The 58808-nt window shown below is 57.8% G+C and overlaps 3 protein-coding genes across 7 annotated transcripts; 2 read left to right on the forward strand and 1 right to left on the reverse strand.

The window, feature by feature from the left end:
* The first annotated feature begins 365 nt into the window (after positions 1 to 365).
* KLHL30 (kelch like family member 30) lies at positions 366 to 13038 on the forward strand. The gene is made up of 8 exons (XM_070463582.1): positions 366 to 446; positions 2201 to 3017; positions 5235 to 5370; positions 7202 to 7288; positions 7801 to 7956; positions 9570 to 9758; positions 10730 to 10875; positions 12111 to 13038. The coding sequence occupies exons 2-8, from the start codon at positions 2244 to 2246 to the stop codon at positions 12360 to 12362; spliced, it is 1740 nt and encodes a 579-aa protein (XP_070319683.1). The 5' UTR covers positions 366 to 446; positions 2201 to 2243; the 3' UTR covers positions 12363 to 13038.
* Positions 13039 to 21324: 8286 nt separating this feature from the next.
* ERFE (erythroferrone) lies at positions 21325 to 30775 on the forward strand. Its single transcript, XM_070463600.1, has 8 exons — positions 21325 to 21495; positions 23897 to 24022; positions 25056 to 25158; positions 26530 to 26777; positions 26851 to 26959; positions 27057 to 27147; positions 27859 to 27937; positions 29052 to 30775. The coding sequence occupies exons 1-8, from the start codon at positions 21325 to 21327 to the stop codon at positions 29148 to 29150; spliced, it is 1026 nt and encodes a 341-aa protein (XP_070319701.1). The 3' UTR covers positions 29151 to 30775.
* A 1275-nt stretch (positions 30776 to 32050) lies between these two features.
* On the reverse strand, positions 32051 to 56087 carry ILKAP (ILK associated serine/threonine phosphatase). 5 transcript variants are annotated; one of them, XM_070463618.1, is made up of 12 exons: positions 55940 to 56087; positions 48808 to 48873; positions 48289 to 48345; positions 45296 to 45415; positions 43865 to 43991; positions 42689 to 42795; positions 42253 to 42346; positions 41888 to 41975; positions 40388 to 40509; positions 34127 to 34246; positions 32575 to 32656; positions 32051 to 32298 (listed from the first exon to the last, which is right to left on the reverse strand). In XM_070463618.1, the coding sequence occupies exons 1-12, from the start codon at positions 55992 to 55994 to the stop codon at positions 32158 to 32160; spliced, it is 1179 nt and encodes a 392-aa protein (XP_070319719.1). In that variant the 5' UTR covers positions 55995 to 56087; the 3' UTR covers positions 32051 to 32157. The 5 variants fall into 5 exon arrangements, with proteins under 5 accessions (XP_070319719.1, XP_070319721.1, XP_070319720.1 ...); XM_070463620.1 differs by lacking the exon at positions 45296 to 45415; XM_070463619.1 differs by lacking the exon at positions 48808 to 48873 and having other exon boundaries at positions 55940 to 56086.
* Positions 56088 to 58808: the final 2721 nt, after the last annotated feature.

Genomic DNA, 58808 nt, shown 5'->3' on the forward strand with positions numbered 1-58808 from the left:
TGCTCCTGAACTGGGGGCTCCGTGTTGCCCCTGAGTCCTCAGCTCAGGCTTCACTGTGCCCTCTTGCCAATGAAAAAACACAGAAGTGAGGGGGCCCACACCCCGGAGGGGAGCACCCCAGACGTGCTGCTCCCCGGGTGCTTCCTGCCGTCTGTCCTGGCCCAGGGGTCACAGGAGGCTCCCGGCCAGCATGGTCATTCAGAGAGGACAGGCAGAGAGGAGCTGTCACCTCTCTCCTCCCTCCTCCCCCTGCTGGCCACCCCCCCCGACCCGATTCTGACAGAGGCTAAAAATACCCTTCTGTCCCCACGTGGCTGCCAGCCCGGCCCAGCCCAGCCCAGCCTGGCCCCGTCATATCCCAGCAGGTCCTCCGTGCCCCTTGGCCAGCTGGGCAGTCGTGTTCTCCAGCCTGCGTTCTGAGACGAGGTCTCGGTGCCCACCGAAAGGTAGGATGGTGGGGGGCAGCCGGAAGAGGGAGCAGAGGACCAGGGCTGGGACCAGCAGGGGAGGGGGGCTTCTAGTGGACAGCCCAGTGGGCCTGGTGATGCCAGTCCTGGGTGCTGTGCAGAGAGACCTGCACACGGCCTAGACCCAGCCCCGGGGGACTGGGGTGGGGGCTCAGCGGGCCTGCTTCCCTCCAGGCCCTTCTGGAGAAGCGGGGGGAAGGCTGAACCACACCTCTGCCTGCAGCCAGGGCCGCGGCGTCCAGCCCTGGCCAGAGCTGGATTGAGGCCCTTTGTTGTCCTGCCCGCTCTGCCCTCCTCACTCCCGGCCTGACAGGCACTGGGTGGGGGGCTCTGAGCCCCCCAGAATGCTCGGCCCCCGGCGAGGACTGCAGGGCGGCAGGTGTCAGCAGATGACCTGAGGCTCCCTGGGAAGGTGCCAGGCGCCCCCGCCCGCTGGCCCCCGGCTGCTTGGGGCGGGGGCAGCCTGACTAAGCTCCTGCGCTCCCCTGAGAGGGACACGCTGCCTTCCTTCCAGCCAGAGGGCTTTGTGGGGAGCGGGTGAGGCAGGCTGGACGCCCACCAGGGCCCCGGATCCGTCCTGACCCAGCGGAGCCCAGGCAGGTTCTTGGGCCTCTGGGTGGGTTCTCTGTATGCCTCAAGCTCCCGCCACAGGCACAGCTGCCCTGGGGCGGCCACAGTGCAAGCTCTCCTCAGGGGGCTTTGTCGTTTCCATGGCACTGGGTGGACCCGGCATTTTGCACTGGCCTTCGCTTTGTCGGCTGCTAAGGCGCCCCCTGGTGGACACGCGGTGTCTCAGGGTACAGCTTCTTGCTGTGTGGTCACTCTGGGGAAGAACAGCTGCGCAGAACTTGCTTTTCTCTGGGGCGGTTTTCTTAGGGCAAAAATATCAGAAGATAGTAAGGAAATGTGCGCATAATTAAATTAGCCCAGAAGTGCATTTTCTGGATCAGGCGATTCGAACTGAGATTGCTCTCTTTTGGTTGCTTGTCTTTACCAACCTACGTCCAGCAACATGTAACATGGGGGGGTCCGGGGGCCCGGGACCCCCGAGCTGTGTGGTCTTGGATAAGGGACTTGAGCCTCTTTTTGCCTCTGTTTCCTCACCTTTAAAGGGACGTGAACAGCAACTGGCTGGTGGGGTTCCCATGAGGGCTGGTGTTTGTGCAAAGTCCAGGATGGCTTGGTCTGTGGGGGGCGCCGGGAGGGCACGGCTGATGCCCCAGCCCTTTCACCTCCAGCCTCTCCATCTGCAGATGTCGGAACCAGAGAGGGGCGTGGCTCACTCAAGGTCACCCAGCAAGGTCATGGCAACAGAGGTTCCCCGTAACCATGGGCCAGTAAGGACCCATGGGGCTGAAACTATTCAGAGGCAGATGCCCCTCCCAGCAAGGGGGGATGTGGGGATAGAGGAGGCCACTAGGAGGGTTTGGGGGTGGCAGGGACCCCCGTGCTCCAGGGGGCCTGTTCTGCATAGTCCAGCGGTGCGGAGAGGGGCTGAGGCTTGGTATTCTTGTTGGCCCGTCCTGCCCCAACTGCCTAGCCTCTCTGAGCCTCAACCGCCTCACCTGGGAAAGACAGTGCCTCCGCCTCCCAGGGCCTCGGGGCTGGCTTAGGTGAGAGGCTGGGCGAAGCGCTTCACACATGGTTGATGCTTGAACCGACAGTCAGCCCAACAGGCGACTCGGGCCGACAAGACGGTCCCCCTGGCTGACCCTGCTGGCTCCTCTCCCCAGGAGCCCGCACGTGGACGCCCGTGAGTAGGTGAACCTCACGGTCATGGTGCGGAACGTGGACGACCTGGACTTCCACCTGCCCTCGCATGCCCAGGATGTGCTGGATGGCCTGCAGCGGCTGCGCTCGCAGCCCAAGCTGGTGGACGTCACGCTGCTGGTGGGCGGCCAGGAGCTGCCCTGCCACCGCGGGCTCCTGGCGCTGAGCAGCCCCTACTTCCACGCCATGTTCGCCGGCGACTTCGCGGAAAGCTGCTCGGCGCGTGTGGAGCTGCGGGACGTGGAGCCCGCCATGGTGGCTCAGCTGGTGGACTTCGTGTACACGGGCCGGCTGACCGTCACCCAGGGCAACGTGGAGGCACTGACCCGCACGGCCGCGCGCCTGCACTTCCCCGCCGTGCAGAAGGTCTGCGGCCGCTACCTGCAGCAGCAGCTCGACGCCACCAACTGCCTGGGCATCTGCGAGTTTGGGGAACAGCAGGGGCTGCTGGGCGTGGCCGCCAAGGCCTGGGCCTTCCTGCGGGAGAACTTCGAGGCCGTGGTCCGGGAGGACGAGTTCCTCCAGCTGTCCCAGGAGCGGCTGGCTGCCTGCCTGGCCGGTGACCTGCTGCAGGTGCAGCCAGAGCAGAGCCGGCTGGAGGCCCTGCTGCGCTGGGTACGCCACGACCCCCAGGTCCGGGCCGCCCACCTGCCCGAGCTGCTCAGCCTGGTGCACCTGGACGCCGTGCCCAGGCCCCATGTGCAGCAGCTGCTGGCCTCGGAGCCGCTGATCCGGGAGTCGGAGGCCTGTCGGGAGGCCCTGGTCCAGGGCCACGAGGGGGTGAGTGACAGGCGGGGAGCAGGGAGAGGAGCCCCGAGACCCCACCTGCATGGGGACAGACGGGATGAAGTGGGCATCCCCAAGGTGTCCCCAGCCTGCAACGCCACCTCCCTGGGGTCGGTTCACCTTCTAAGTATGTACCGCACCCCTACGTGTGCTACTTCCTGCCTGTGAGGATAGGCGACCCAGAAGTGGTCATCCCCAGCCCACAGCTTGATGGGGAAATCCCCTCGAAACACACCCAAGCAGCATGAGAAAGGCTAGTGCTGGACTTTGGGTGTCCTCTGAGGGGCAGACAGTCAGGGAGAGCTGCCTGGGGGAGGCAGCATCTGAGCTGGGCTTTAGAGGAAAGATAGGAGCCCGGCAGGGGGAAATAAGCCAGGAAGAATGCACAGCTTGTACAGAGACGAGGAGCACAGACAGGCGTGGCAGCCAGCCACCACCTGCCCTTAGGAAGCTGCTCAAGCGTTTATGGGGTGCAATTTCCTATCTGGGCTGGCGGTGGGCCTGGTGAGAGGGCAGGTCCTTAATGAAGTGACAGGCCAGACTATGACTGAGGCAAGGAGCTGAAGTCTGTCTGCTCCTAGGCAGCTGGCTCCGGGCCTTGCTCAGAAGGACCTCTTAGGAGCCAACTCTGGGGACAGAGACGTGGCTCAGGCCAGCGGTGGGGTGTGTGGTGGCAAATACTGGCCACTCCGTGACCAGGCACCACTGGCCTGCCGGAGACAGGGTTCAGCCGCCAGCCACCGGCCCACGAGGTGGTGACCCTGTAGGTGCTGGAGGTGGGGGGTCTGGACATTGGAGGGTGGGTCAGAGACGCAGTGGGACTCTGGGATCCAGGGAGCTCTCCCCCAGCGAGAAATAATCCAGCATTTCCTGCCACCCAGCGCCGTCCCAGGTGGCCACCCCAGCTGGCACAAGGGAGCTGGGCTCCCAGGGGAGGGGAGCCTACCTGGGGGGCTGGGGACAGGGTCTGGGGCTTGGTTCCAAAGGTGGTGCAGAAACACCTGTGCACGGTGGGGCGGGAACTGGGGAGTGGCTGGGAGGGAGCAGGCCTCACGCTCAGGCCCACAAGGACCCGGCTCCCACCTGTCCAGGTTCTGAGCACTTACCTTCACCGGCCCATGGCGGCCATGGCATGTGGACATGTATGCATGCACACTCATGCACAAGCACACACACACTGCAACTCACCCCACTCCACACGTGTGCACAAGCACACACGGGCATGCACACGCTGCAACTCACCCCACTCCACACGTGTGCACAAGCACACACGGGCATGCACACGCTGCAACTCACCCCACTCCACACGTGTGCACAAGCACACACAGGCATGCACACGCTGCAACTCACCCCACTCCACACGTGTGCACAAGCACACACAGGCATGCACATGCTGCAACTCACCCCACTCCACACGTGTGCACAAGCACACACGGGCATGCACACGCTGCAACTCACCCCACTCCACACGTGTGCACAAGCACACACAGGCATGCACATGCTGCAACTCACCCCACTCCACACGTGTGCACAAGCACACACGGGCATGCACACGCTGCAACTCACCCCACTCCACACGTGTGCACAAGCACACACAGGCATGCACATGCTGCAACTCACCCCACTCCACACGTGTGCACAAGCACACGCGGGCAGGCACACGCTGCAACTCACCCCACTCCACACGTGTGCACAAGCACACACAGGCATGCACACGCTGCAACTCACCCCACTCCACACGTGTGCACAAGCACACACAGGCATGCACACGCTGCAACTCACCCCACTCCACACGTGTGCACAAGCACACACGGGCATGCACACGCTGCAACTCACCCCACTCCACACGTGTGCACAAGCACACACAGGCATGCACATGCTGCAACTCACCCCACTCCACACGTGTGCACAAGCACACGCGGGCATGCACACGCTGCAACTCACCCCACTCCACACGTGTGCACAAGCACACACACACTGCAACTCACCCCACTCCACACATGTGCACAAGCGCACACAGGCACACACACACTGCAGCTCTCCCCACCCCACACTTCTGCACTGATGCAGGGCCACACTGTGGACCCACAGCGGCTCCCAAATGCACAGGCCACGGCCAGCCTCAGAAGATACGGCGGAGGCCTGCCGGCACCCAGGCCCCTCTGCCCGAGGACAGGGCCTGCCACTGACCCCAGCCCCCTGGCCCCGCAGGCGCTGCTGGCCCTCCCGCAGAAGCTGGAGGAGGTCCTGGTGGTGGTGGGCGGGCGGGCACTGGAGGAGGAGGAGGAGGGAGCCGAGGATCTGGACCCCCAGGCCGGGAACTTCGCCTTCTACCACACCAAGGCCAGTGAGTACCCGCGGGCCGCACAGCCCTGGTGCAGGGCCTCCTCTGTCCTTGAGGTGGGGGGTCGCAGAGGAGCCTGGGCCCCAGCAGGGGAGGGAGGCAGACTGCGGGGGGGCACGGCAGACCCCTCTGCCTCCAGCCGCAGCCCTAACTCTGGGGTTCTACGCACTGGGACCTGGGGAAAGTGGCCCCCGCCCAGACTGCCTGGTGTGGGAAAGTGGCCACTGGCCCGGGCGGGAGGGACAGCTGGCAGCTGCTTCCCCTTGGCACTCTTGCTCTGTGTGCCTCAGGGCCTCAGTCCTGGGGGAGCACAGGGAACTGGGGGTGCAGACAGCCTGGGACGTGACAGCCCAGGATCTGGGTCGGCCCAGTGGGGTCCCGATTCCAGCCTTTGAGCAGGTCACTTCGCCTCCTTGAGCCTCAGTTTCCTCATCTGTGAAATGGCCTTTTTGATGAGGAGTCAGTGGGTGGGTGAGGGGCAGGCCTGCCTCTCCTGCCCGGGAGCCCCTTCACAGGCCCCCCCCCCCCACCAGAAAGGAGGGTGAGAGGGCAGCCAGGCTCGGGATTGGGGTGGGCGCCACACCAGCCCCGGGAAGTTCTTTGGAAATCAGCAGTTCGCTGGCTGCCATCCTGGGGCTGCCGGGCAGGGGGCCACCACCCCATGGCGTCAGCGACTGGCAGGCTCCAGGAAGCCAGGGGCCGGCTGTCCCAGGTCAGGGGCTGACGGGGGGAATTTGGGGGCTGACGTCAACAGATGAGCTGGGAGCAGCTGTCCCTGAGACCCTGGAGGGGGGGCAGCAGGACCGCTGGCAGGCCAAGGCCTGGTGACCGCTGGGCAATCCCCACCCTGGGGTGACACAGACGTGAGTCAGGGGGACATGGAGTCCCTGCCCAGAGGGGGTTCCGCATGTCCTGAAAACCGCCGTTCGGCTGTAAATAATAAACAGGAGTCCTCCTGGGGACATCCCAGAGGCCCGGTCTCTCCCACAGCCTTCCACAAGCACCCAAAATGTGTCCATAGAGAGGACTAAACATTTTTATTGCTCATTCTGTATTTTTTCAAAGTCATCTCTTGATCGTGTAGCTTCGTGGAGCAGATCCATTACTGCTTCGCGCAGTAACGTGGGCACGTTGCTCTGTGCCTCACCTTAGGGACAGTCGTTCTTACAGCCACCATCAGCTGGGCAGCTGCCGTGTGACAGACGCATCTCCCGTAGTCCCCACCCACTGGGAGAGAAGTTAGCCCCATTCTACAGATGAGGAAACTGAGGCCGGGGTTTGTCCGAGGCCACGGCACTGGGGCAGGGGAGCAGGGATTGGGACCCATTCTGCCAGCTGCACGGCCGCATCTGGCCCCTCCCCGCTGCCCATGGGCCCAGAAGGTGCTCGGGATGAGAAGCAAGTGAAGACGCTTGTGTTATGACCCACCTGGCTGGCGATCAGCCAGCCCTTAACCCCTCCTCCATCTGATTGGGATGAGACCTGACTCAGGGCCAAAAAGTCCAGCGGGGTCAGTGGGATTGACTGCAGGGTCAGGGTGACAGCCAGCCCCTTGGAACCTGGACCCCTTCTCCGCACACCCAGGGTGCCAGGCTCTGAGAGCAGCAGGGGGAGCCAGGGACCCCCTGGAGCCAAGCCTGGGGCACAGGGGTGCCCAGGGCCACCTTGAACCCACCCCACTGTCCCCCACCTCTGTGCCTAGCTGAGTCCAGCCTCTGCCCCCATTGGTGAGGGGACATTTCTGCCCCCCTCAAGCAGAAGAGGCACTGAGCAGGAAGGGGGGCCCCCCACAGTGAACCCAGCCACCCTGACACTGCCCCCCGTCTTCCCCCAGAGAGGTGGATGGCCCTCCCGGATTTCCCCGACCACCACAAGTGGGGTTTCTCGCTGGCGGCGCTCAACAACGACGTCTACGTGACAGGTGGGCGGGCAGGGTCCCTGTCCTGAGCCCTGTGGCTGAGCTGACCCCTGAATGCCACGCCTGGATCACTGACCGTTTGGTCAAGACTCTTGCAGACCTTTTCATCCTACAGAGACAAGGGAATGTCAAGTCCATGGGTCCACAAGCGGGCACGGGGCAGTGTCATGGGCTCTGTCCTGCACCTAGGGTCTCCCCAGGAGGAAGCATGTGAAGGAGGGGGTTGTCCCTCTGCTTTATATCTTAGAAGTTGGGGGGGTCCTCGGGAGGTTTGGTTGAGAAAAAAGCTTCTGCTGATGGAGGCTTGAGACCTTGTCCTGCTTGTTTATGGGGTGTGGAGGGGTCTCTGCAGGTCACAGGGCTAGACCGTGCCACTGCGGTCACCCCCCCTGCCCAGCGTCTGGCAGGACAGAGGCCTGGCACCGGGGAGGGGACAGGAGCCCTGGTGCTCAGCCCCCGCCCGCCCAGAGGCCCCAGGCCGGTGGGCGCCCGAATGGACACAGCCTCTCCTGCAGGGGGCTCTCGGGGCTCCAGGACGGACGCGTGGTCCACGACGGAGGCCTGGTGCTTCCCCCTGAAGGAGGCCACCTGGAGGCCGGTGGCACCCATGCTGAAGGCCCGCACAAACCACGCCAGCGCTGCGCTCAATGGGGAGATCTATGCGGTCGGAGGTAAGGCCCCTCCCCGCCCCCCGCCCCCCACACCTGGGCCCCTCACATCCCACCCCACCCCCACCCCACCCCCCTGCATCCTGGGGTGCGACTCAGGCAGGAGTCTCGGGGCCCAGCTCCAGGCTGCTTCCATGTTCTCTGGGACGCAGAGAACAGGGCAAGGAGTCAGTCCGCCGACCCCGTGAGGAGCAGGGGCCTCTTCTGTCGGTGGGGCTGGCCACTCTCATCCCAGGACCCAGGGCTCAGCCCTCAGCTTGGGGTCACCTCCTCGGTGACATCCCTGGAGCAAGGGGACACATGGGGCATCCTTTCGCTATCATCTGGCCCCACACACCCCCAGCTTGAGCTCAGGGCCTGCGGTATTCCCCCCGCACCCCAGAGGTGCAGCCAGGAGTCGTCCCGGGGATGCTGATGGTCAGATGAACAGTGAGAGACGCACTGAGTGGCTGAGCAAGAGTGTCCCATGGCCTCCGGAGGTGACAGCTGGCCCTAGGGACATCCCCGGAGCCCCACCTGTCCCGGGTACCCCCTTTCCCTCAGTGGCTACCGTGTTCCCCACCCAAGGACAGAGGGATCGCACAGGGGTACAAGGCAGCTTGGGGCACAAGGCTCTCAGAGACCGAGGTGGGCTCCAGGTGGGCGCCCACCCACCGCTGCTCTGCGCCACCGTCACACCCAGGCTGTCCAGGGCTGGGAACGTGCGTGTGTGCTAAGTCGCTCAGTCATGTCTGACTCTCTGTGACCCCATGGACTGTAGCCCTGCCAGGCTCCTCTGTCCATGGGATTCTCCAGGCAAGAATACTGGAGTGGGTTGCCATGCCCTCCTCCAGGGGATCTTCCCGACCCAGGGATCGAACCCACGTCTCTTACATCTCCTGCATTGGCAGGCGGGTTCTTTACCACTAGCGCCACCTGGGAAGGGCTGGGTGAGGGGCTGCCTAAAAGTCCCCCCAAGAATGACTTTCTCCATCCCAGGAAGGGCCTCCACCATGTGAAGGGCCTGGGGGTGGCGGCCTTCCGGGACCCCCACAGGCCCCTCTCCAGGCACCCCGGGCTCTGAAGGGCTCGAGTGGCTGGGCCTCACAGGGAGGCCCCATCACCTGCTCCGGAGTTGGGCATCCCTGGTCCAGGAGCCCACTCCTATGCCACTTCTAGGCGAGTGGCCTTGGGCAGACACCCTCCCCTCTCGGAGCTCTGCTCTCCTCTCTCTAAAATGGGGCACATCGCCTGCCTCTCGGGGCTTCTCAGGTGACTCAGTGGACAAAGAATCCGCCTGCAAAGGCAGGAGATGCAGGTTCGATCCCTGTGTTGGAAAGATCCCCTGGAGGAGGGCATGGCAACTCCCTTGAGTATTCTTGCCTGGAAAACCCCATGAACAGAGGAGCCTGGCGGGCTGCAGTCCATGGAGTCACAAAGAGTCAGGCAGGACTAAAGCCACAGACCACGCACACACACTCCCGCCTCTCCAGGCTGTGCCCACCTCCCCCTGCCCTTGCCCGCCTGGGCACCCAGGGCGGCCCTGCAGCCTCCGCAGAGCCTCAGAACCTGCGTTTCCAGGACCCTTCCCTCGTCCTAGCCCCCGGCAGCCCTGACCCCACCCGTTGGCCTGGCAGGCACCACTCTGGACGTGGTAGAGGTGGAGAGCTATGACCCCTTCACGGACACCTGGACGCCCATCCGCCCGGCCCTCAAGTACGTCAGCAACTTCTCGGCGGCCGGCTGCGGGGGCCGACTCTACCTGGTGGGCTCCAGCGCCTGCAAGTACAACGCCCTGGCTCTGCAGTGCTACAACCCGGTCACAGGTGGGGGCCGGCGGGAGGGGCGTCCGGGGCCCGGGGGGGCGGGGGGGCCGCAGGCAGGACCCGGGGGCGGGGTGGGGGGCGCAGGCGGGACCCGGGGGGCGAGGGGCTGGCAGGACCCAGAGGGCGGGGCGCAGGTGGGACCTAGGGGGCGGGGCGCAGGCGGGACCCAAGGGTCAGGCACGCCCGTGACCCGTCTCAGCGACTGGAGGGGTGGGGGCCCGGGGATAGGTGTGGCCAGGGCGTGTCAGGGAGCGGGCAGTCGCAGGCCTCTTACAAAGGGCCACGGCCTCCCCAGCGATGGATGGGGCAGTGGGGGAAGGCACGGGCCCACAGGGATCACCAGCATGGAGCCACAGCCCCCCACAGTCTAGAGGTGTGGGGACAGGGGACCAGGAAGCCCTGCCCCGGGTCCTAAACCTGTCTGGCTGCTGGATCTGCCTGGAACCAGCCTCGTGGGGAGGGGCAGCAGGCCTGAACCCCTGAAGCCCAGCGGGCACCAGCTTGGGCTCTAGGGTTGGGTCGGGGTTTGGGCCCCAGCCTAAGGATACAGGGCTTGCACAAGGCACCTCCTTCCTGGCATGGGCCAGGTCCAAGAGGGAGTGAGTCCCCCGCCTCTGGGGGTGATCAAGCCAGGGAGGGGGCATTCTTGAGCTGTTTCAGGGGGAAGGAGCCAGCTCTCTCTCTCTCCCTCAGGGTAGCCCCTCTGGTCCATCCTCTGGATGGTGGGGCTGAGGATTCCACAGGAGGTGGACCAGGCCCAGGGTCAGGTGGGGGCCCCGGGTACAGGACCAAGGGGCCAGCAGGATGGAGGCAGAGGCCTGGGGCGCCCACTCAGGCCACGGCCTCTGGACACCTCGCAGCGCCTCCTGAGGACCCGAGGATGAGGCTCCCGGGGACCCTGCCCCCCAGCCGCACGGCCGGGAGGCTCAGGGAGGGCCTCCCCGGTGACGCGGGCGGGTGTGTGTCCGCAGATGCCTGGAGCGTGATCGCCTCGCCCTTTCTCCCCAAGTACCTGTCCTCTCCACGCTGCGCCGCGCTGCACGGGGCGCTCTACCTGGTGGGGGACAACACCAAGAAAGTCTACGTGTACGACCCCGGGGCCAACCTGTGGCAGAAGGTGAGCCCCTCCCACCCCTGGAGAGAGCAGGCCTGGGCTGTGGTCCCCGCTGGGGCAGGGGGCAGAGAATGAGGTCTGGGGACGCAAGGACCCAGAGGGGCCCCCTCCCGAAGACCTGGGGCCGCTGGTCACTGCGGATGCTCTGTCCTCAGCACATGGAGAAACCTGTCCTCCTCCTCAGGGGGCAAAACCATGCTCGGCCAGGGGCGCTCAGGGGCTGGTGGACTCAGAGAGAGCTCCTCCTTGCTGGTGCCGGCCAGGCCCACGAGGGAGAGACTCCCCCACCCCTGGGGGTGATCAAGCCACGGAGGGGGCTTCTTGAGCTGTTTCAGGGGCAAGGAGCCAGCCCTTGGCCCCCCACCCCACCCCCATTTCTGCTACTTCCCCCTCCTCCATCACCCCAGGGAAGGGGGCGGGGGCTCGTGAAGGCACCAGAGCCCTGGCCTTCCTCCGCATTTCTTCCCGAGAAGGAGGAGGGACAGTGCCCAGAGCCCACGGTGGCCTCTGCTAGCCAGGCCAGCCACGCAACAGCGGGGCCTCTGTGATCCGCTGACCACAGCTGTCCCCTGGCGTCAGCGCTCAGCTGACCGGAGGCCCCCATGTCAGCAGCACGACAGGTGCAGGCCGGCCCTGCCAGGCTCTGTCCCTGGGGCCCGTCACCCGGGGCTGGCCCGGCCTGCCACCCGGCTCTGGACCGGGGTCTGTCCTCCACAGGCCTGGAGGTCTGCCGCCCGTTCCCTGCTCCACCTGGGTGGCCTCCCCCATCTTGCCCTCCCCGGCTCTTCGGGAAGGGCACACACCTCTCTCCCTGGCCTGGGGAAAGCCATGAGCCCTCAGCCCACAGCCCCTGGCCAGGCTAACCCCGAGGCCCCAGGCCGAGGCGAGGGCAGAGAGATGAGTCCCCCAGGGCATCTGTCAGGGTGGAAGCCACACCATGTCCTTGAGAGAGAGATAGAGAGTCAGAGGCCCAGCCTGCACCCTGGGAGCGAGGCCCGGGTCCCCCTTGACCCCCCAGGCTCAGATATGGGCAAACTCGGAGAGCACAGGACGGCTGGGAACATTATCCCTGGAGCAGCGGGGTCTCCCCCGCAAGGGAAAGTCTCAGGGGTCCCCCAGGGGCAGCTGGGGGCGGGGCTGAGGTCCCAGGAGGCAGGTGGGGGGCACCCTGGATGGGGGGTGGGGCGGGGTGCCCCTCACCCTGAGGCCGCGGGGCGCTGAGGGCAGACCGTCCGCAGGTGCAGCCCCTGCACAGTCTGCACGAGAACGGGGCGCTGGTGCCGCTGGGGGACGCACTCTATGCCACGGGCGGCCGCTGGCAGGGCATGGCTGGGGACTACCGCGTGGAGATGGAAGCCTACGACCGCGGCCGGGACGCCTGGGTCCGCCTCGGCGCCATGCCCCGCCTCTGGCTCTACCATGGGGCGTCCGCCGTCTTCCTGGATGTCTCCAAGTGGACCCAGCCCTTCGGGCCCGCCCCGGAGCCCTGAGCCGCCCTGCAGCGCCCCTGGAGCAGGCCGGCGGAGCCCCCACCCCGGGGGACGGGCCCCCTTTCACTCTGGTTTGTCTGACGGCTCAGCATCACCGGCCCCTCTGGGTCCAGGCTGGGCTCTGGCCACCGGGGACAACAGGGGACAGAGTCTTCGTCTCTGCGGCAAGACCACTCCAAACTCAGAGCTGACCAGCGGCAAGGGCTGGGCCTCTGGATGCCTGGAAGGATGGGAGAAGCTGCGCACCTGCCGTGGGGCGTCTGAGACCTCAGAGCAGGGAGCCGGGCCCTGGGGAGCAGCGTGAGAACTTGTGATCTGTCTGAGGACCAGCCGCTCTGGGCTGTGTGTCCCACGGGTGGCGGTCAGAGGGAGCCACGCAGATGAGGGTGACCGCGGGGGCCCGGGAAGCCGGGGCCGCAGAGGGCGGGTGGTACCGAGCGAAGCACCCCAAGGCTGGGTCAGCGCCTGCCGTGGTGGGCCTGCTTCTACCTCACAGCTGTGCGGCCCAGCCGGCCGCCCACCCTCTGCCATCAGGCACACGGGGCTGGCTTGGGAAGGGTCTCCCGGCCCCCAGGCTTACCCTGGCACAGGTTTCCAAAGGCTGCTTCTGGGGAAATGGGAGGTCCAGCTCCTTCTGGGTCACCCCTCTGAAGGGCAGCACCCACAGAAACAAAGAAGAGGGGAGGGGGAGGGGCTGGGATAAAGAGTCTTTCCGCTTGCCTGGGGTGAGGGGCGGGCTGGGGGCAGAGGGGCGGCAAGGCTGCCCAGAGAGGGGAGCAGGAAGGGCCAGGGCTCCCCCTTTCCTTGGGGTATGTGCTAAGTTGCTTAAGTTGTGTCCGATTCTTCGCGACGCTATGGACCGTAGCCCACCAGGCTCCTCTGTCCATGGGCTTCTCCAGGCAAGAATACTGGAGTGGGTTGCCATCTCCTCCTCCAGGGGATCTTCCCCGACCCAGGGATTGAATCCTCGTCTCTTATGTCTTCTGTGTCGGCAGGCAGGTTCTTTACCACCAGCACCTAAACAAAGGCACTTCATTAGAAGGAAGGTCCCCAGAGGGGAGCCTGCAGGGCTGGTGTCCGGCAGGGACTTCTGGGGATAGCTCCTGGGTGCTCCAATGACTTGCCCTCGGGCGGCCTGCTGGGCAAGGAGACCCAGCACGTGGACTGCCCAGAGTCCCCCAAGATGCACCGGGGCCCCTCGCAGGGCAGATTCGGGCCCCTGCCCCTCCTCTCCTGTCCTGAACGAGGCACCGCGTCTGTGGCCACGGGGACGAAAGAGGCCCCTCACCAGGCCCTCCCGCCTCGACACAGGCTGCGTGGGGGCGCCCAGCCTGGCTCCATCCCTGGCGCCGACCCACTGAGCGAGCTCTCAAACAGCTCCCGTCACCCTCTGGACCTGGCTTTCCTCTCGGGGGCCAGCCTGTGGGCTCCTCCGAGAATCCCTCGGGGACCGCAGGGCCCCCTGACATTGCTCGTTCTGAGGATCGGATCCTGGGTCCCTCTGGCCCCCATAGACCCAGGGCCACTTTGCTCCCAGACTGACTCTTCCTGCCCATCTCTTCTGAGAGACCTGAGTGGGTCCCAGGACCCAGACAGAGTGGGGCGTGCTGAGGGTCTGCTCCCAAAGGAACATGAACCACAGCCCTCAGGACGCCTGGTCAGTCAGATGGTGGACGGGGTGGGTGAAACCGAGGGTGGAGGTCTCTGGGATCCTCGCCGCTTTCTGTAAGAAAATCACCTGGAATATTTTTTAGACGCTGATCGAAGGTGCTATTTCAAAGACAGCATGTCACACTGGACTTTTTTTTTCTGATCAAACACGCATTGTTGAAAATGTCCTAGGGGAAGGCCTGATTTCTGCTCCTCCCGCCCTCCACTTTGGGGGGCCCGAGCTGTCTCTATTCAGGGCGCCTGGATCTGGCCCCTCAAGTTGAGTGATGGGAGAACTTGACAGGGGGCTGCTTCTGAGGTGGGGGCAGGCTGAGGTGACTCAGCGCGGTCTCCGGGGGCTCCCGGGACCACCAACGGTTGGGGGGCTGTTGCCACCCCTCTGCCTCCAGGGCCAAGCAGAGCAGAGGCAGAGCCCAGGAAGGGAGCTGGGGAGGGAGAGGGCACCTGGGGGCTCCATGACCTCGGGCCAACCCAAGGCTTAGCCTCAGTTTCCACATCTGCACAGTGGGGGCAACCACGTGATTTGAGGGTGGGGTGATGTCGGACAGACGGCAAAGGCGGCCTGCCTGCCTGCCTGCCCCCTCCCCCCCCCCCCCCAGAGGCCACTCCACAGGCTGCTGAGGCTCCCGCAGTTCTGGGGGCAGAGGGAGCTGGGCTTCCCATGACTTCATCGTCAGAGGTCCTTCCTCTGCAGGAAGAGACGCGAGTGGCCACGGCTTGGCTGCATCAGGCCACTGGGAAGCCAGGGCCAAGGCCATGACCTGAGGGCCCAGGAATGAGGCTTGGATTTCTGCCAGGCCTCAAGGCGCAGGGCCAGGGGACCACCCCCGGATGCTGCCTGGCCCCTGCCCGCGGCCACTCCAGCGCCTCGGCCCCCCCTTCTGCACCCACAGGATGCTGCTGCCGGGGAGGGGCACGCGGGGCCCCCAGAGCCCCGTGGCGGGGGGTCCTTGGCCTGTGCGACACTTTGCTGAGCTCTCCTCCCCTCTGTGGGGGCTCTTGTGGAGCTGTGATCCCCCCAGAAGCACGCAGGGAGCCCCACCTGGAGGCCCCAGCCCTCTGCACGCTCCCGCCCTGGGGCTGGGCCGTGTCATCACCTCCAGAGAGTGTACAGAGGCCACTCAGCAGTGGAACAGATTCGATTTGGGTCCTCTGGCGGGCCTGTGACATCATGAGGATTGCTCACTGCTTGGGAAAATAACTGTTTTTCACATGGCAACAGCTCCGGTCCTCACTGCTGGCCGCACGCGGGCCAAGGCTCCCGACCATGAGCTGGAAACCATATCACAAGAATACCCGAACGATCACATGACCCAGACCTGGTCCCTCCGTCCCCTCCATGTCCCGGGTGTCACCAAAGGTGACAGAGCCTGAGGCTCACCTTCCCAGGGCGTAGGATGGGACTAACAGCAGACGTGGTCCCGGGAGCAGCCGGCCTCAGCTGAACAGAACACAGGCCAGCAATCCAGAAGCGGAGTCCCCAGGCAGCAGGCCCCCCTCTGGGGGTGACCATTACCATCCACTTTACCCCTAATGAGTGGGATCCCAGACGAGGGCTTGGGGCTGACAGTTGTCCTTGTGTCCATTGTACAGAGCAGCAAACTGAGGCTCTGAGGGATGCATGTCTAAAGGCCCTGAGATGGGCCTCCTCCAAAGCCACAGGGGGCTGTGAGGACCAGCTTTGCCGAGCAGACTGGCGGCTGGGTCTGGCCGGGGCTCTGACTGTGCTCAGTCAAGGCCTCCACGGCCCGGGGCCTCTGTCTTCAGGCAGCTCTGAGGGCCCCCTTCCCCCGACAACATGATATGGTGACGGGGAAGGCAGGCTGGCCGGCCTCACCGCTCCACGCAGCACCCTCTGGGGCTGCATCTCACCCACAGCAGGCCCTGAGGACACACGTGCATTCACCCCAACTCTCAGGCAAGGAGGCTGAGGCTCCCAGAAGCTCCTGGACAGGCTGGCCACCTTCAGGCAAGGGGCAGGGCCCAGGAGGAGCCCCTTTCTCACCACACTGGGTGGCTGCTCTCTGGCTTTGCTCCCCCCACCACCCCTGCCATCACCCAGGGAAGGGAGAGCTCTGTGATGAGCCCCTGGTTCAAGAGAAGCAGCTGCACGCATTTCCCCGGGGCTTCACTCACAGCCAGATCCCTGCAGGAACTCCTAAGGGGGGCCCATCTCAGGGAAAAGACAAAGCTGTAGTTTCAGTACCCTTCCAGCTCATCATCAGAAACAGGAAGGAGCTGGATGCAAAACATGTGGCTGTGAAGATGTGACCATGCCCAGGGGCACGGGGGCCCAGCGTGGCCCCAAGCCCAGGCTGTGCGTGCCTGGTGAGCCCCGGCCGCACGGGCTGACCAGCTGGGCCATGGGAAGTGAATGCGATGCTGAGTAAGGAAAAGCGTGTTCAGAATCATGAAGGTACCACTCAGCTGCACAAGCTGAGGACAGCCGCCCCTCTCTGCCAGCAGACTGCGGGTTTCAGCAACGAAAACACCCCACACTCGGCATCTCACGGTCTCAAGGTCTTCCCCCCAAAATGAAACAGAACAAAAATGTTAATACTTAATGCTGAAGCACACATCCAGCACACACACACACATGTCATTACAACGTTCCAATGCCTGGCCTGCTGATAGATGTGCCTGTGGGGCCAGAAACAAGAAGCCACCCAAGAAAGCCTGAATTCTCTGAGGGCCTTCCAGCAACACCATCTGCAAATATTAGAGCAAATGCCTTTGTTTGCAACAAAACTACTGAACGGTTGTCAGTGGAATAAGTTCATATATTTTATTGAATGCATATAATATAAATCAGTATTTCTCACATGTCCTCTTGCAAAGCTGCAATTTCTTTTTTTTAATAAATTATTTCTTTTAATTGGAGGCTAATTACTTTACAATATTGCAGTGGTTTTTGCCATACATTGACATGAATCAGCCATAGGTGTACATGTGTCCCCATCCTGAACCCCCCTCCCACGCCCCTCCCCATCCCATCCCTCAGGGCTGTCCCAGTGCACCGACCCTGAGCGCCCTGTCTCATGCATTGAACCTGGACTGGCGATCTATTTCACATATGGTAATATACATGTTTCAATGCTATTCTCTCAAATCATCCCACCGTTGCCTTCTCTCACAGAGTCCAGGAAGTCTGTTCTTTACATCTGTGTCTCTTTTGCTGTCTTGCATATAGGGTCATCGTTACCATCTTTCTAAATTCCATATATATGCATTAGTATACTGTATTGGTGTTTTTCTTTCTGACTTACTTCACTCTGTATAACAGGCTCCAGTTTCATCCACCTCATTAGAACTGATTCAAATGCATTCTTTTTAATAGCTGAGTAATACTCCATTGTGTATATGTACCACAGAAAAGCTGCAATTTCTATAGGAATCTCTATTTTTTTATTCCATTGATACCTTTCCCCCCCCAAACATGTATAAAGACGGAATACCTGTGCAGTTCTAATTTGCCTGTAAGTCTCATAGAATGAGTCTATGGGACACATAGACTCCTGGGTGGGAGGAACACATTCTCAGGGTGGGAAGAGCATTTTTTTCTTTAAGAAATCTAAAACTACCATCACCCCCACCATCCTACAGGAAAAGAGGCAGAATCAAAAGGAACACTTAACATCAAATTTCAGGCTTTTCCTAAACTGTAGTGTTTCCTGTCCCCTGGGAACAGTCCGAGGGTGGTGGAGACCGAAGGTGGTGCAGTGGGGCAGCAAGGATGACCCACGGCTCCTCCCCCAGGCCCCGACCGCCACTCTCTGAAACAGCACGGGGTGGGGGGGCTCCCCTCATCTCAGAAGAGGTAGAAGTCATCCTGGTGAGGGCAGCAGGGCCTGGTAAGGTGCCCTCAGAAGTGCCTTTCTCTTGAGCCCCCTAAATAAGATGCAGTTTACGCTCCAGGTGCAGGCATCTCAGGGAGGCATAGGAGAGCCTGAGCCTGAAGTGCCAGCCTGGGGAGGGGAGTGAGAGGTGGGGGAGTGAGAGGTGGGGGGGTGAGAGGTGGGGAGTGAGAGGTGAGGAGTGAGAGGTGGGGGGGTGAGAGGTGGGGGAGTGTGTGGTGGGGGGGTGAGTGGTGGGGAGTGAGAGGTGAGGGGAGTGAGAGGTGGGGGAGTGAGAGGTGGGGAGTGAGAGGTGGGGGGAGTGAGAGGTGGGGGGAGTGAGAGGTGGGGAGTGAGAGGTGGGGGGGAGTGAGAGGTGGGGAGTGAGAGGTGGGGGGAGAGAGGTGGGGGGAGTGAGAGTGGGGGGGTGAGAGGTGGGGGGGTGAGAGGTGAGGGGAGTGAGAGGTGGGGGGGTGAGAGGTGGGGGAGTGAGAGGTGGGGGAGTGAGAGGTGGGGGGTGAGAGGTGGGGGGGTGAGAGGTGGGGAGGTGAGAGGTGGGGAGTGAGAGGTGGGGGGAGTGAGAGGTGGGGGGAGTGAGAGGTGGGGGGGGTGAGAGGTGGGGGGAGTGAGAGGTGGGGGGTGAGAGGTGGGGGAGTGAGAGGTGGGGGGGTGAGAGGTGGGGGGGTGAGAGGTGGGGGGAGTGAGAGGTGGGGGGGGTGAGAGGTGGGGGCGTGAGAGGTGGGGGAGTGAGAGGTGGGGGGGTGAGAGGTGAGGGGAGTGAGAGGTGGGGGGGTGAGAGGTGGGGAGTGAGAGGTGGGGGGAGAGGTGGGGGGGTGTAGAGGTGGGGGGGGTGTAAGGTGGGGGGAGTGAGAGGTGGGGGAGTGAGAGGTGGGGGGAGTGAGAGGTGGGGGGAGTGAGAGGTTGGGGGGGTGAGAGGTGGGGGAGTGAAGGTGGGGGGTGAGAGGTGGGGGGGGTGAGAGGTGGGGGGGAGTGAGAGGTGGGGGGCGTGTGAGGGGGGGGAGTGAGAGGTGGGGGGGGTGAGGAGGTGGGGGGGTGAGAGGTGGGGGGAGTGTGATAGGTGGGGGGAGTGAGAGGTGGGGGGGTGAGTGGTGGGGGGTGAGTGGGGTGGGGGCGTGTGTGGGTGGGGGGTGGGTGTGGTGGGGGGTGTGTGGTGGGTGGGTGTGTGGTGGGGTGGGTGGGGGGGGGGGGGGGGGGGGGGGGGGGGGGGGGGGGGGGGGGGGGGGGGGGGGGGGGGGGGGGGGGGGGGGGGGGGGGGGGGGGGGGGGGGGGGGGGGGGGGGGGGGGGGGGGGGGGGGGGGGGGGGGGGGGGGTGGGGGGGGGGGGGGGGGGGGGGGGGGGGGGGGGGGGGGGGGGGGGGGGGGGGGGGGGGGGGGGGGGGGGGGGGGGGGGGGGGGGGGGGGGGGGGGGGGGGGGGGGGGGGGGGGGGGGGGGGGGGGGGGGGGGGGGGGGGGGGGGGGGGGGGGGGGGGGGGGGGGGGAGGGGGGGGGGGGGGGGGGGGGGGGGGGGGGGGGGGGGGGGGGGGGGGGGGGGGGGGGGGGGGGGGGGGGGGGGGGGGGGGGGGGGGGGGGGGGGGGGGGGGGGGGGGGGGGGGGGGGGGGGGGGGGGGGGGGGGGGGGGGGGGGGGGGGGGGGGGGGGGGGGGGGGGGGGGGGGGGGGGGGGGGGGGGGGGGGGGGGGGGGGGGGGGGGGGGGGGGGGGGGGGGAGGGGGGAGTGAGGGGTGGGGGGAGTGTGAGGTGGGGGGTGAGAGGTGGGGGGTGAGAGGTGGGGGAGTGAGAGGTGGGGGGAGTGAGAGGTGGGGGGGGTGAGAGGTGGGGGGGTGAGAGGTGGGGGGGTGAGAGGTGGGGGGAGTGAGAGGTGGGGGGGTGAGAGGTGGGGGAGTGAGAGGTGGGGGAGTGAGAGGTGGGGGGGTGAGAGGTGGGGGAGTGAGAGGTGGGGGGGTGAGAGGTGGGGGAGTGAGAGGTGGGGGGGTGAGAGGTAGGGGAGAGAGAGGTGGGGGAGAGAGAGGTGGGGGAGTGAGAGGAGGGGGGAGTGAGAGGTGGGGGGGTGAGAGGTGGGGGGGTGAGAGGTGGGGGAGTGAGAAGTAGGGGGGTGAGAGGTGGGGGAGTGAGAGGAGGGGGGAGTGAGAGGTGGGGGGAGTGAGAGGGGGGGGGGTGAGAGGTGGGGGGGTGAGAGGTCGGGGAGAGAGAGGTGGGGGAGAGAGAGGGGGGGGGGTGAGAGGTGGGGGGTGAGAGGTGGGGGGGTGAGAGGTGGGGGGGTGATAGGTGGGGAGTGAGAGGTCGGGGGTGAGAGGTGGGGGGGTGAGAGGTGGGGGAGTGAGAGGTGGGGGGGTGAGAGGTGGGGGGAGTGAGAGGTGGGGGGTGAGAGGTGAGGGGAGGTGAGAGGTGGGGGGAGTGAGAGGTGGGGGATGAGAGGTGGGGGGAGTAGGAGGTGGGGGGGGGAGCGAAAGGTGGGGGTAGTGGGGTGGGGGTGGGTGGGGGGGTGGGGAGGGAGGGAGGCGGGTCACAGAACAAACAGCCCAGGGAGCTGCGAGGGGCTGCCTGTCTTCAGGGAGGAGACTGGAACTCAGGCAGGCCAGTCAGGTCCCCCAGTGGGCTGCCCTGATCTCGGGGGTCTGCAGGTATCTGGTCCCCAGTCCCCGGTCGGATCTGCCCCCGACCCCCCGCGAGTTCGAGGCAGGGCTCCTCTCAGTCCTCTCAGTCTAGGCCTCAGGGCGCCCGCTCCCAGGCAGTAGATGTCTTCCGCGTCCCCAGCCCCGTGCCCTCGAGGCCCCCGCAGGTGCGCCTGGCGGGGAGGAACAGAGCGTCTCAGCTCACGGGGTGCCCAGGCCGTAGGAAGCAGGGAGGGGTCGCCGCCTGGGAAAGGGGCGCCAAAGAGGGGCTCTGACAGTCTTTGGGCTCAGATGTGATCCATCTAGTAAGACCCAGCCCAGCGCGCGCTCAGGGAGAGGCGTCTCGGGGTCCCCGCAGGAGGCGCGCGGGACAGAGAGGAGAGACGGGATATCCCGTGGCCGGGAGAAGGGTGCCCGGGTGCCCGCGAAGCGGAGGCTGGACAGGGCGCAGCGGGACCGCAGCGGAGAGGAAACGCGCCCGACAGGAGGGGGCGCTCCGGCCACCGCCAGCCGCGGCTCCCCGAGCCCCTGCCTCCCCCGCGCGGCCCTCCTCGCAGCCCCTTGCTGACCCCGCGCCCCCCGACCCCGACTCGCGCCCCGCCCGCACCCCCCGGGCGCCCACGCCCCTCCCCTCACCCCCCCTCCGTGGGGCGGCCCGCCTCCCCGCACCGCCCCCCCGACGGCGGCCGCGCGCGCAGGAGCCGGGAGGCGGCGCTGGGCGGGGAGGCGCTCCCCGGGCTAGGCGGGGGATTCAAGCGCGTTATAAGGCGCGGAGCTCGGGGCCGAGTCCAGAAGCTGCGATCGCAGGCCAGAGGCATCCGCCGCCCGCATGGCCCCCGCCCGCTGCCCCGCGCGGGCCTTGCTGCTCGCCTACGCCAGCCTGCTGGCCGCCGCCGTGGGCCTGGGCTCCCCGGAGCCCGGCGCGCCCTCGGGGAGCCGCGCCCGCGACGAGCCGCCGCCCGGGAACGAACTGCCCGCGGGGCCGGCAGCCCGCCCGCCGGTAAGACGCCGCCCGGCCCGCCCGGGCCCCGGAGACCTCGGGCCTCAGCCTCCCCGCCCGCAGCGCGCGCCCCTGGCTCCCCCGGCGCCCCAAGGGCGCCATGCTCTTGCTTCCGCGGCGGCGGGAGCGCGGCGTCGCGAGCCCGCGGGGACCGGGGCTGGCCTGGTTGTCCTCTTCTCTCTACAGGGCAGGGGAAAACGCTTAGCTCGCGGGCTTGGCACCGGAGGTCTGGGCGCTGGTCCCCTGCCCAGCCCGGCGCCTTAAGGGCCAGCCCTGACCTTGGCTTTTGGGGTTGTCATAAAAAGCAAAGTTCTACTGGACTGGGGGGAAATGCCTGTTCTCTGGGTACTTTCAGGTTGGGAAGCTGGTGAAGTGTAAATAACTCCATCCTCCTGAAGTTGGGAAAAGGGTATCTGTAAAAGTGTGAGCAAGTCCCTGACCCCCCCACCCCTCCCCACCCCACGCCTGCCCCCTGTCTCCTTGGTGCCTTCTCTGAAAATAAACAGCTGTCTTCCTGTCAACTGGGGAGGGAGGGAGAAAGTGTGTCTGGACGGTGTGCCGGGCTCCAGTGTGTGATTTCTGGCCAACGCTTAGCTCTGCCCTGCTCCTTCCTTTCCGGCTGCAGAAGCCAGGCGGTCAGGTTCGGGGAGACCAGGGGGTTCGTTCGGGCCTTCAGAACTGCCCTCAGTGTGGGCGGGGCCTCAGACAGGGAGGGGAGGGCTCGGGGGAGGGTGCTTGGAGTTTCTATTCTCCGAAGATGCTGTGGGTGGTGCCCGGAGGCTCAGGCCGCACCTCTGCTCTCAGCATCACTTTGGGAACCACGACACCCCCACTCGGGGATGCCCCCACTGAAGACAGGTGACAGTGGTAGCCAGCCCTGATCACCCCCCGGGAGGGGCCTCCCCAGAGCCCTTGTTCCCATCGCCCCCTGCCATTTCCCATGGACTGAAGACAAAGCCTACCCTGACAGCCCACCTCAGCCCCCGGGAGCGCCAGGGGGCAGGGTTTCCAGAGGCTGGCCTGTGGCGGTCAGGAAACAGAGGGGCTTCAGGTGCTCCCGGGGGTGGGGGCAGGGGGGTTCTGGCCTTGGAGGCAGGGCTCCCTTCTTAGAGCCACTGGAGGCTGGAGGCCTCCATCAGCCAGGGCAGTAGCCTGATGCCCACCCACACTGCCACAGCCTGTCTCCCAGGCCCCCAGACCGACGTGGCTCCACCTGTTTCTGCCAAACTGGGGTCTGAGTCCCTCCACAGGCTCCTGGGCCAGTGGGAGGGCTGGCCCAGCACACAATCCACCCTGGACAGAGTCCTCCTCCCGCGTGTCCCCCCGAGGGTGGCGTGGGACGGTGAACTGGGGTCACGGGTCCTCATGGAGAGGAACCACGCGGGGAGGCCTCGCAGGGCCAGGCACCCAGGGAGGTGTGGGGATGCCCTGGGCACTCTGAGGCCTCTCCCTCCAACCCACATCCCTCTGTCACAGAAGCCCCGTCCCCATCACACAACACCAGCTCCTGAGGGAAGGCCGTGGACCCCTGCAGTGGCCACGAGACCCCTGAGTCTGCCCAGCTCCAAGATCCCAGGGTCCTTCCACCAGCCGCCCGAGTCAGTGCCCATGACCTCATCCAAGCCCTCTTGAGCCAGTTTCCTTCCCAGCTGGCAGCCTTGCCCGGAGCCCAGGCTGTCCAGGGCCTGCCGCCCACAGGGCCGGATGCCTCTCCCTAGAAGTTACCTCCTGGAGCTCCACCATGTCAGGATTGGTCAGAATGCAGCCTGGCGGGGGAGGGGGGGAGGGTGGACATTTCTGGACCCCTCACTGTCCCAGCTCGAGGCTCGTGTATCAGAAGCCCTAAGGACAGGCAGGGGCCTTGCGTCACCATATCTCAGTGCTGGACACCCCACCCGTGGTGCCGGAAACAGCCCCGAAACGCAGGCCTTGCAGCCCTAAGGGCGGAAACTGGCCTCCCGAGAACTCCAGACCCCGGGGATTGGTTGGGTGCCTGCTGGCCGTGGGCAGCCCTGCCTGAGCCCCTGGGGGGGCCGGTGGTCTGGTGCTCAGGGAGGGGCACGCAGCAGCAGCTCCCCTGGAGGGAGGCTGGGAGGGGCCCAGCAGTGCCAGCTTCCACCTGCCCTGAAGCTCTGCACCCCACCTTCCTCTGCCCACTCCTAGGGTCTTCCCCTGCAGGGTCCAGGCTGAGGAGTGGCTATTCCCGGGAGTTGTCCTCCGCGGCCAGGAGGAAGGGGCCGGGGGCTGGGGCTATGCTGTCTTGGGGGCAGTACTGTTGACAGAGACGGGGACCCAGGGGGCCAGAGGAGGCCAGTCCTGTGACCCCTTGCAAAGCGTTCAGGCTGCTTGGCCGGCAGCCCTGCCTGGGAGGCGAAACAACCTGCTGGCGGCTGTGTTCCAGGAGACCCCCGTGGAGCGAGCGCACGGTCTCATCGACCCCCGAGACACCTGGATGCTCTTCGTCAGGCAGAGTGACAAGGGCGTCAACAGCAAGAGGGGGAGCAGGGGCAAGGCCAAGAAGCTGAAGGTGAGCACTGGAGCCCAGCCAGTGTGTGTGTGTGCGCGCGTGTGTGTGTGTGTGTGTGAACTTCCACCCACAGGCTTTTCTTTAACCCCCCGGTCCACCACCATCACCCCACATCCTCACTCACTGCCCCCCTGGTCCCACCCTGAGCATTTCCAACAAGCACAGACCCTCAGCCTCAGGCCAGAGAGCACAGAAGTGTCAAGTCAGGGGCCCATGTGACCCTGAGTTCGGGGTGCCTGTTCTGGCCATTTACCTGCACCCCTAGAATGCCAGGCAGCCTCCCAGGCTCCCCACTTTCTCTTCCCTTTCTGTATCCTGGCCTGGGAGGCCTGGGCGGGGCTGCAGGGCAGTCAGGGACCGGGCAGGAGGGACCTGCAGGTGGGCCGGAGTGACACAGTCTGGGGGCCACCGGGGGCCTGGGCAGCCACTGGTGCCCACCCTCCTTCAGCCTGGGCGGGGCCTGGTCCCTGCTTCTGATGGCTGACCCTTGCCTTGGGCCCCAGTGAGGGCTGCATCGCTCTGGGCAGCGCTGTGCCACCCTGCTGAGTCCTGGTCTCCCTGCTGCTCCCCAGGAGGCCACCAGGGCCTGACCCGTCACCCCCAAGCTGAGCTGGGGGGTCCCCAGGCTCCTCCAGCAGGGTCCCAGCCCAGTCCAGTGAGGGCTCCTTGAGGGCCCCCCCCCCCCCCCCCCCCCCCGCCCGGGGGTGGCTTGCTGACTGGGGCGGTGACAGACTCAAAGGCAGCCTGGAGCGCCCCCTGCGCCCCTCTCCCTCCCTCAGCCCCAGGGATGGGCTGCGGCCTCCTTCGTCCCAGCCTGGCCCCCAGTGCCCCACCAACCCCAGCCCTATGCCTGCAGCTTTCACTGCCTCCTCAGGGGAACTGGAGGCCAACCTCCCCCTCAGGGGTCAGAGCAGGAGTCTCCCTGTTCCCCGTAACCAGCCTTGGTGGCAAGAGTTCACTGAGAGGGTGCCCACGGGCTCCCCCCACCCACCCCGCCTGTTCAGAAGTCCTCACTGTCAGCCTTCTCTTTCAGCTTGGTCTGCCAGGACCCCCGGGGCCTCCCGGCCCCCAGGGCCCCCCAGGCCCCATCACCCCACCTGAGGTCCTACTGAAGGAGTTCCAGCTGCTGCTGAAAGGTAGGGGGTGGGTACCACACAGATACACACCCCACAGGGGAGAGCGGGGGCAGGGAGCCGAGATACCCCAGACCTTGGTCTTGTCGACCTGTATCTGGGAGGCCACGGCTCTGGTGCTGGCCCAGGTCAGGGCTGTGTGTGGGTCGGGGGCTGGTGGGGGTAGGGGAGGAGTGGGTGAGGGGGCGGCTTCACAGAGGAGGATGGACTTGGCCTCTGTGTTCACTAGGCGCCTGGGGACCAGCCTCCATGCCCCACCTGGGAGGCCGCTGAGCCTGCAAAAGCTGAGAGATGCAAGCCCGCGTTGCCCAAGTGGGGACTGTTAGGGAGGAGTCAGAGCTCCTTAAGCTTGCAGAGTGCTCCACTGAGCCCTGCAAGGAGACCAGGGAGACCTCAGGCCTCTTTCTTCCCCTCACCTGCGCCCCGCCTCTTCCCCTGACACATGGCTGCTGCAGAGCCCAAGGGGCGGGCCCCCGGAGGCTGCCCACCCGACGGGGCCGGGAGGACCGTCCCGGGAGCACGGGGAGGAGCATGTTGGGGCTGAGGCCACAGAGGGCGAGAGCACCCAGGGCGGTGTCCCTGCACTGAGGCCAGCTGCTGGGTGAGGGCTCTGGGTGCCGACTAGAGTTCATTTCACCGTGAAGAGCTGTTGAGTCTTTCCCCACTTCTATTTAATGTACTGGGGCTTCCTTGGTGGCTCAGACGGTAAAGAATCTGTCTGCAATGCAGGAGACCCGGGTTCGATCCCTGGGTCAGGAAGATCCCCTGGAGGAGGGCATGGCAACCCACTCCAGTATTCTTGCCTGGAGAATCCCATGGACAGAGGAGCCTGGTGGGCTACAGTCCATGGGGTCGCAAAGAGTCAGACACGACTGAGCGACTAGCAGCTACACTTCATTTAAATAGACCAGCTTCAGCGGCTGAAGAACCTCCACATTCTCTGCAATAATAATTTCTTTACACTCAGCTTCTTTCCCCAAATGACGGGTCTGGCTTATCCTGCTGCACTTCCTGATTCAATAAAAACGTAAACAGAGCAAAAGCAGCAGCAGCCCCAGGGTGAGAAGCGGTAGGATAAACAGGTGAGGCAGGAGGACAGGGGTCCTGGGCGCACCAGCCCTGAGCTTCCCGGTAGCCAAAGCATGAAAGGAAACGGGGGTAGCCGCGGGATCGGGAAGCCGGTTCAGAAGACTCTGCAGGCCAGAGCGGGTCCTGAGCGCGGGCGCCCGGCGCGCGGTTCCAGGGGTCATCGGTCACGGTGCCTGCGCTCTCGGCGGCGCCCGGGTTTGGGGCAGGGGTCCGGGCGGGACACGGCAGGGCGGGCCGCGGCGTGGGATGGGGGTCCCGGGGCGACCACTGCCCGCTCTGTGCCAGGCGCGGTGCGCACGCGGGAGTGCGCAGAGTCCGAGCCCGGCCCGCGCGTTCCCTCCGCGGTGCCGGCCGCGCGCCCGGAGGATGACGAGGAGGCGGCGGCGGGGAGCGCGGGCGTGCTGGCGCTGCTGGCTGCGCCCGTGGCCCCCGACCCGCGGGCGCCGCGCGTCGAAGCCGCCTTCCACTGCCGCCTGCGCCGGGACGCGTCGGTGGAGCGGCGCGCGCTGCACGAACTCGGCCTCTACTACGTGGTGAGTCCGGGCCGGGGCGGGGCGGGGCGGGCGCGGCGCGGCGGGCCCGGGGTGACTGTCTGTGCGCCCGCAGCCCGACGCCGACGGCGCCTTCCGCCGCGGCCCAGGCCTGAACCTGACCAGCGGCCAGTACACGGCGCCCGTCGCCGGCTTCTACGCGCTCGCCGCCACGCTGCACGTGGGTGAGGCCCGGCCCGGGGCTGGGGGCGGGGTGGGGGTCGCCCCGCCGCGCTCGGGCCCCGCCGCCCGGTGATCACCACCCCCGCGCCGCCTCCGCAGCGCTAGCCGAGCCGCCGAGGCGAGGGCCGCCGCGCCCCCGGGATCGCCTGCGTCTGCTCATCTGCCTGGAGTCCCGGTGCCAGCACCATGCGTAAGTGGGCGCCCGCCTCTTCCCTCGGGGCTTCCCCCGCCTGCTGGCAAGGTTCCTCCAGCCTCCTGGCGCCCGCCCGCTTCTCCAAACCGACCCTCCGCAGCCCGCACCCACGCCCCGCTCTCTCCACCACCCCCGATCACGCCTGCACCCAAAAGGGACTGACTATACCACCTGGCGACCGAGATGCCAGCATCGTCCTCAGAGGCCTTCCCCGCCGGGTCTGTGCCTCTCCGCTGGCACTCTCCCGCCGCATCCATCCTCAGGTTGATGTCGGTTCAGAAGGGCTGGGCTGCTCCTTCTGTACCCCAGCGCCCAGACAGACCAGGCTGGTGTGCCACAGTAGTGGCAGAAGGTGTGCCATGAGTGAAGTTCACATCTCGGTCTGGTTTGGAAAGCTGCGCTCCGATTGGCCTGAACCCAGACTCCCTGCCGCCGTCTGGCCGCCCGGAGCCAAGTCTCATCAGAGACTGTCCCATCAGAGCCTGGACTTGCGGCCCTGGCAGCACACCCTCCGTCCTGTGCACGTCAGTCCTGTCCTCACTCCTGCTGGGGACCCAGTTCAGATACCACCTCCCCCAGAAGCCTGGCCAAGGCTGCTGCTTCCGTGGCGCCGGGCCGGGAGTTGGGTGATGGGGAGCACATCGCTGGTGGGGTTGGGGGGTCTGGGGCCGGAGTCTCAGGCACCCCCTCTATCTCCTTTGGCCGCAGCTCCCTGGAGGCCGTCATGGGGCTGGAGAGCAGCAGTGAGCTCTTTACCATCTCAGTCAATGGCGTTCTCTACCTGCAGGTGTGTGGGGCAGGCTCCGCCATGGGGGGACCACCGCTGGCAGGGAGGGGTGCTGGTGGGCTCGGGAGCTGTGTGTGCAGTGCCACCTGCCTCCAAGCCCTGACGAGGGTCAGGGCAGCACAGAGTGCTCATGCTAGTCCCAGCAAAGCCAAGCTGTGTTACTGGGTCTCCCTTCCCCACATCTGCCCTGCCCCCAACACCTGTCCTCTGCTCTGCCCCTTCATCTGTTTTCTGACCTCCCAAGCATTCCATGCTGGCCTCAACAGGCCCTTCCGAGAGAACTCGGTTGGGCAGGGGAGGACAGCGACAGAGGTCAGCTTTCCCCGGGAGGACAGCACGGCCCCCTGGCCCTCTGACTGTGGGAAGCAGACGCGGTTATCCCCACACAAAACCCCGAGTGACAGTCTAGAAAGACTGTGGGGATTTGGGGCAGGTGGTCAAGAAATGGATGAAAAGGTTTTCCTGGAAACAGAAGTCTAGTTGCAGATGTGTTGAATAACAGCTTACATGCAAATAGCCTTAAGTAGGCCAGGCCTGTTCTGAGCGCTTCAGATAAATTTCTCATCAACCCACAGTGATTTGAGGTGGGTAAGGGAACTATGGCACAGAAGGCTTAAGTAGCTCGCCCAGACTCGCCCAGCAACGCCAGGATTGGAGGCCAGGCTGTGGCTGTGTCTGCTGAGAGGTCTGGTCCCTGCATGATGACCTCAGGTGGCGTGGTGGGCCTGTGGTCCTGGGAAGGAATGCCTGGTTTCTGCATTTCTGGGAGCTCCCGCTTCACATCTGGGGACGTGACCCTGTGGTGCCTGGACCACATCTGGAGTAGCCAGGTCTGGCTACCGGCCTCACAATGGCTCTACCAGAGGGGTCAGTGGCCAGGCCTGTGGTGGGAGGGGCGCCCTCCCGCCGGAGTTTTGCAAAGAAAGCTTGACTCTGGCCCTGAGGGAGGTTTGCCCTCACATTCATAAACTACAGGGAGCCCCCAGCCAGCTCAGGAGGCTGATGGAGCTGGGGAGAAAGCGCGAGAACGGGGTCGGCGGTGCTGGGTTTGAGGGCGAGGCGTCTGGGCTGGCGGGGCTACAGCACCCAGGCTGACCGCGGTGCCTCCCCGCAGGCTGGGCAGTACGCCTCTGTCTTCCTGGACAACGCCAGCGGCTCCACCCTCACGGTGCGCGGCGGCTCCCACTTCAGCGCCGTCCTCCTTGGTGTGTGAGCGCCACACCGGAGTGTGAGCAACCCCAGGGGCACTGCTGGAGTGGCAGACACTGCAGGCAGGAGGGAGCCCGCCGGACTGCCCGCCCTGGCCACCACAGCTGAAGCCAGAGATGCCACTACAGGCAGCCCGCGGAGGCGACACGCACGCTGGCGGTCCTAGAACTCCGGATGATCCCGGGACGCCGTCTTTCCCAAGGAGGGATTTCAGCATGCCCAGGCGCGTGCGTTTTTGTCCCTCCCCGGCTGCAGACCTGGGCCCCTCCTGGCCGTCCCGGGCAGCTTGTCCAGGTGGCCTGAGTTCCATGGCTGAGGTCTGGCCACACCTTTCCTGGGGCTCTCGTGGGCTGCCCGCTGGGCGTGCCAACAAGACGGGGAGAGGCCGCCCAGCCTGCCTGGCGTCCACCTGCCCCTTCCCAGCCGTGCCTTTGGCTGCTGTGGACCTCAGGGCACTGCTTGGCCTGCAGGGGCCACAGAGCCCGAGCCTGTCCTTGCGGCCCCTGGGCACAGCAGCCTTGGGCACCAGGGATTGATAGGGGCTGATGGGGACAGTGAGTCCGGAACTATTCTCACGTGTGCGCTCGAGTCTACTCATGAGCTCGCCTGGCTTCCCCACCATCCCCTCCTTTGCAAACCCTCCCCTGGACGAGGTCGTCTTCCCTGTCCCCTTGAGGCCCTGGCGCGCTGCTCGGGCCCACCCACCAGAGAGAGCTGGAACATTTTTGCAGACTGGGGAGGGCCAGGCCTTGCGCCCTCATCTGGATGGGTGAAGCCACAGCCCCCGCAGGCTGGCAGCTCTGGGTGCCCAGTCAACACGGTCCAGCCCCGCTGGGTCCATCCAGCTCTGGGCTCTTCAGAGCGTCTTTCCCAGTCGGGTGGCACTGTGGCCCCAAGTTCAGATGGGCGTTGTGAGCATTGTGGGCAGGCTGGGGAACAAGTGCTCTGCCCTGAAGCAGCGGTGATGGGATTCGGGGCTGGGGGATGGCGGCTGTTCCTGTGAAGAGACAAGGGTGTCTGAGAGTTCCTGCCATTTCTTGACGTAGGGCCCCCCTGGCCTGCTGAAGAAGTTACCCCCACCCCCGTTCCTGCACAGAGAACAGGCCACAGGAATACTGGTGCTGCAGGAGCTCCTGGGGGCCAAGCTGGTCTGGCAAGGGTGCCTCCAGGCCTGGGAGAGGCAGGGGTGATGCCTGCAGTCACCCTGCTCCTTGACCTCCTAGCTGGCCCGGGGGTGAGCAGGTGCCCAGGAGCCCTCGGCTTCCAGCTCACAGTCTGACTCTTAATGGGAACCCCAGGCACTGCACACACAAACCGACCAGTCTGTGCCCTTCGGCGGGCACGCTGCCCTTCGGCGGGCTGGGCACAGTTCTCAGTAGGACGCGCCCCCACCCTACCAGGAAGGGCCAGCCGGCTGGCGTCCTGCCTGCCCACCCCCGCTTCTAGATAAGGGGTGGTATGGCCACACCCTCTTCTGGATTTCTCTTTACCCAGTGGGTACAGATACTTTAGAAAAGCTTTCACCCTGGGGAGACCCACGGTCCTTTTTCTCGATATAAGTGTGTTATACAGCAATTAATTGAAGTATTTATTGTGTAATGTCAGGTGAAATATATTTATGTATAAAAACTGCCTGTTTGAGAATTCTTTTATGTAGTTATACAAAGTTATGAAAGCGAAGGGCCGACCAGGGGCGATCTCCAGGAGGGGAGGGGGAGGGGAGGTTCCCTGTGGGGTTGGAGGGGGGAGCATGGGTTTGGCCAGAGAAGCCCCACGCCAAGCCTCTCCCAGCTCCAGGACAGCGGCACTCTGGCAATTAGGGACACGGGCTCACAGACTGGTGCCTTGTAGGCTGTAAGGAAAGGTCTGACTGAGTAACGCGCGCGGTTTCCCCGTTCTGAGACGCCGAGGCTCCTTCCTCCTGTGATGGCACACTGCTTCGTCCCGCCCCTCCGCAGAGAGGAAGCCCGGCCCTCCGCGCTGGGAAGGGGTGTGCTGGAAACGTCCCTGAGGCGCTGGCAGCAGGGAGGCCGGTCCTCCTAACGGAGCTGACAAGGTGATAAGGCCTGTGTGCAGGCTGGGCGCGGCCCGCAAACGTGACACAACAGCTTCAAGTGCCAGCCTTCGGAATCTTACATCATCCCGAGGCAAGCATTCACACATAAAGGCCTGCAGCCCGGTTCACTGAGGAGCCTCACCAGCTATACCAGTGTCCTGCTCTCTCTGTGAAGAAGGGCGTGACAAGAATTTTCGAGTTTGCTTTTTTGGGTAGGCTCCTCACGTGTTTTTGGCGTCTTGGACAGAAGTGTTGCTGTGAAGCCCAACTTCAGCCCAGCCCAGAGCCCCGTGCGTGCCCCCGAGCCAGGAGGCCAGACCTCAGGCCACATGGGGCTGCAGTGGGACCGCCCAGACCTGGAGACGCACGAGTTCCACACCGGCGCAGCCAGATGGCGCCTGTCATCACAGGATGGGAAATGAGCAGAACTCGGGTGTTTTGGAGGGCCTAGTGCGGGCAGTGCTCCTCAGCCGTCAGCCTGACCTCCTGGCTGAGCCTGGGCTCACGCTGCGCTAATGCTTTGTCACCTTATTTTCGTCTGCAGAGCTGAAGGCAGTCAGCGCCTCCAGCAGCCCTGGGTTCCAGCACTCGCCTGTCTAAGCCAGTCACCGCCTCAAACACCACCTTGTGAAATGCCACCTTCCCCACCAGTTATCGGGGGGTGGCAGCACGGGAAAGGTGCCCTAAACTACAAAGCGCTGCACGGTGAGCAGTCACGGCCATGACTACTGGCCAATCCGAGAGGCCTGTAACGCCTTTAACAAGGGAAGACCCAAAACACGTTCAAAAGGAAATACAACCTCTGAAAGGTCAAGTGTTGCTCAAAACATAATAAGATAACTCAGAAGTCTAGAAAAAACACCTTTATTTACAGTCATGGGCATCCCACAGGAGTACACGAAACACATAATGTGCACAACACAAAAGCGAACCTCGGAGTCAGGGCCGCGCCCGCTCAGAGCCCGATCCGCACCACCATCACCGTGACGTTGTCCGCCGAGCCCCGCTGCACCGCCTTGTTGGCCAGCCTGTTGCAGGCGGCTTCGTAGCGGGCGTCCACGGTGGGCTTCCCTTCCCGCTGCTGGATCTTCTCATCCTGCCAAGTGGGGAAGGGGCGCTGCTGAACAGGGACCCGCATCCCACCATTCCCGAGATGCACCCCCCCCCCCCCCCCCCCGGAGGGACGACTGCTCCCTGGTTCCTGTGGTGGTGGTTGGGGGGGGGGGGGGGCGCGGGAGAAACTGAGCGGTGAGTGCCCTGGATGGAGCTCCACTCTCCCCGGGGACACGGAGGAAGGGGGCCCGGGATTTCTCCTCTGAAGCCCAAGGGCAGCCAGAATGACGGGCACCCACCCCCTTTTAAGCGTGCTCACCTCCAGGCAGGACAAGATGAAATTCACGGCTTCTTCTGGGGTAAAGACCTTGAAGAGGCCGTCACAGGCCAGCAAAATAAACCTACAACATGGAGAAAAACATAGATGGGTTTTAGCACAAACTTTACAAAATGGCCTGGCAATAGAGGTAAAATATATTTGGCCAACTCCTCAAAAGCTACACATTTTAAAACCAATTTAACTTCTACGAGATCAAGGTTAAAGCCACTTAAAAAGTACTTTGGGTGAGACGGTATACATCAAAGCTGAGACTACACTGTTCACCAGAAGTTAGGGATCAACCCAATCCCGGTTTCTCACACAGACTCCAGGAACATCACCGAGGGAGATCCATCAGGTGGGATGGTGAATACGTGGTGAGTGTCGGTCCACACAGGCCTCAGGCCACCTCCCAAACTGGACGGACGCTTGGACGTGAGGAATGCCAAGCGCTCACTGCCCATGTGAAGGGGGGCCGGCCCTCCGCTTTCACGGCTGGAGCACAGGCCCCCGTCCCTTTCCAAGTCCCCCCGGCTGCCCAGGGGAGTCTCTCCAACAGGGACGGGCGGGCGGGACCGTTCCGGTTCTCCTGCGCGCCTCTTTCCTCATTTTAACACCCAGGTCCTGGTTTTCCACCCGACTGGGCACTCACTCAGCAAGCATTTACAGGCACATGGTTTGTGCTTGGGACCCGGCAGGGCCCCAGCCCGAGCAGTGCCAGCCCCTTCCGCCGAGGTGAAAGAGCCCGGAGAGGGGCTCCCACAGCAGGGACCACACAGGGCCTGGTCTCAAGGGGCAACAAGACTCTGCCGAGGCGTCACCTGGGCAGCTGGGGGAGCAGGTGGAAACGTGCCCCGAGGGGCCGAGGCAGGCGTGGAAAGGCGCCCCCGGCAGCACCGGCCTCCTGGCCTCTCACTGCCGCCTCAGTGCCCACACCCCCGATGCAGGCAGGCGCGCCAGTGCCCGACAGGCCCCTGGGCCCCGTCCTCCTCCTGCACTGGCCTTCTCCCGCAGGCACAGGGCTTTATTCTCAAGCAGCTCAGAAACAGAGGCTGGACAAGAGCTCTCTTTCTAGTTTGGCTCCGCTTAAAAACCTCCCACGATTCTCCCATTATGAGCTAAACCCCAGACTGCTCAGCAGAGAAGGCAAGCCTCTGCAACCTGTCCAAGTGCCTGCCACCATTTCCCAACCCCCACTGTGGCGTCAGCCGGCCACACCTTCACCCCGCCCCACTTCACCACCCTGGTGTGTGTCCCCTGCGGGAAAGCCCTGCTGTCCCCAACACGGGTGTCTCCCCCCTGCCACGGCCGAAGGCTCCTGGAGCAGCCCGCAGCCCTAAGACACACAGGACTGTGCACGCGTTCACGTGTGGTCAGACTGGACCCACGAGAGCAGATTGGGATGTTATTGATCCCTGCACCTGGAGGGCCCAGCACAGTGCCTAGGACATGGCCGCCCGCCCGCCTGCCACCCCAGGTTCAGTATGCGAGCTGGAAGAAGTCGGAAGAGAAACAAGAGGAGGAGGCCGCCCGGTGCCCCGGGAGAGCCTACCTGTCGTTGGGGGTCAGCTGGCAGCGTCTGATGTCCGGCACCGAAGTGACCCCACAGCGCTTGTACTGCCCGTCCCCGATGGAGCGGGACACCTCCAGCACGCCCAGGACACGCCCGTCCCTGCAGCAAGGGGTAGGCACATCAGACCCCACCTGGCAGACCAGGGGCCCAGGACCCAGACCCTGACCTCAAAAGCAGAGAAGTGGGACAGGGTGAAGGACGTGAGCTGTGGCATCCACATCCCTCAGCCGCCAGTAACACAGCGCTGCAGCACTGCGTGGAGTCTTCCTGTCCTGGGTCATCACCGGCTCGCTGCCCTGCACACTGGTGGCACCAGCGCCCCCTCGACCTGGCTTGTGGCTGCACCAGGCCTAACCCACTGGTCTGCCCACAGCCCAGAGGCAAGCCTGACTGGGTGCGGACCTGGCTTTGTCTGTTTTGTTTTTACCTTAAAGTCACATGGGCTTCCCTGATAACTCAGTTGGTAAAGAATCTGCCTGCAATGCCGGAGACCCTGGTTTGATTTGAGAAGGGGTAGGCTACCCACTTCAGTATTCCTGGGCTTCCCTGATGGCTCAGCTGGTAAAGAATCTGCTTGCAATATGGGAGACCTGGGTTCGATCCCTGGGTTGGGAAGATCCCCTGGAGAAGGGGAAGGCTACCCACTCCAGTATTCTGGCCTGGAGAATTTCATGGACTGTATAGTCCATGGGGTTGCAAGGAGTCAGACACAACTGAGCAACTTTCACTTTCACTTTAAAGCCACCAGGGTTACAAACAGCTGGGATAGAGGGATATTTTGCATTTCACTCTAATTAGATTTGGAAAATACCTGAAAGTGACTATTCCTTGATTCAGAAGCAAGTGTTCTTTGGGTATGAACGTGATTTAATGACTTAAATATAAATAGGAGAACTCTGGGCACCACTACACCTTCACTCATTCTACTTTCAGAAGAGGGGAAGGTGACTGCAGGGCCTAAGACACCCAGTTGGTTCCGTCGGTAGGGAAAGCAGCCCCATGCCCACCGCTCCCAAGGACAATGCTGGGGGCGTGCGTGCTATGCCCCTTGGGCAGCACCAATGCCCAGCACCCAGGCTCTCAGTGTGAGGCCAGAGGAGACGCCACACTCGACAAGGGGCGCCAGAGAGCTCAGCCAACCACAGAGCTGTGTGCGGAGGTGCTGCACCACCACGGGGCTCCCCAAGGGGCCGGAACCGCCCACCGGGGTCGGGCCGCTCGCAGAGTCAGGATCCCGCCTGGCTCCCGGCCTTTCACTGGCCCTGAGAGTCACCCTCCCGGTGGCCACCACCAGATCACCAGCAGCAAAAACTTATGCTGGTATCTGCGAGCAGCTGAGCAATCTTCTCAGGTAGGAACAGCAGAACAAAAAGCAAGAGGGAGCAAAGGGCGCCAGCGCAGAGCTGCGGGTGAAGAAGTGCGCAGGGGTCCCTCAGCGCGCCAGAGGTGGCAGCTTGGAGGCCGTGGACCAGAGTGCGTCTTCTGGAGTGAGAGCCGGGGGGCCGGGTGCACGTCCTCCTCCCGAGTCACAGACCCAGCTTGTTTGAACAAGACTGTGCACAGTGGCCAGGCTGAAGACCCAAGTACCACCAGGACAACGCGGAGCGCACTCATGCTTCTGAACCCGACCCAGTGGGCTGGCTGCCGCTCTGCCTGCACTCAGCGCAACAGGCTGTGTGAGACGTGTGTGGTGCAGGCGCCAGCCGGCTGCAGAGACCCAGGCTGCCTCAGGCTGTGCGTCACGGGAGCAGTCACACCACCTGCCCTCTGTGCCCAGCGAGCCCAACAGGACCGCTCCCGGCAAGGGCTGCCCGGAACCAGCCACGCGGGGCACGGACCGCGCCTGCCCCAAGCCTCCTCGACAGCCCCTCCACACAGCCAGTTTCCCGTACGCAACAGGGGACGCTGTCTCCCCCGGCACACCGCTGAGAATCCGCTCTTTTCCCACTGTGCTCAAAGTTCTCCCCTGAGACCACCGTGCTGGGCAGGGAGTGGGTGTTCAAGTCCCAGCCCACGAGCCAGTCTGCTTTCCCTGGGGACCTGCTGTCCACAGGCCAGCTGGGGGCCCCTGCCCCCCAGCACTTGCGAATTTGCTACACATAGCGTCCTTCCCGTCTCCCTTCCATCCGCCCATCAATCAGACAGCGGCTGTCCTATTGGCGCCAGGTCAGGCACCAAAGCCCACTGGTTGCAGCACCTTTTCTGCTGGTGTTTTGTTCCAGTTTATCCTTCACAACTGGAGAGGGCCACAGAGACCAACACCCTGGCTGCCCGCTGAACCTGGTCTGACTACAGCGCCTCCGGCCCAGGGACACAGTGGTCTCAATGGGCTCGCAAAGCTGAGGCTGGGAGGTGGAAGCTCCATCTTCCTCTGACCATCCCAGGAGGGCAGATGCCAAGGTCTGTAGTATCAGCAGGGTGGGTGCTATAGGGCAGGACTGCACCTATGATTCCAGAACTATCTCCCTGTCATCAGAGACCGTACCAGACACACAGCACTCGACCCGACAGCAGATGCTACAGGTGCAAGCTTCCCTTCCTCGTAAAATAAACATCAAGCTGTCTTCACTTTCTCCGAGGAATTCTCCTGAGCAGCGTAAAGCATTGCACATACAGTCCATGCCCTTCAGTGTAACAAAGCAGGAAAATAAAAACACACTCGTGGATATGCGTGTCTCTGTAAGAAGACACACTGGGAAGACTCAGGAGATGAGGTGAAGAGAACGAGACCTGGAAGCACGTCTCTGCTCTGTATTTTAGATCGCTGACCATGTCAGTGTAGGCTTTCTTCATGTTTAAAATGATGGTAAAAATATGTAACATGATAGTTGCCATCCTCACTTTCACTTTTAAGTGAACAGTTGAGTGGCATTAGGTACATCCACGCTCTTGTGCAACCATCACCACCACCATCTCCAAGCCTTCCCATCCCCCCACCAGGACTCTGTGACCACTAACCACCAGCTCCCCTCCCCCACCACCCCGTCCTACCTTCCCTCCGGATGACGACTCTGACCACCTGGGGGGGCCTCATATAAATGAAACCATGTAGTGTCTGCTCTTCTCTGGCTGGCTTACTCCACTTAGCAAATGTCCTCAAGGCTCATCCACGTGACAGGATTTCCTACCTAACAAGGCTGCATAGTGTTTCCATTTTATGGAGGACCATATTTTGCTTTCTCTTCATCTAACGATGGACACTTGGGTTGCTTCCACCTTGTGGTTATTGTGAAAAGGGATGCTATGCATATGGGTGCATGCCTATCTGTTCAAATCCCCTTTTGAATTCTGGGACATACAGACCCAGGACTGGAACTGCTGGATCACATGGCAGGTCTATGTAATTTTTATCTTTATTCTTTTTAAGTACTGATTTACAATGTTGTGACGGTAGATCTAGTTTTAATTTGTAAGGAACTGCCATGCCGTGTTCCTCAATGGCTGTGCCATTTTACATTCCCACCAACAGTGCACCAGGGTTCCTATCTCACCATGTAAATGCTTCATAATAAGAGGATAAGAGAGCCCTGAAGTTGAAAACAAAATGAAACTAATAATCATGACAAGCCGAGTGTAACAAAACCAGAGTGAAAATAATTATTCCATGTTTACACACAATACTCGGTATATCCTTAGTGAGACACAGGCGAAGACAAGAGAGCCACAAGGAGCTCACATTCAGTAACAGTGATGCTGTTGATAATTTTCAAAAGGCTATTTTGGCAAATAAATATGTGGTGTTATTAGGAACCAAGATTTTCAGGATAAAAGACACTGACTCAAAGAAGTTAAGAGAAAGCCCTATAAACGCTCAATTCGAATGAGAAGTAGCAATCTAAGCTCACAGGCTACAGAGAGCACACGTGTGTGTGTTTCCTGGTTCTGTCCTGAATAGACGTGAACTGAGGAACCTGCGGTTGACGCCAGCACGTCCAGCACATGGAGCTGTTTTAAGATAGGCAGATGTGTGGAAGGTGCTCCCTCCCGCGGCCCACAAAGGGGCAAGAACACCCTGCCTCTACGGCTAGAGTCAGCACCCTGGATACAGAAACCCACCTGCAGTGACTCCTGGAGCAAGGAAGGGGGACGGAAGAAGCAGAGAAGGGAAAGAAAAACTCCAATTTCCACAAGAGTGGGTGGCTCCCACTCTGTAAATGTGATGGAAGAATTCAACACACACCCTGCTTTCAGGGAGAAGCTGGTTCAACCCCTGTTGCAAAGGAGAGCCTTTCCTAACAGGCTGCCTGCTACCACGTGCAGGAGCAGCCAGAAGCCGGTGGTCCTCTGTGCTGGAGCTGTGAAGTAACTGATTCACGCAAGATCACTGAGGGGTGCTAAAGGCTGACGGGCAGCAGTCACAAGGGGCCAGAGTGGGTCTCCCCAGACTACCGGCAGACACACACGGAAACATGCTCTCCACCCCAGAGCCATCTGCTACCGCATGGTGGCCAGCATGGAGCCCCCATCTCCAGCAGTGATCACACATGGCTACTGACACGGGGGCAGTCAGAAGCGCCTGGCATCCCCCATCAAGTCCCCCACGTTTACTGAAAATGTGTAACCTACACTCTGCCTTATGAGACGTAACATGCAGGCGCCTCAGACGACACCATGAGAAAACGGTGCCAGCGACCCTACCCAAGGGCTGGCTAGGGACGCGGTCCAAGCCAAAGTGGAGAGGCTCTTTGCGGAGCCTGCGAGGTCAATGCGAGGTCAACGCGGGCCAGACCTGGCGTCCGACAGGCGCTCTGGGGACAGCTGGGAAAGCGGGGCACAGGTGGGGTGTGAAGGCGAGCTAGCACAGACTGAGGGATGACTATTTTCTTAGATGTTATGTCTACAGCTACCTTTTAAATAGCTCAGCCACACACGTACATACACATATAAACAGACAAAGCAAATATGGCAAAATGTTAATTATTGAATCTAGGTAATAGATATTTAAATGCTTACTATTTTAAAATTTTTTCTGCATGTTTGAAAATCTTAATAATGAAAGTGAGAGGGCATGGACAAAAAGTGAAAGCATGCCAGCCCCAGCCTTGGGCCGGAGATGGGCCACAGCCCAGCCCTTTGCTCGGGAACAAGTCACCCCTCCTGTCTCTGAGCACCCCCACTCACGTCTCCAAATTGAGGGGCACACCCTAAGTCCACATAGTGCTTAATAAATGGGGACTGGGAAACAGGAAGTAAATGCAATACAGCTGATCTTACTTTCAGCCATAGGAATGCTAATATCAAAATCTTTCCAAGGAGCTCAGGCAAATGCAGAATTTTAAAGGTGATGCTACTAACACCAGTGCTGGGGTCACATTCTTGGGCATTAACTCCCACAAGCAGTCACGGGGGCTCAGTCAGTCACAGCACTGGCCAAGGTCAGAACCCCATCTGTAATTCTGTCTTTGCTCACGCAGACAGCCATAACCCAGACCAAAATCACCTTTTACTAACCCTGGAGTTTTTAACCAACCCTAAGAATTCTGACTCCTCTCGAGACCTCCCTGCACCACCAGCTAGAAAGAGCCTCGAGCGACAACAAAAACTGCCCCAAGTACACGACAGAAGAGAAACGACACCTCCAACTGCAGTCTCACACTGGCATCTCACTTCTCCCTTATCTCCAACAGGCAACGAAGTCTTAAAGGGCTCAAACGGTAAGATGAACCAGAAAAGACCTCTGGTGATATTCCTAATGCAGCATCCTTAGCCCTGCTTAACTACCTGAGAGATGGCAGATGACAAACTAGAGCTGGCACAGTCTTCAAAGATGTAAAGAGAGATGAAACAACTGCGCAGACCAAGCCAGCCAAGAGCAGCCCCCTGGGCCTGAGAAGTTGCTCCCCAGAAGCCCAGAGGTGATCAGCTCATGCTACTGTCCTAACCACTTCAGATTTTCTCTCTGGAGAAACTGCCCAAACTGTAGCTTATTCAGCTGTGACAAACAATAGTTTTTATGAGTTCCTAGGACCACAGAAAATGCTGCAAATGGTGAATGAGAATTAGAGACAGGAATCCTCCTTTTGCAGACGTAGGGAGGCATGTTTCTTGCACATGTTGTTTGTTCCCACTGGGACACACGTGAAATCCTACGACACATGTCCACCTACTTCGGCTTCACCCAGTTAGACCGCAGGCAGTCTCATCGCGCTGAAGACTGCACAAGGCAGAGCGCCCCGCCCGCGGAGGTCTCTCGGCGGGTCCACAGCGATCCCTCCCGGAGCCCCCGCCACCCTCCGGTACCTGACGTTCCCTCCGGCCTTCTGTATTCTCATCCGTTCTTCATACTGGGTCGGATTATGCTCCTTGCTGAGGCTCAAGGCTGCGTGTCTTTGACTCTCCTCATTGTAACGACAAAGGATTGCCTGGGATGACAAGAGGACACCAGGTGTGAACTGAACAAGCCCAGCGCCCAACGCTGCCAGGGGTTAACAACTGACTCTCAGATTCAGCCTCCTGCTGACAAACTTGAGTTCAGAGGGTCCAGCGTCAAAAGTCACACACACACACACACACACACACACACACACTCTCTCTCTCTCTCTCTCTCTCTCTCTCTCTCTCTCTCTGAGGGAGAGAACACTGCTGAGTGACCTCAGCCCACTGCTCCCCTCGCCAGGTCGCTGTCTTCCCACCTGTGATGTGAAAGGGAGGTCCCTCAACAGCACCGAGGTCCCTTTAGGCGCCACCGTTCCCCGAGTCTACACTGGCCCATCTGGTGGGCTGAGCAAGCACACGTCTGCGTGTTCCCATCACTGTGTTTACTGGGTGGTCACTTCCGGACAAACCTCTTATTCTACGGAGGGGGAGGCCTGAGGCCCAGAGGATAAGCATCAGGCCTGGAGTCACAGAACAGGACCAGGACTCAAACTGGGTCTGACTCCAAAGTCTCTCTTTCTGGCTAATTCATACACGTGCTATTTTTAAGTCCTCTGGTCCAAACGCCCATATACAAGAGGCAGTCCCACCAGAGAGATCCACTAAAGGGTCACCCCAGCACAGACCCCACTGGGGCAGGGGTTCATCTGGGGTGCTCGCAGCTCCCAGTGCCCCATATCCCAAGTCACCCTAAAAGCAACAGGGTGGGGAGCGGCTATGTCCATATCTGAAGATGCTTTAAGAGTGGGAAGGTCACTCTGTCCGTGACCGCTGCATGAGCATGGAGAATGGCCGACAAGCAGGTGGCAAGGGAGGCGACTGTCTACTCCTGGCCGGGGAGGCAGCAGGGACCACAGAGGCCCTGCGGAGCCCGCCCTCTGGCTCTAAGTTAGCCCCACAGCTGGGACATGACACAGGCGGTCGTCGTGGGAAGTAGCCGGGTTTTCTCCCTCAGCCCTGAGTGCTGGGCTCAGTGGACATTCATCCCATCACCAAGCACTCTTCCAGTCACAGCTGTTGAGTTATTTTGAAATTATATAATTTGGAGAGGCAGGGGCTAATACTTTTCATTCATTACTATCTGAGGACAAAGAAATGAAGACAAATAGTTGTTTAAATATAAGTAGTTTTACTTGAGGGCCAATTAAATTCCAACTTACAGCTCTGTACCTGTTTGACAGATAGGGTGTAAGTCTTCCCAGAACAAACAGCCTCCAGTTTAGCGGCCATTCCCTGACCCAGAACTTTTAACTGCAACAGAGCCCCCTGTAGCAACCCCGCCATCGTGGCCTTATTCACCAGTGCTGCCTACAGTCCCCCCCCCGGACGTGCTGCTGTCTCGGGGGCGGCTCCACAGCCACATACCCGACTGTCCCCAAGGTTGGCGATGTACAGAGTGTTGTCTACGGCCAGAACACACGTGGCGGTGGACCCGTCTTTCCAGGCTGGCTTCCTGGGGGGGAAACACATCAGAGACACAGTCACCACCAACGTGCCGGCACTCTGAGACTGAACTCCCAGAGCTGAAAGGGAAGTGTCCTGCTTCTAAAATGGACGGTTTCTTTAATACGTGTTTTTTAATTCAGATTTCATTAAGCTTTAAGAGCTTACTTGGTGCTAGGAGTTTTTCGGACACAAGCGTTAGCATTAAACCATATTGGAAGGCCTGAGATGCGTGTAGGAAAACACCACACCCCCTCCACCACAGGTCTTCATGTGGTTACACTTACTGGCTTGAGGCTTGCTTAAGGAACTCTTCATCAGTATGCTTGAAGGTGTCCAGAAGGCATCTTTTCACGGTTTTCTCTACACTGATGACATCTCCTGTTGCAGAGGGCAGGAAAGAAAACAAAGTCTTAAGGAAGGAAGATTATCCTCCTGCCACCATCACTGTGTTTCTGTATTATGACCAAGAACAAGCTGTGCTTCCTCCACTATAAGTGGAGGTGTTAGTAACCTCCCAAGTAGAGACAAGAGGTGCCATCGCCCAGAGACACAAGCAGCTCCACAGTGGGCCCGCTGCACAGCCCCTGCTTCCCTTGGCGCCACCCCCTCTAAGCCATGCTCTTTCGATCAAGGATTCTTCTAAAGCCAGTGACGTCTCTCTCACCAGCACAAAGAGCCAACCCCGAGATGAATGCAAACCGATTGAGTTCTGAGCCTCACCTTTAGGAAATTTCCTGATTAAGTTCTGATGCAAATTCTGTGCGGCAAATTTTGAGGCTCGAATTCCTCCATGTCCATCAAAAACAGCAAAGTATGAAACCCGAGTGCTGGAATAATGAACTGAGAGTCAGCAAGATCCTCAGGCAAAGATTACTCCTCTCCATTAAAGCTTTTAACTCGAACAGCAAGCAGCAACAGTACCTGAGACAATACTGGAGTAACGTCCATGACATTTTAAAATTAAAAATTCACACTTACTTCAAAAATCAAGATCTGTTAACTCTGATTTTTCACTAATATTCAGAACTCTTTTCTATTTAAAGCAGATTGAGTTTTCTACTTACAGCAGATTTAAACACTAACACACAGATAAACACAGATAAATTACTGATCCAAGACAGTCAAGAACATCTGTAAGAGGACAGGTAGTTTCAGAACTGCTACTCAAACTCTGTTATCAAATTCTTAAAGCCTACCCTACCACTCCTATTCCTATTCCCCTTTCAAGTTTGCCAAAAAACTCACATACATAAATGGCATTAAAAAACTGTTTCAGGAAGGAAAGAGCAAATATGCTTGTGAGAAATGACATTTACTCTGCAGAGCTGTTCTTTTCCTCAAACGTTTCTAGAATCCCTTCTCAATGTGGGACATCATGAGCCATGAAACAATAAACTTATTTTGCTGAGCATACTCTTGAGGCCCATCCATGTTGGTGCCAACAGCAAATTTTATTTTTTTTAATGGCTGACTGATATTCTATTATGTGTGTACATATATTCCAATATATAATATTATATATAGTGTGATATATATGTATATATATGCCTCTCACATGTGGTTTATAACTCAGAATCTTACAGTGTAGCATCTACTAGTTATGGCTTGGTGTCCCCCAATTAAATCTGTTCCCAAAAGACGTGCCCCCGAGGCTTCCCCAGAGCCCCTCTCCTGGCTCTAAAAGCAACTCCAAGCAACTCCTGCTCTTGGTGACAAGGGCTCTTCCTCCACTTTAATTTTACGCAACTGCAGGAGAGATTTCACAGCTTGCCTTCCGCCCTTCTGGTCTCCTTCTGGGCCCTCACTACCGCACCAGCTCTCCTATGGCCGCTCACTGCTGCACCAGCGTCAGAACAGACTTCTACGGCACCCGGGCTGCCCGAGCAGGGCACTCACATGAGGGAGGAGGGGGGCCGGCACTCCTCAGTGATGTCATTCAGGATGACGTGGGCGTCCTGCATCTCCTCCCGCTCGCCCTTCCGCTCAGCCACGTAGCCTTTCAGGCCGAAGATCACCGAAGAGGCTACGGGAAGGAAACAAAAAGCCAATACAAAACTGTGCCCTTCTCTCCAGACGCCCTAGCCCCAGAGCAAATGAGAGGGAACTGTGGCTGTTCTACCCAGCAGTGTCCGAGAGCTGCCCTGCCGGGCATCTCCCGGGTGGCAAGTCTGCTACAGAAAGCAGACCACTGCTATCGGGGCGGCCTCTGCAAGGCTGAGCGGCGGAGAGGAGACAGCAGGCGACAGCAAGTCAGGACAGAACGGCTCCTCCAAAGAGAGCACTTGGTCAAAGCACCAGAGCAAGGAATGTGCTGTCACCCCACAGAAGTGAGACTGGAACCAGGGCAAGGAGCTCCTTGCAAATCTCGTCTGTCAATAATTTCATGAGGACAGAAAAATCTAGTTTAGAGAAATGCAAGTAAGTAGTTCATCCCAAGTGCCCTGGTGGACACATTGGAAATATGTGCTTCCATGCTTGAGGCTGGAAGACTCTGAACAAATGGAAAGATCAGTTGCTTTTACTTTAACTGAGGAAGGAAAAGGAAAAAGGGAGTCCACTGGAGGTGCAGAAATTTCTCTTTAATGGCTGGTTTGAGCTCATATTCTGACACTGAGAGCCATGTCAGTGATAGATGTCCTTCCTGAAGGGCGGCGGCTGGCAGGCACAGCGCTCTTCAGGCTCCAGGCAGTGACAAGCTACGATGAAACCTGCATCCTCACATCACACCTCCGCGGGAGCTCGCAGCCTCCACCGGAGATCACTTATGTCATGCGACCAAGTGGCTTGCTTGGCTGGTGCAGTCAGTAAAAACCGAGAAAGTCAGCTTTCTCTCTAGCTGATACTCCTCACTTATTCCTCATGCACTGTGACACTTTACAAAGCTGACAAATTTCAACTGCTCTTTCCAGCCTCAGGTCATCTCTTGGGACGCTGCCTACGAGCTCTTCACAGAATTCCAAGTACTAATCAACAGGCGGAGGGCAAGGACACGTGGCTGGAGAGAGACCGGGGACCCACACGCTAACCACAGCCGAGCAAGCCTGCCTCTAACCCCTGAAGGGCCAAGGCAGGTCTCCTGCCTGACTGAGGTGAGTGAGAGAGCGCCCGCCCTACCTGACTGAGGTGAGTGAGAGAGGGAGCGCATGGAGAGCAAAGAGTGAGGAAGCACGCGTGGACTCGGACATCCGTGCGCCAACAGGGAACCCTATCCACTTCTTAGACACAGACAGAAAGGAAGTGTTATCACTGGAAAGCTAAGCTTGATTTTGCTCTGGGTTGTCTTACAATATGAAGTCTAATACATTTGTTTTCAAACTGTCTGAAAACCTTTACAAACTTTCTTTTCCACAAGCTCTTCACTGCCATTCTTCTCTTCATCAGAGGTTTTTCTCTTTGCTCCTTTCCCTTCATTCTTTACCACCTGGGATATCGAAGTGTCAAGAGAACCTGGAAATATAAAGTAAAAACCAGACAGAAACACAGCTATAGACTGTTAAGTCCCGAGCAGACCTGGTCCCCTCCCAGCCCTCGGAGATGAAAGGACATTCTTGTGAGGCCTGGGAGAGGGAGGCTCAGCGGTCATGGCCATGACTCTGAGGGGTGGGGCAGTGCCCTCGGTGCCCACAGTGGGGGACCACAAGTTAAAATCCAGGCCCTGCTCAGACGGCCTCGAGGGGACATGTGAGAGGCTTCTCAGTGGTAAAAACACATTCATACCTTGGGGCTATGGCACACACATGGTATTTTATATCCACAAGCCCTTACGTATACATTTTCCAAAACCTGCAAAGTGAAACATCCTGAACCAGCTCAAAAAAACTAACAAAAACTTAAAATGAGACCAATATCAAGCTCTAAGAACCGTCTGTATCCGGAAAGGCAGAACACGACTGCTGAAGCCATTCCCACTTGCAAAGGGATGAACGTCTATTCAAAGTTAAGAGCTAAGGGCACCTGCAGTGAGTATGCACTGTGGAACGACAAAGTCTAGTTTTAAGTCTCAGTTCTGCCACTTACAAGGGGTGTACCCTTAAGGCAAGTTACTTAACCTGCCGGCCTCAGCTTCTTCATCCATAACAGGGAGAAAACTGTCCTCTCAGAAGGCTGTTTAAAACTGATGGGGAGAACGTATGTAAAGCTTTCATCACAGTCCCTGGTCCATAAGTCCCTGGTCCTAAGTATTCTCTGCATGTAGGTATAAAAGCATACAACCATTTATTATTCACACAACTACTCTTTGCCAGACCTTTCTGAGTACTGAGGGGAAAAAGGAAACATTCTTGCCTTCAAGAATAATCAGTTACTTGCAAAGGACAGATTTCTGCAACAGTGTAACACACACATCCTACCCCACAGGGTAAGGCAAATTAACCGGGACAATGCCATGGATCTCTCAATGGTCTCTCCATTAGCCTCCTGCCACTTACTGTTTGTGTTCCAGTTTTCCAAATGTGTATAAAAAAAAACTTCCTTTCTTTTAAATTGCAAAACAGAGAAATTTTTTAAACTGTTATTGCCTTCAAAGCGAATTACATTGTAATCAGAGAATGTGGTCTACATATGATATTGATTCTGTACTAGGACTTACTTTATGGCCTAGAATGTAGTCAACTTTTGTAAATGGCTCTTGCCTGCTTGAGAAGAAAAGTATGTCTTCTCAAGAAATCCTAAATATTGGATACAAGATTGGATTCTACAAACCCTGTTTCTAAGTTGCTATTAGTTTATTGCCTTTTGCCCTGAGGATAACTAAGACATAACTATCCTGAACCCTCCTTTCTTTAAATCTGTTAAGAGCCCTAGTTGCACACATTTAACTTTCATTATAACTAAGAGTACTGTCTTTATAGGAAGGTTTTAGGGTAAATTGTATGAGAATGCTGTAATTTTTTTGTATGGACCCATAGCCTGAAAATCTGAGAATTCTTGTGAAAGATGACTGTGATACTTTTTCTAAATACAGAAATGTGTGTGTGCTAAGTCACTCCAGTCATGTCTGACTCTTTGTGAGTCTATGGACCGTATAGCCCAGCCAGGCTCCTCTGTCCATGGGATTCTCCAGGCAAGAATACTGGAGTGGGTTGCCATGCCCTCCTCCAGGGAATCTTCCTGACCCAGGGATCGAACCCACATCTCTTACATCTCCTGTATTGGCAGGGTGGGTTCTTTACCACTAGTGCCACCTGGGAAGTCCAAATAATAGGAAAAATACTAATTTAATCCATACTTGGTTAGACTAATTCCAATAACTTAGTAGCAATTAATTAATAATACAGAAAAATATACCTGAAAAGCAGTAAGAGTTCTATCTGACAACATAAGGAAGGTTTTTTCACACTAGAAGATACATATGAGAAAGGACAGCCTGCATCCACCCTGCCCCCAACTATCACCCTGCCCCTCTCTCCCCGCTTTGGGGGAGGTTCCATGTGAGAAGTCCTCAGACAGAATAACAGACTCATCATGTATGACAACCTACAGGAATCTGCTCTGTTTTCCCCTTCTGTTCAACTGGGATATAAAAGGAAAAGTTAAACATTTACAGAAACAAGTAGAGCCAGTGTTAATAGGCTTGACAAAAATGAAATAAAATCAACAAAAAGAATGTTGAGAACGAACATAAAAGTACTGGCTGGAAATTAATTAACTAAGGTCTTAAACTTCAAGAATTCAAATTCCTGCACACGGTCTGTATCAGTCAGTAAAGCAGTGTCATTCCAACTTCATTTAAAGATCAAAATTCTTTTTCTTTTGTAAGTGGCATAAAACAGAAGATTAATTTATCAGGGATACTGAAGATATTTTTTCAGTGTGAAATGTGAAAAGTACTTCACATATTCAGATACTTTTCTGCTGGATACATCTGGATCTGTCAGGAATATAACAAGGCAAAACTAGAATGACAGACTAAGATTTTTTTTTAAAGAACCTTAATAACAAAGGTCAAAATAAACGACTGAATTCTTAAAATTCCAAGGAGTAGAAAATAATCACCAAAAAGTGATGCAGTATTTATGTATATCTTTTGCTTCCCAACTGATGGTATCTACTGAGTTTAGTTTGTTTGTTTATTCGTTTTGGCGGGAACCTAGTTCCCCAACCAGGGGTCAAACCTGAACCCTAGCAGTGAAGGAACTGAGTCCTAACCATTGGGCCGCCAGGGAATTTCCGGTATCTATTTAGTTTTAATAAACCTTATGCAGTATTATGATTTGTCATCCAAAGGCTTTTTACAGCTATAAATAAATACACTTTATGTAAGAGTAAAATATTATATGTTATTTCCATCAGCACACTGGACTAGCTTCCCTACAACTTACCTGAATCGCCACTGCTGGCTGGCGGGAGATCGTCAAAAAGCAAAGGTCCCCCAGAGCCTGAAACACAGCAAAACACTGAGTGAGCCCACAAAACCAGGGTGGGGCTCAAGTTTCAGAATCCATCCCACCAGGATACCTACACAGGTCACTGAAATAAACTCAAAACTCTTGTGTCAATCCAGTGGCAACTCACACTGTGCACACAGCGTCCTGAACCTACTTTAAGTCTCATCATTTCAAAGGAGACGAAAAACCTGCCTTAGAGTTCAGTCTTATTTCACTAGTAAAATAGACACTCAGATGAACCAGAGAACACTGCTCAATATCTTCACGCAGTTTCTCAGGGCTAGCAACTAGCGGATTTTTCTGCCTTACCTGATGCCATGGATTCAAAACTTAAGACAGTCCAACACCTAAAACATCTGTGTGTTGAAAATGGGGGAAAGGGAAAAAGATTGAGACAACTACAATCCCAGGATGACACGTTGACACACACCTGGGAGAGCCTGGAGACTGTACCTGAGTCAGTACTGCTGGCCGGAGGGAGACCATCAAAGAGCAGAGATCCTTTCTGAGCTTCTTCCCCTAGAACACGGAACACCTGCTTAGAGAGCACTTGGACACTGGCCAGATGGGGCTCGAAGGGGGACATCTTCTGCGATAAGTCAGCTATTAAATTCAAATCTTCTCCTCTCTGTTGGACAGAGTAACTGTTTCCAAAAATACTTTCTCAACAGTCATTTAATATGGACATTTGTTTCCAACAGTTATAGTCAATATACAAGCAATGAAGGACGATCCAATAGGAATTTTAAGGGCTACTGAGTGTTTTGAGGAAAACAAGTATTCTTCTTGCTAATTTCAGTATTGAAAGGAACAAATTTTTAAAAAAACTTTAAGAGTGAATCCTGAGAAGAAAAAACTGATTCTAGAGCAAAACAATAATTCTATCTTGGTACCTCGATAAAGGGACTCTTCAAAGATCTACCGATCTTAAAAAATCCTATTTCAATAACATTCTGAACTAATTACCAAGCAGAATCTTAAACACACAAGCAGAGACGGTGAGAGGTCTGAATCTGTCTTAACTTGGTATCTCCAGCACAGAGCCCAATTCAATAAATATCTATGAAGAAAATGAGGAATTTCAGATATTCCAAGATAAACTCAGGAGAAAGCTAAGAAATCTTTCTACTTAAAAACCTAAAGATTTACCTAACAAAAGTACTTGTCTTAAATGTTTTATACTCAATTATCCCTTTCCACATAAAACTTAATCATTATTCCTTCTCCAGCTTTCCTCAAAATTTCTACTGAAGTTACAAAATATACGAACCAGCCCACAGGAATGTGGGGGAAACAACGGGCTAAAGATGAAGATGTGGATGTCCATGTCCTCTGAGATCGAACACACTGATCTTGTTCCTCAGAGCTCAAGTACAGAAATGCACCCATTTAAAAACCTACTCAAAAAACAAAACAAAAAACAACAACAAAAAAAACCCCCTACTCAACATGTGTGTTCCGAAAGTTTCATCCATATTGTCTTTTTGCCTAGAAACGAGCTGGGTATCAACTCTACTTTTTTAAAAACTAAAAATTTTAAGTAAAATTTATAAGTTTCAAGGAAATAAATTTCTTTAGGAGTCTTTAGGTCAGAAGTACATTAAATACCTGATAAATTCCTAATTTAACAAAAAGTAACTCTTTTGCTTTATATCCGTTAACACAAACAGGAAATAGTTATTCCATTAAATTTTCTCCTTAGGATTAGCATAAAGACATTAAGTAATTACAAGTAGTTTCACTTTTCTCACAAGTGACATACTCTATGGGAAGTATTCCAAAAACAGCATTAGAACATTAAAAGGCATTTAGGATAACCATTTACTCACTGTACTATTCCTCCTACAAGAATCACTAATATTTCAGCAGGCCACTTCCAAAGGGAACTCACACCGTACTAGTCTAAGCATCATTATGTCCACTTCAACAGACTTCAAACTGAACAGGATGACCCAGAACAATCGCACTATATTCAGCAGGGTCAGAGCACAAGGCACCTTGGGACAGAGGGACATTGCTGGGAGGTGGCCGACCTGAAGAGCAACCAACCCTCCACTTATGCAGGGCCAGATTTTAATTTCTGAATTAAATTACCTCTCTATACCAGGTCTTTCCAAATCCAGTGTCCAATGGGGGGAATCCTCTTTTACCCAGGTAAAAACATTTTCAGTCCTGGCAAGCATTCCTCATAACAGGGTTTCCAGCTCAGCACTAGCCAGGCCGCTCTCCTTTGTTGACAAGTTAGTTAAGAGAGTGCCTCAAACCTACCACCAGCCCCAGAGAACAGCCTCTCTTCCCCTGCTGAATGGAGTGAACCTCAACTGCTCTCTATCACTCTAGAATATTCTGAGTGGTACTGCAATTAAACACAGTGAGATCATCTCAGAGTTCTGTTGGCCACAACTGAGAATGGCTTATGCAAATGAAAATTAACATTCACTGCCTGCCAAGAACTACTCTAGTGCTCTACATATTTTCATGGATTGAATTCTTATAATAATCTTATGAGGTGGGTACTATTATTATGGTTACTTACTGATGAGGAAACTGATGCACTTGCTTAAGTAACTGTCCAAGAGAAGAGCCAGTGAGAAATGGTGGTTGAAACGCAGGTAGCCTGCTTTCCCAGCACATGCTCTTTGTGAGGTGTTATACTGCCTCCTCGCTGTTACAGGAACTTCAAAAGGATCATTTAACTTTTATACAACCCCCCAAAGATAAGCCTAAGGCTCTATAAGGTCTCTGGAGTACCTTTTTGCATCATCATAAGGATCAAAGTTAAAATAGTTTGCATCTGGATTCTTTAAAAACAATCTGTACATCACAGATGCTATAAAGGGAACTTCTGGTTAGCCAGAACCTTACATTCTGTGTTGGATAAATAGTAATTCAAAGTATCCGGGGCTGCAATCACTGGACCAAGTGTGACTTTGACCTTAACTTTAGAAGTGGTCCCTGAGTTCTCAATACAAGAACTCTCATAAAGAAAGAAACAAGACAGAAAACAGGTTTTCCATGATACTTAATCTCATCTGATTTTTTTTTTAAGTTATTTACATTCTGAAGCTAAGTCTGAAGCTAAGTCTACTGAAAGTTACATATTATGCTGACAAAAATACTCTTGATCATTTTCAGGTTAGCAAAAAGTTGCTACTTATAGCAACAGAAACCTTAAATATTTTGCCTAACTTGCTTCTTGTACCTGAATTTTTAACTATAAATGCAATACAGTTGACCTCCTCATCCACAGATACAAAGGGTCAACTGTACTACACCATTTTATATAAGTGACTTAAGCATCCTCGGATCTGGGGATCTGAAGAGGACTCCAGACCCGATCCCCCGCAGAGAGTGACAGACAACTGTGTATGTTTTCCAAATACCACAGATGTATTAGAAAAAGGCCCACTGCTCCACCTATCCCCACCAGAGTAACACCTTAGTGTATACTTTCCACTTCCCTTTATGCTCATGAATTGAATCGTAGATGTTCATTTTAATTTTTAAAAGGTGTAAGTACGCTATATACAATGCTGCTACTGCTAAGTCACTTCAGTTGGGTCCAACTCTCTGCGACCCCAGGGACTGTAGCCCAGCAGGCTCCTCTGTCCATGGGATTCTCCAGGCAAGAATTGGAGTGGGCTGCCACTTCCTCCTCCCCGAGGATCGTCTCAACCCCGGGAGCGAACCTGTGTCTGCTGCAGCTCCTGCACTGAGGCAGATTCTTTGCCATGAGCCACTGCCACCATTACATACAATACTCCACGTACATCATTGTTCATGTAAGCCATCCGGGCACGCTCCAGACCAGCACAATGGGTCTAAGGGTTCTTTCCAACAGTCACCCACTGTCCTACAATGTACAGAAAGCACTGCCACTCACTTGTCCGGGTCCTTGACTGATGAGCATGCGGGGTGATTCTGGTTTATTACATGACAAATAATGCCATAATGAACAACCCGGGACTTATAAGCTCATTTTATCTGCCAGATTGCTAGTAAGAAAGTAAACAAAGAAATTTGGCAAATGCCAAAATGTGTTCCAAAAAAAGTTGTGGTAACTTTCACTCTCAACATACTTCATGAGAATGTCCATTTCTCTGAATACTCATTACCATCGCGCCAATTTTTAAATCTGACAAGTGAAAAACATGGTACACCAGTGACCTGCTATTCCTTCCCAGTGACTGAGGAAGCTAGCACCAATTCCCATCGGTGGGTCGCCTGCACTTCTCTGTAAACTGTCAGGATGCATCCTCTGACCATTTTTCTAATGGGTCACCTTTTTCCTGTTAACTTGTCTGAGCCTTTACCTTACCAGGGGCAGTGACCTTTAGCAACGGTACCGCAACTATTTTCTCTCAGTTTGTCTTTTGCCTTTGTGCTACTTTGGCTGCAAAAACTTTTTACTTTTACATAGCTAAATCCATTTTAATTTTTTTATGACTTAAGTTTTTTCTTGCTAACCCTGAGGTTTTACAATTAGTTCAGGTTTTTTCTAATACCTTAGCCTTTATTTTATATTTCGATCTCCAATTTCATAAAAAGAAATATTTTGAGGGTGCCTTGTAAAGCAAGTATTTATTTAGTCATCGACAGCAGATCATCAGTTTTAAAGTGTACTGGTGTAGTGAAAGAACCACCCTATAAAACTGAAATCAGATTACTACACAAATGACTTTAAACCAAGACACCTTTAACTTGTTCAGACTACCAAATAAAGCTATCAATCTTCAAAGACATCAGTCAGCATTTTAATGACTATGATATTGCAAAGAGTCCAACACGACTTAGAGACCGAACAAGCAAAGAAATTCCGAAATTCCATTTCCATCTGATACGAACAAATACACATCCTCCTTTAAGTAAGTATGTATACTGTACATTAGAAACTTGATTTCACTCAGCAAGCAAAACCTGTTAAGGGTTGGGATGAAAACCCTTAATTCAGCTCAAAATCTGAAAACATTTACTGTATTCTTTCCATATTTTTCTTCAGATCATAAAAAGTAAGAAGCTTGGTGTAGGAACATTAGATGTGATGTTCAAACCAAAAATCAAAACACTAAACAGAATACACTTGACAGGATCAGAAGAGTGGATACTTCTTCCCTTTGGACACTGGGCGTTTTGACAGAATCCACTTAAGAGTGCATTTTCCCCCTTCTGAACAGCTGTGAAAGTTAACTCACAGAGTAACGGCTACAAAGCACTAGCATCTATCAGTACTGAGCACAGAGCCTCTGCTCTCCCCCACACACAGTACGCTCTCTGACCTGTGGGTAACAGTAGGACGCAACACTAATTTTTCAGATGCAGGAACAGCCGCAGAAGACAGCAAGGGCAGAATTAGGATTTGAAACCAGTCTGAGTACATGCCCCAAACAACTCTGCTGGGGGACTGTGAAAATGATTAGGTCTTTTTATTGTTCCTGCATTAGCTCAGAAATTTGTGACACCTGCATATCCTTTAAGGGCTATGACGGTGGCAATCTAGCCTCCTCTCTCCATCTGCTTCAAGAAGCCAACTTTACTTTCCTCTCATTCACTCTAGATTCAATGTTATCAACAATTTTTCAGAAACAAAAAGTATGACATTTGATTTATTTGACATTTGATTTAAATTTTCAAAAATCAAAGTACTTTTGCAAAATCATAAAATCAGTTTCTATTCTTGTTCAAATGACTTTTTTAACCTGTTAAGTTTAATCTTACTGGTTTTAACTAAATGCCTATCAAGATAACTTTGGGTTCTGATTTTGTACTCACTTTAGTACTTATCCCCCTCGGCGTCTGTCATCAACAAATTCAGAAAGCACGCCTTCTTTGCCTTTAAAGCTATTACAGAAAACATACTCGGTCACGGAGAGCCTGTGACAGTGCCAGCACCTTCCTCACAGGCCGGAGGCGGGTCACTGATCCACTCCTGAGGGAGCCCGGGTTTAAACACCACGCAGCACCTCTGCCACCCTGTCGTCTCAGCCAGGGTTGGGGATGTCCTTCCAAGCACCAACTTAATGAATCAACTTTTCTATCATTCAGGGGTCCCTTCCGCCTGAGGGGACTCGAATTAATTTCAGGTAGAAAGTGATGGCGATTAAAGAAAATGACAGGCATACAGGCGCATCTGCAAACGCAAACTCTGCCCCAAACACACTCAGACAGAAGTTATCCTCCACCAATAGAGTCAAAAAGACTGCATACACAAGCCACAGTTTTCACCCACAACAAGAACAAGAAAAGAAATCTAGGGAACAGCCCACAAAATGAGATGTTCTGCCGGGAAAATTAACAGTGCCGTTATTGTGACTATCGGCCTCCTAAGACTGGCCTGGCGTCCACATGTGACATGCCAGAATCCAAGCCCTACGGAGGGCAGAACAACCCCTTCTTGGGAGCCTTCTTCACGGATCCGAGTCGCAGGTCGCACTTCTCCTCCACGTTGCATTCGCAGGCAAACCGGAGAACCAAACGTTCCCCAAAAAGCACACTGTTCCCTCGCCTAGAATCTCTGCAAATTACAACTCTATCCATCTTTGGAAGCCCGAGTCCAGCATCACCTCCTAACCAACTCTCCGTTCACGGACCGCAGACACCCCTTTCCCGGGGCACTCAGCATCTCCCATTCATTAACTCTGTCCCTTTTCGATGTCAACCACTCGCATTCAGAATTCGGCTTCTCTGAAAGAAAGCAAACGCTGGGTGTCGGTCACCTTCGTATGCCTCTAGGACAACAGCAGTTGCCGAACCAGGGTCTCCAGACCCCCTCCGGGACTGTCCAACAAAATCCGCTGCGGATTTCGTAACACAGAGCCCGGGCCCCACCTTCCGGGCTTGCAAGCTGAGTGGGGCTGAGCTGGGCCTGGAATCTGAAAAGTGTTCTGAAGAGTTTTCCACGTTTCCTGCCACCGAGTTAGACTAGGAAAAAAAGAAAAAGTCCTAAGCCACAGCATTTGAATGTCTTGCACCTGAAAACGTGAACAGGTCTTGCCAAATTCAGCCTGGGCGCGGTTATAACCCGCCGGACAGAGGACCAGGAGTGGTGGTCCCCGCACGGGTACCCCGTGGAGCTCCGACCCCCGGCCTCCGGGACGCGCACGGCGGCCGAGGTCAGGGGGCAGCCAGGGGTGGGGAGCGGACCCGGGTGAATGGTCTTCCCTTTGGGGAGAGGGGACTTCCGGGGCCCAGAGGGAACAACTACTCCGAGTCTTGAGACAAGATCGGAGGACGCAGAGAGAACGAATCCTCTCTTCTGAGCCTCAGAATCACAAGCAGCCGAGCCGGGGACCACCTCAGTCGCCGGGATACACACAGAACACAAAGCACAGGAAAACGCCGAACCGGGAGAGCGCCCGGGACCATGAGCTACCCAGGCGGGCGGCCCGGACGCAGGCCGGCGGCGCGGGGCTCTCGTGAGGGGAAGCGGCCGCGCACAAAGGGCGCCGGGCCGCGCGCGGCCTTTCCTCCTGCGCAGCGAACATGGCGGAGGCCCGGCTCCCCGCGCCGGTGCAGGCCGCGCTCGCCCTCCCGCGCGCCCGCCCGCCCGCCCTGCTGGCCCTCACCAGCCCGGCGGCCGTCGGCTTACCAGCAGCCGGCCGCGGCGAGCGCTCGGGCTCCGGCAGGTCCCCGAACAGGTCCATGACGGAGGCTAGGTGGCGGCTGCGGCACACGCGCAGCCCGCGAGCGGCGGCGGGCTCCACACCCTGCAGCGGCTGCGGGGCGGCGGCGGCGGCGGCGGCCCGGGAGCCGTCAATCACCCGAGGGCGGGCCCGGAACGCCACCAATCGGCGCGCGGCGTAGCCCTGCCGCCCCAGAGGCCTGCGTGCGGGCGGGACGGGGGCGGGACGGGGGCGCGCAAGCGCACTGGCCTCGCTTCCGCCGCGAGAGCGAGCTGGTAACCTGGCTGGCTTGCTGACAGTGAGGCCGACGGCGCCATGTTCCCCGCGCGCGCCTGTCCTGGGCTCCTCAAGTTTTCTCTGGGCATGGGCGTTGGATTCCGAGAAGGCCCCTTCCAGAGACACAAGGCTGCGTTCAAGGGCAGCTGTAGTGAGCCTGGTGACCCGGAAGACTATGGGTTTTTCACGTTGGTTCCGTCCCGCCATCCCTGGCCAATTTGAGGTTGAGAAGCAGAATCCTGTTAAAGCGAACCCTTGAGATGCAGGGTGGAGAGGAGGCATCTCTGGACTTGTCTGCGCCCATCCGGACACGTGGGGAAGAGGGGAAAACAAGCGTCCATGGCGGTGACATCAGGGAGCTGGCCTGGCACACACAGCTGGCCTCGGTGTTCTACTGAATATACAAAGTTCCATGAAACGTAGACATGAGGCTCTGATGTTAGATCCACGGCAAAAACGAGGCCCTTCCATACTTGTCTGAACACAGACAGAAGAAGAACATTGTCCAAGCCACAAAAATGACCAAACCTCCTTCTGTCTCGGCCAATCAGAGTGACTGCTCATTCTTTACCAGTTACAGGTTTAACTTTTGTCTATTCTTCTTGCCTCTGTAATGCAATCTATGAAGACGTCTGGTCAAGGAATTGCTTCCTTTTCCTGACATCCAATCCAAAGTGGACTGGCTTCCTTAAATGTTTCCCCCACATCAACTAACACAACTGAAATGTTGTAAATATCAGTAGTTGCTGTTCAGTCCAGTTGTGTCCAACTGCGACCCCATGGACTGCAGCCCACCAGGCCTCCCTGTCCCTCACCGTATCCTGGAGTTTGCCCAAGTACACGTTCCTTGCATTGGTGATGCCCTCTTCTACTTCTGATCTCAATCTTTCCCAGCATCAGGGACTTTTCCAATGAGTTGGCTGTTCACATCAGATGACCAAAATACTGGAGCTTCAGCATCAGTCCTTCCAGTGAATATTCAGGGTTGATCTCCCTTAAGATTGACTGGTTTGATCTCCTTGCTGTCCAAGGGACTTTCAGGAGTCTTCTCCAGCACCACAGTTCAAAGGCATCAATTCTTTGGCATTTTGCCTGTACGGTCCAGGGATGTATCTACACATTCCTTTACTGCGGTTTCCCATGGTGATGGTCTCCCTCGCTGGGATGAAGCACAGCTCCGTGGACTACTGATTACTGATTTCTGGTGATCTCTGGCTAAGGACATTGTTGGCCCAGCAAGCCTTCATGTTGCACATCTACCCAGCTGCTCACTCGCTGCTGTTTGAAACCCTTAGGGCTCTCTGCTCTCCCTTTAGCAGATGAACTGCCTCCTCCCTGCAGGCGTGCTCTAAAGGAATAACAAAGCCCTGTTTCCTCACCTCTCTCCCACTTTCCTGCCCACCCCAACCTTGCTTCACTTCATCACTTCTCCAGACACCTCCTGCTCAGCTCATCAGTGAATTCTCACTGTGATGCTAAAGGGAACTGAGTTTTTTAGTCCTCAGCATACATGAATCCTTGCGGTATTGACACCGTCAGTCTCTCTTTCCATTTGGTTTGTGGGACATGTCACTCTCTTTGTTTGAAAGTGTTCCCTGTCTGCTTTGCAGGCCCACTTCTTCTGCCTGGTTATTTGTTGAGGGAATTCTTTAATACTTGATCCTGGGTCCTCACCCCACACTTCCTCCTTCAGCAAATCTCATCCACACAGGCTTGAGTTTCCAATTATCTAAATGTGGTTTATTCATTTGTGTTTCCTACGAGCTCCAGATCCACACATTCATATATCATTCACATGATATCTCAGGGATGTCTCAAAAGTCACTCGAACTCAACATGTCCCAACTGAAATTGTGAGCTACAGTATGAAGAGGGCCGCAGCAAGGAATGGAGGGTGGCTTCCAGTCGGCAGAAAAGGAGGCCTTCAATCCAAGAGCACATGAAGAAATGAGTGCTGCAAACAGCTACATGAGCGTGGAAATGGGTCCTTCCTAGTCAAGCCTCAGATGAGACTCCAGTCCAGGCCAACACCTCAACTGCAGCCTTGCAGAGGACTCCTGACCCAGGAAAACTGCAATAACAAGTGGATGTGGTTTTAAGCTACTAAATTTGTGGTAATTTGTTACATAGCTGCTGCTGCTAAGTCACTTCAGTCATGTCCGACTCTGTGCGACCCCATAGACGGCAGCCCACCAGGCTCCCCCATCCCTGGGATTCTCCAGGCAAGAACACTGGAGTGGATTGCCATTTCCTTCTCCAATGCATGAAAGTGAAAAGTGAAAGTGAAGTTGCTCAGTCGTGTCCGACTCTTAGCGACCCCATGGACTGCAGCCTACAAGGCTCCTCCATCCATGGGATTTGCCAGGCAAGAGTACTGGAGTGGGTTGCCATTGCCTTCTCCATTGTTACACAGCAGTAGATAACAAATACACCCTCCATCACCAAGTCCTACCAGTTTTATCCCCTGACCCCCATGCCCACCAAACCTGTGTCACCAAATCATAGCCTCCTTTCTGGCTTCTACTTCAGAACTTTCCTCAACTCATCTTTCTCTGTCTT

Source organism: Odocoileus virginianus, unplaced genomic scaffold (genome assembly GCF_023699985.2).
Source record: "Odocoileus virginianus isolate 20LAN1187 ecotype Illinois unplaced genomic scaffold, Ovbor_1.2 Unplaced_Contig_5, whole genome shotgun sequence".
NCBI lineage: Eukaryota > Metazoa > Chordata > Mammalia > Artiodactyla > Cervidae > Odocoileus > Odocoileus virginianus.

Excerpts from the sequence above, each read along its gene's own strand:
- ERFE (XM_070463600.1), top strand. The coding sequence starts at position 21,325 with ATGGCCCCCGCCCGCTGCCCCGCGCGGGCCTTGCTGCTCGCCTACGCC. Across the intron at positions 24,023-25,055 it reads GCAAGGCCAAGAAGCTGAAG|CTTGGTCTGCCAGGACCCCC; the intron begins GTGAGCACTGGA and ends CTTCTCTTTCAG. Across the intron at positions 25,159-26,529 it reads GTTCCAGCTGCTGCTGAAAG|GCGCGGTGCGCACGCGGGAG; the intron begins GTAGGGGGTGGG and ends GCTCTGTGCCAG.
- ILKAP (XM_070463618.1), bottom strand. The coding sequence starts at position 55,994 with ATGGACCTGTTCGGGGACCTGCCGGAGCCCGAGCGCTCGCCGCGGCCG. Across the intron at positions 48,874-55,939 it reads CTCGCCGCGGCCGGCTGCTG|GGGAAGAAGCTCAGAAAGGA; the intron begins GTAAGCCGACGG and ends TCCGTGTTCTAG. Across the intron at positions 32,657-34,126 it reads CAGCTGACCCCCAACGACAG|GTTTATTTTGCTGGCCTGTG; the intron begins GTAGGCTCTCCC and ends TCCATGTTGTAG.
- KLHL30 (XM_070463582.1), top strand. The coding sequence starts at position 2,244 with ATGGTGCGGAACGTGGACGACCTGGACTTCCACCTGCCCTCGCATGCC. Across the intron at positions 5,371-7,201 it reads CTTCTACCACACCAAGGCCA|AGAGGTGGATGGCCCTCCCG; the intron begins GTGAGTACCCGC and ends GTCTTCCCCCAG. Across the intron at positions 7,289-7,800 it reads CAACGACGTCTACGTGACAG|GGGGCTCTCGGGGCTCCAGG; the intron begins GTGGGCGGGCAG and ends CCTCTCCTGCAG.